Genomic DNA, 61,453 nt, shown 5'->3' on the forward strand with positions numbered 1-61,453 from the left:
GGGGGGGGGTGGGCAGCCATGGGAACGGGCTGCCCAGGGTGGTGGTTGAGTCACTGTCACTGGACGTGTTTAAGACATGGGTGGATGTTGCATTGGGGGGAATTGTTTAGTAGGTTGATAGGGCTGGGACAAAGGCTGGAGTTGATGATCTTTGAGATCTCTTCCAGCTGATACGATTGCTGGCAGTCACAGAACTGGGAAGAAGTATGTGCCAGGCTCCTGCTCTGCCTCCCTCATTTGGATATAAATGATCTGGGAGCTGGCAGGGTGCAGGGAGGGGGGGGCGAGAGGGGAGAATGCTACAGCTGTGGCACCCTGACCCTTGCAAACTCTCTTTCTGATAAGAATATTCCTCAGTACTAAAAATGCATTTGTTTTTTGTCCTCAAAGCCTGAGATTAGTCTGACTGGGTAATACCCTCCGTCGGCAGGCTTCCGAAGTGAGTTGCGAAGAATGAAGAGGGGAAAGTATGTTAATTTGCATCCTCTGTATTCCCCACCGTAGGCACATCACAATAGGGCTCCTGTTCCCTCTCGTTGCCTTCCCTTCCCCGAGCAAAGCGAGGTTCCTCCCACCTGCCCACAGCCCTTCAGCAAGCGCGAGCACGACTCCCACACGAGTCTCTTTGCCAGAGTTTCAGCTCCTGGTGCTGTTTCCATGTGCAGGTTGCTCTGGTTGCTGGGCTTGAAGAGTTGATTTTTAAGCCGTCAGTTGAGATTTTCCCCTCCTCCCCTTTTGCTTAGCTGCATTTGACTATTGATTTGTTCTCCCTCCTCGGCACTCAGGTCCTGGTTTGGATGCCAAAACACAGAGGGAGTCTGAAAGCAGAAGGAGCTTCTTGATGGGGCGAGAAGTTTGTATGATCAGTGGCTTCTGTCCTCTGTTCCAGGAGCCACGTCCACTTTAGTGCCGGATTGCCCCCGTCCCGTAGTCATCTCATCTGAACAGACACCTGAGTGCTCCCTACTCCTACAGTCTTCTGGGAGCTGAGGGCATTTTAACTTACGGATTTGTATATCACGGATATGTTTGGTGGGTCTCACCCACCACTCTGGAGACATTTCTGACCCTAGGAAGTCTCTTATCCATACGCAGCTTTTTCTGCTCTGTTTCACTTCTTTTCACTACTTGCTGTAATTAATCATAAATAGGATATGCATGAAAGTATCGTCATTTGCAGCTGTCTGATGACTGGTGTATAAAACCCATTAGAAACTGATTATTTGGGTTATTAATTTATGTCCAGGCCATCCTATATCTGATTCTATTCTATTGCTAATTTATTACTGATTCTCTAAGTAGCTTGTTTTCAAATGAGGAAATATTCATGATATCTTCTTTTGGTGATGATTTCTTGTTTGTGGCTTCCTTGATTTTAAGAAGTGGATCTGGAGGCACAAGCAGGAGAAGAAGAAGGATTAAAATGACAACTTGACCAAAAAGATTAAAATGACAAATAAGATGTGGGCTGCAGTCTTCCAAAAATCCAAGAATAAATAAGTTTTCTTTTAAAGTGCTTTGAGGAGGAGATTGCTGATAATTTTTATCTGTTTTTTCTCAGTGAGATATCCAACTTCTTTATCTAAAGTGCCCTAAAAACTAGCCCATGATAACAAAATCACCTCAAAATAGTTTTTACTGGACTATGTTTGTGAATGAGTGTTTAAGATAATGAAAAAGGTCATCCAAATGAATTACAGTAATTATTGATGCCTCTTGTGTGCTAGACCTATACATATATGTAGAAAGATTTATATGCAGTAGCTCCTGGTGGATGATGTTTTTTCAGCCACTGCCTGCTAGGAATTTATTCTATTTTGAACAGAGCAGTTACTGGGTTCTTAAGTAGAATCTGGTGTTCAGTGGAGCTTCTAAAGTGTTTTTTTTCTAGACCTAAATACTTCTTCTCAGTCCTTTAATCAGGTTCTCTCTCCTCAAGTTTTATATTACTTGCAGAAGGACTGGAGAAGCTTAAATTTTGTGGAACCTGTAGTGATTCCCAGGCTCACAGCCTCATGACAGTAAGAGGAGGGCTCAGCTTTGCCCCCTGTCTTCTCTTGTTGTTACCTTGTTTTAACAGGCACCTTAAGGTAGTGGAAAGCCGTCTGGAAAATGGATGTAAAGCTGGGAAGGACCTTGGCATTGGACACAGCAGCTGAAGGATCCCCCACTAGTGGTCCTTGTGGCAGTGCAGGCCTGAATCTATAGTGAGAGCTATGTTTGCTGTGAACACTCAGTAAGAAAACTAGAACTTTGTTTTCATTAGGAAATATTTACCTGTCTTTGGGTTCTGTCCTGCTAATTGTGACGGTGTCTGTGTCAAATAGCAGTTCTGAGAACTTGCATTTTACATAGATGGCAACAAAGAATTTGCTGTTTTAAAGACCTTTCTACTACCACCACTAATTTCTTTTAGAAACAGGATCCTGCTTAGCCCATATTTCTATTGGAATTTTTTCCTGCTTTCCTAAGGAGGTCTAATAGGTAGCATTTTTTTCCCCTATTTCCTTCTGACAGCTTTAAAAAATAGGAAGGAACAAAGCTAATAATAGTGCTTTGCACCTACCTAAGTCCTTTTATCTGATGAACTCAGATGTGCATTATAAATGTTGGAAGAGTCTTGTAGACTTACCATGAGCTAAATACAACAAATACTTTTCTATCTACTCTACAGCAGAGACTGACATGAGACAAGTACACTGCTGTTCTAAGAGAAAAGCGGTGCAGGGGGGCCTTGTGGGCTGTCAGAATTAATTTCTCTTTAATTCAGTAAAATTCAAGTGTGTAGCAGATATGTGCCCCACTTCCAGCAAGGCTTGGATACAGTGATGTTGATCAGCACTGAATCAAGATAGCAGTTTCTTATTTTGACCTGAACAAAAAATTATGGTAATTGGCCAAACCCTGCTCTCTGCAAGGTGTCTCTCCAGCATCCATCACTTTTATGTGGTTGCAACGCCAACCCTGCTAAGGTTATGCTTAGTTTGGCACAAAGATGAAAGATGGGCAAAAGAAGTTTGCAGGGCCTTCATATGGAGCTGTGGGTACCAAAAGCCACAGGTCAATCAGCATTTGCTGGACTTTTCATTTATATATTTCAAGCTCCACCCTAGCACTTTGTGTTCCTGTAATTCACTGAAACCCACCAAACAAGGCCCAGCAAGATGTCTTCTGAGTCACGAGCCTCCTCCAGAGGAGACAGGACCGAGGAAGCAGAAGCTAGAAGCGAATTTGAACCCCCTGAAGACTGGTGCTGATGGTAGGTGAAGTGCCAGGAGGGATTTTTCCTCCTCGTGCCGGTGTCCAGCAGTGGTGCCTCCCGTGAGCCATTCCTCCTGCATCTCTGGCTCACTCCTCCATGGAAACCAGCTGCTCGCTGCCCCTTGCCACTGGGCCCCTGGGCACTTTGCCCGGTTCACAGCTGCCGTGGGGAGCTGCTATTTTCTCTCTTTTCTACTATAATGGCATCCTTATGAGGCTTCCCCCAGCCTGCCTTTCCTCTGCAATAGTAAGTTACATGTTTCCCTGCGTGGCTTGCGCTGTGATGTTTGTGGTCATTTAATATGCTCCTGGGGGAGCATCTTAACTCTAGAAAGAAGGGGAGGGAAAAAAAGAAAAAGAAAAAAAAAAAAAGGAAGATCAGTGGAAATTCTAGTCTGTAGCAGAAGTTAGACAGAAGAAGATAAAAACAAAAAGTGTTTTGGTGAGGGAAAATTGTTCTCACTGAACTGGCTGTGCAGCAATGTGGGGCCATGATAGCGCAGGCATCTGCCATCTGCTGCACAGAGTCAGGAAGGCTTAGAAAATACTAGGAAAACTCAGTTTTTCAGTGGAAAGACAGTGATAAGGGTAGTCTGTTTAGAGAAAATGACAGAGATGGCTGACTGTTTTCAACAGTCATAGAATGCATTGGATTGGAAGGGACCTTTAAAGTCTTTGGACTTGATGTGGTCATGATGAAAGAAAGGATATTGGGATGTCCAAAATAATCTGGTGTTTAAATATTCTGTGTGCCTCTGGACCATGTTTACTCTGGCATGGCATCTCCCATTTGGCTTCTTTCTGGACCTGAGCAAATTTACTGAAGCAAATCTTTTGTGTAATCATGTAAGAGGGAGTAGGGGAATTTCAGAATGAGCAGAATGAGTCTGGTACTTTATTTTTTATTGTTGACTGCTGCAATCTGGAGTGCACAGAATTTGACTCTAACCTTTAAGAGGAACAAAAATAGCTTGCAATTAACTCCAAATATATCTTCTGCCCCAAAACACAAAGTAAGTAGTCACGGAGTTGTAGGAAAGGAGGAGTCTGCTGACTGATTAGAAATGTAGATTAATGACAATATGGAAAGAAGTGCAGTGATTTATGACAGTGTGGAAAGAAGTGCAGCAATAGCATTCAAATTATTAGAGAAAGGGTTTTTCGAAACTGGAAGATTGTAAGACTTCATCCATCCATAACTCGCCAGTTGGTTACTGGCAATAACACTATTTTAAGACATTATTTACCCTCCTAGGCAGGATCAATATGTTTCTGGAGATGCATGTTTTTCTGTGTATGTCATTGGTGGTTTCAAATCAATAGTGGGAAGCAAACTTGAAGCAAAACACTGCAATCTTATCTTGGTCCTTCTGTGAGAAAATTTCCTTTAGTTCTGATTCAACATGAGTAAAAGGAACAGAATAAAAAATGAAACTGAGAATGTGGTATTGGCGTAACATTCAATGGAGGGAAAAAGTGTGATTTTTCAGGTGTTTTCTATATATGTAGTGGAGGGGGTGGAGCAATAGAACCAGTCTACACAGGCCTGATGGTCACTGATATTTCTTTAGTTAAGATTTCCAACAGCGGTAGATGACTCACTGTGTTCCTGAAGCAAAGGATGGAATAACCTAATTGCTTTTGTCCATTCCTAATTTCCACTGCAGTTTTTAGAACAAGATATGGCAAAATATGTCATCTGTGCTTTTTCTTCTTCTAAAAATAGTCTGACTGGGTTCCTTATATGCTTGGTTGCAAGCTAGAACTCAAGAATATTTGTAGTTCCTGTTTACACGACCAGCACAGTAATGATATAACTACCTGAGGCAAACATCTCATTGGACTAGACAGCATGAATTCAGAATTCTCCAAACATATTCTTCAGTAATTGCAGAGCATTATAAAATGGCAATGAAAACATTTTTCCCTTTTTCTTGGACATAGAGATTTTGTGTATGTTTGCCAGTTCCAAGGAGATTTTGGTTTGTGATAGTCCTGACCACTTATTATTATCTGTCAAGTCAGTAATTTGTGAGCTCCAGTTTTACAGAGCAATTTTTAAAGCTAGCATCTAACAAGTTACGATGAATTTAATCTTTTCGTGGCTTCGTGTATTTTTGTGAATCATTCAGTTAATTTATGCAACTATTTTTGTTCTTGCGGCACTGGCTGGACTCTCTGCTATCAGTACAACTATCACTTGAAATGGTTATTAATATGAGATGTGTTAAAAAAAAATCGATGTGCTGTAGACATGTTTTTCAGCTCCCTGCTTTCTTCAGTGACATGAATATGAAAACAAGAGTTTGCCTAAAAACCATTACAGTTTATTTTTTACAATTTTGATGCATAATAACATGTAGGTTCATTCAGAGGCGTAGCATATATGCACAGCTGCCTTTTTGCATGGTTCCTAAATGTTCAGCCCGATCATTTACCTTAACTGGAAAGACGTGAAAATAATGAGATGAAATACCCATGTATTGAACATTTATTTTATGCATTCATCAGGAAAGTCTAAGTGCATAACCTAGTTCTCTTAATCTGGAGAACTGAATCTGAAACCACATTTTTAGTCTTTCTGGTCATTTTGATTAGGTAGAAACTTTGAAAGTTTTGCTTTTTTTTCTAAAATGGCAGCATCAAAGTGACGAATGCCGTTTAAATAAAGTCCAGAAAAACAAAAGCTGAAGCTTCCAACTTAGTCTTACCATTTTGTATTCATACAAGTAACAAAAAAAAAAATGAGGTAGTACTTTGAGCAACTAAGTAAGGAACTTCACTGTTTGAGTGGTGGGCCAACTTTTGGACCTGCTGGAGAAACAGCAGTATTAGCAAAGCTGGGCAAAGTCACAGAGCTTTTGCATACACAATCAAGATGAACATTTTTTGTAGGCAAATCTCCTTCTCTGTGAAAAATACACATGGGAAAAGTGGAAAGATTTCATTTCTCAGATTCTTAAGCAGAGACATTGTTTTAGGGTGCTGTAAGAATGTTTAAGTCGGCTAATTTTTAATTCCATAGAAGCTTTCAGGATTTCAACTTCTTTTCCATATCAGGGAAGAAGTAAATATGAAAACAATTATTCGGGATGAAAGTCTGCTTCATCAGGTGAAGTTCTTTCTTTTCCCAATTAAAACCTGCTGTCATTGAGAATCCCGTGTGGTTCTGAAATTTTCTGAACCCACTTTAGCTGCCCATTTTTGCCTACAAACCTCTGTCGTGTCAACCAGAGCAAGACCTTACTGCAGCCCACAGTCCTGGGAAGGGCATTCCCTCCATCTACTCTCAGCAGTCATACATCTCTTTCATTAACATGCCTATTGGAAATTAGGTGATAGAGCTGCAGAATTTGCTTCTCAAAACAAGTGGAGCTGGTTACAGATACAGCAGGTCTCTGTGGTTTGAGAGTAGAAAGTTAGCAAAGAGGACAGCCATGAAGGGAAGAGGTAGAGAAGCTGTCCCTGGATTGCCTGGGGCTGTGTGCTCACTGGTGTGCTTGTGGTTCACCGGCGTGATTAAGAATCTCTCCTGGTTTTACAAATACATAAACCTAGTGCGCTGTCTCCCATTCCAGAGGTGGAGCTGGAGAGACCCTGGGGTTGGCTGGAGACAAGGGAAGGGACAGCGGCAGGCTTGGACCACATGCAGTTCCACGTTGCCTGTTCATACCTCAGGCAGGACAGACCTCAGCACTGGTGAAAGAGCCTGGAGATCTTTTCAGAAATGCAGCTAATCACACCTTTATTTTCATTTTATCTCAGCTAAAGGAGATAGGGGGATATGAAACTGTAGTGCAAAATGTTGTTCTTGCATTTTTTTCCATTTATCAGATGTACTGAGCAATATTTCAGCCCCTTCTGTTCCCCTTTTTCTTTAAAAAAAACCAAAACGCTCCCCCACTTTTCCTGATTTTCTGCCTATTCAGAGTCTTGATTATTCATTGTTAGTACACAGAACTTGAGTTCTTTGATTTTTACACCTTTCTATGCAAAAAGCTACCAATTAGAATCTTGTCCTTGTCTTCCCTCTGTAGAACCAGCTGTTTGCCAATATATTACAGTTAATTTTCACTTGGTGTATGCCATTTATGTAATTGTATATTTTAAAGGAAGCAGCATGCAAATGTATGTTCCTGATCATAGATAAATTACGTTATTTTCCTTTAGAATTCACAAGCATCTTATCTGACACGTTAATTATTACATTGGTATATGACTAAGGATTCAAATATCTCCTCGTTTTTCCCCCTCCCCTCACTTAACATTTTGTTTCAGAAGATCAGTACATTTTGTCTGTGAAAAGCCCTGGATTAAATGCCACCCACAAATGATTTTCTGCATGTTTTATTTTGCCAAAGGAGGTTGTCAGACTTTGGGGGAAATAATGTAATATTGGCTGACCTAAGTCTTCAATTAACTAACAAGGAAGTTTACAAAAACTGTCATATTAACTTTGCACATCATTTTACTGGGGCAGAAATGCTTTATCGCACAGCGCTTTTTTCTTGCTTTGGTTACCTCAAGGCACAAAGCGTAAACAGGAAAGAAATTTATTCTTTATTTCTGAGACTAATAGTGTTCTGCAAATACTAAATGTGGGGAAGAGGTTTCCTGTCCATCACTCATTCCTGTTTCAGCCCAGTAAAACCCAAGTAAGTGCTTTTTGACTTGGGTGTTTAGACAAGTGTTGTTCTTGACGGAATCTTTGGGTTTGAGGGTAGCATCTGATTTTAGCCCCACAAGAAGCCAGTGGACTGCTCTCACGTTGTCCTTTACCAGAAGGATTGAAGACATTATGGACAGCATTTACATGTATTTTGACAATGATTTTAAAACTATGTGCCTTTCAAGTTCGTAAAGAACTGCTGTTCACTTCTCTTAGCATTGCTTTTAATTTTACCCTCAACTTCCTCAGGCCAGTCCTTGAGGAAGGCTTCCCTTCAGTCAGCTGCTTCCCGAGCCATAAATTTATAAACAGATTATTTCTCCATATTTTACCTCTTCTTTTCCTGTTTCCTTTTAATTCTTCTAACAAAATCTCATTTCTTCCTTTCCTTCAGCCTTCATTTTCTATTGAAATATATCTACCAAAGCCTCTTTTTTTTTTCTTCACACTTTTTCACCCCTTCATTTATTTTGTTGCAAGCCATCAACCAGATGCCTTCCTCCACATGCCAATACCCCTCACTGGAACCTCTGCTCCTGTTCTGGTCACCTTTACGTATTTATAACATCCTTCCTACTACCTGCCTGCCTTTTTCCCATGTCTGCTCCGGTCTCTGGGGGCTGGTTAGCTCAGTGGGTTGAGCACAGTGATGCCAACAGTGACAACACTGGGGTTGCGGGTTCAGTTCCCACTCAGTCCCCATGTGTTGCCTGGTCTAGTCGAGATGTGGTGTTCCTGCCCATGACAGGGAGGTTGGATTAAATGATCTCTAAGGACCCTTCCAATCTAGGCCATTCTATGATTCTGTGATTCATGGTTGAAATCATCTTGCCCATCCCTTTAGCCATATCACCCTTCAGTGGAATGTTTCAGTAGCCATTTGTCCTTTTCTCAATCAAGTTCAAGTTGGTTTTTGCTTCCAGCCAAAGCCTCTGCCACTGTTCCTGGTTTTATTTGAGCAAATAGATTGTAGTGTTAAAAGAAGAACTGGAGGCCTCCTCAATATCCAGTGGTTCTCCATCAGGATCTGTGTATCCAAGGGAAAAACATTCAGTGCAGTGAACAGAATTCTGGGAGCTTCTTTGGAAAATACCAAGTCAAGCTGTGACCACAAGCTCTTCCTGCAGAGGTGGAGTAGCCCAGGGTAGTTTTAGATTAGCTCTTAGGAAGAAATTCTTTACTGTGAACGTGGTGAGACACTGGCACAGGTTGCTCAGAGAAGCTTGTGGATGCTTCATCCCTGGAAGTGTTCCAGGTAAGGTTGGATGGGGCTTTGAGCAACCTGGTCTGGTGGGAGGTGTCCCTGCTCAAGGCAGGGGAGGTTGGAATGAGATGATCTTTAAGGTCCCTCCCAACCCAAACCATTCTATGATTCTGTGCTAACAGAGTGCAGCAATTAATGGTCCATTTTCACTGTACTTTTTTTACTTCAGCTCCTTCAGATGCCATCATTCCTGAGGCCCCGTGCTTGCTTTCTCCCAGCCTCCATTTCACACCTTGTTTCATGGTGCTCACCAGTCTTGTGCTCATTGCCCTAGGAATGTTATTCCTCCTTTCTTACGAGAATGTAATGAATCCTCTCTCATAGTCACAATAGTGTCAGCCCATCAGTTCCTAGGAATGGTGTTATTTCAGTCTGGTTTTCCATACCTGTGATTCATTAGTCAAGGGAACATAAAAAAATGAAAAAAAAAAATCAAGAACTTCTCTGAAATTAAACTTTTTTTCTTTCTTCACCACAGAAGACCAAACTTTTTTTCACCAGGGATTTTCAATTCTGCAGAAAATGAAGAGATAAAATATTGCAGAGCTTATACCTGCTAAATCCTCTGACAGCTGCTTTCTCATCCTGCTGCCTGAAAATGAATCAACTTAATTATTCCTGTGGCTGTGTACATCCAGCCTGCTTAGAGTTGCCTCTTTATCACTGGCTACAGTAACTGTCCTTGTATTCTGGAATAGTTAAGAAGATTGAAAACTGGTTTTGTGGTTTGGTTGGTGTTGGTTGTTTTTTTTTTGTAATTCCAGAGCACACAGACTCTAATAGAAGAAAGAGTCTAGAATTTTGGAGTCTCTTGTCAATGGTTAGATTGTGCCAGCATTGAGTTTAAATTTGCTTGTGTCAGCTGGTGTGTTTGGATTAATGTTCTAAAGTAACATGGAATGGAAGTTTGGTCCAGGCTGTGACCGAGAGACTGGTGTAGTGAATTCACAGGCTGCAGTATGTGGAGATAGTGTTGGGGGTAAAAACAGCAGTAAATTATCTTCCGAGGACCTTGAAGTCCCTCAAGATGACTCTTCTGAGTACTCTGAAAATGGAACCATTGATCTAGTTAAGACAATTTATCCTTTGGAACAGTCTAAAAAATTGCCTTGAATTACCTGGTGCACACATTACGCATGTAAAGTTTTCATTAAAGGAGTTGTCAGGTTGCTTATAAACTTAAGTCATTTCCCCTCCCTTCAGAATTAGATTTTCTTTATGACCTCCTTTGTCAGTAAGTGCTGCTCATTAAGAATGATTTGGCCATTTCATTCTACAACCTTATTTTTGCCTGCTCTGTGGATTTAACTGAAGGAAATCCCTTTGTGACTGAAATGATCAAGCTGGATCTCAATCATCAAATTATGTTTTCTCCTTCATTTTTTACCATGTATAAACCAAGTTGCTTCTTTCTGGCCACATTTAGGTAGGAACAAAACTAGGTATGAGTTCTTGACAACCAATTTGCAAAGAGATGTCTTTCCTCCAGCTTTTTGTTTGTTGCCTTGTTGATTTTTGAAAGGTCATGTGGAAAAGCTAGTGCAAGAAGCCTTAAAACTTCTCACATCCCAGAGGCTTCAAGTCTGGTTGTAGAGGGGAGAGTATCTGGATATAGCACAAGTCCAGTGGCTGAACATTGACAGCTTTTTATTTTGTCTCCTTGTTGCAGAGGCCAAGCGTTCAGACCTCTGCTCCGTCCTTAAAGGAGGAGACTTTATGTGTATAGGTAAAAATTGTGATGACAGGAGAGAGAAGGCAGAATAAAAGAGGAGGTAAATGTTGGAAAGGCAAAGTAGCCAGAATGCGATACGGCAGAGATGAGGTCAGATAAGCTAAACACAAAGCTAGGCTAAAACAGCTTAATGAAAAATACATAATTTATTGTTATTTATATATAATATATAAATGCATAATTTAATGTTACGGTGATACTGACTGTAGAAATGCAAGACATATTAGCTAGATCTAAAATACGGAGAATAAGGTCCTATTTAATTAATTTTTTTAAAAAATAATTTTTTTCCAACTGTCTTTCCCTTCATGTCTTCAGGGAATTTACCTGAAGAAGTTGTAATGCAGAACTCAGGATTCTCTTACTGTACAAGAGGTCACCAGATAAAAAGGACATGATTTAAAGCAAATGTGCCCTCTGAAACACTTGTTGCTCAGTCAGAATAGCAAAGCATAATGTAATTAAAACAACCGTCTGCAGCATTTATGTACAATCACATTGAGTAGCAAATACCTTTAATTTCATTGGAAGGTCAGGCACATGGGGAGGAAGGGTTGATGCTATCTCTGAGACAGCAGTAATCAAGGGCTGGCAGCTCAGCTTTGGAAGTGGAGCAGATTAGAAGTTCTTGGCAGTGATTTCCAAATGCTCAGGAGACTCAATGCAATCAGCAGCTTTGATGCTTTGGCCGGCTAGTTAAACAGTGACAAGCTGTAAACGTGACAAGGCAAGTGATCACCCCGTTACATGGTGGGCCTGGGGCACACGCTGCCTGCCTTCTGTCTCAGGAGCAAGGGGAGCCTCTACACTGATGAGCTCTTTGATGACACCTCGTGAATAACTTCCTAAATTGTGACAGAGCAGAGGAATTTATGTTGTTTGCACATTAACCACAACAGTGAGTACCAGAGAATGGAGATGAGGGCTTATACAGGGTTTTGCAACTAAGTGTAAATGACAGCACTCTAAGTCTACTCAACTTGAACCTCCTTTGCATTGTTTGTCCAAGAATGAGCACTGCCTCGTATGAGTGGTTCAGAGATCAGATTGAAAAGTGGATCTGCAGACATGCAACTCCCTAAAATTCAGTATTTAGTTATTCGTTTGTCCATTTATTTTCTGGGAAAAACTACTCATAGAGGCAGTTTCCTCAGCCGATCCCATAAGCGGCGATGGGACTTACATGTTTGAATGAAGCTACCTGGTTTGGCATCCTTTTGCGTGACACTACAGAAGTGATCGCTGCAGGCTGGCTGTAAAACCACATGTAACAAAGTTAGTCTAGAACAACCTCTCAGTGAGCCTCAGAAAGCAGAAGTGATGCCAGCAGCTGACTGTCACATTCTCCCTCAGGGTGAAAAGTTCAGCCCAGCTCAGTGAGAGCCTGGACAGAAGTTTTAGGAGGTACCAACAGCTTAATATGATTTCAGTGGGCAAGGTGGTTTCCAGTCTCTTCCTTCTTCTCCATTCCTTGTAGTTAATAATAATTAGTCCTAATTAATAATATATAAATGTATAAAATATAAGTTGAAATTAATCAGCAGCAATAAGGAATCATTGTCAAGAAGGCAGAAAGAAGACAGAAGATATTTTTAAACATCCAACTTGCCGCTGGGATTGTCTGCTTCATTTTATCTCACTATGAGTTTGAAAACATTCCCTTCATTAGATTTCCTAAGACCTTTTAGATATTAAAGCAAGACCCAGTGAAGTCAGGAGGAGTACTGGTATCAGTAGGATCACTACTGATCAGAGGAGAATTAGTATCGCCTTGATGGGCATGATCTGTTAACATTTGGGTGTTACGGCCGTTTGGTTTGTTGTTTCCAAGGTGTGATAATACCTTTGTTACTCGGGCTGGCGTGAGCACTCTCTGATGCAGTCAAGAATGTGTTAATCCCTCCAAGCAGTCAGATGCTGGTCAGGAGTTTGTCTTTCAGATGGAGAAGTAGCTGATTCCCACTGGCAGGCCAAATCACAGAATCACAGAATGTCAGGGGGTGGAAGGGACCTCAAAAGATCATCTTGTCCAGCCCCCCCACCAGAGCAGGATCACCTACAGGAGGTCACACAGGAACCCGTCCAGGCAGGATTTGAACGTCTCCAGAGAAGGAGACTCCACAACCTCCCTGGGCAGCCTGTTCCAGTGCTCTGTCACCCTCACAGTGAAAAAGTTTTTCCTTATGTTTACGTGGAACCTCCTGTGTTTCAGCTTGTATCCATTGCCCCTTGTCCTGTCACTGGACATCACTGAAAAGAGCCTGGCTCCGTCCTCCTGACACTCCCCCTTGACATATTTATAAACATTAATGAGGTCACCCCTCAGCCTCCTCTTCTCCAGGCTCAAGAGACCCAGCTCCTTCAGCCTTTCCTCATAAGGGAGATGTTCTACTCCTTTCATCATCTTTGTGGCTCTGCACTGAACTCTCTCAAGCAGTTCCCTGTCTCTCTTGAGCTGAGGGGCCCAGAACTGGACACAATATTCCAGATGTGGCCTCACCAGGGCAGAGTAGAGGGGCAGGAGGACCTCTCTCGACCTACTAGCTACTCCCCTTCTAATACACCCCAGGATGCCATTGGCCTTCATGGCCACCATCTAAAAGCAAATACTTCTGTATGTGAAATGAAGAGTTGCAGGTGTCAAGTACAGAAATCTGCTTTTTGCTGTCAAAGTAGGTTTTAGAAGACTTCCTCAAATACACAGCACTGTACCTCTTAGATTTGTAGGGGTGGCTGGAGCAAGAGCTCGGCTTTGCTTGGCCAGATTTGTAAGATTTGCTAAGGGTAGGATCTTAACTGGAGGGATGCATTCAAAGCAAAGTCCAAGCCGAGTGAATGTAGGTAGGATGCCTTGTCCAAGGTGTGGAAATATGTGGCAAAGGCGTTTGCCACCCACCTGAGCCAACACCTGTGGGAGAAGCATCTTGCTCCTCTTGAAGGAGATCTCCTGAATGGATGTAGTCCCTGTAATAAAGACAGAGGTTACCTTCAGTTCTTTGTTTCACCTGCTGGACACAGCTAAATTGAGTGCTTCGGTCACATGTAAGAAAGTTACATCTCAGGGGGCAAAAATAGGAAACAGTGCCAGCAAGGAGGTAGAAAGGTAGAAGACTGAGGCAACGCTTTTGAAGCACTGAAATATTAATGTAAAAAGCGAAATTTCAAGAAAGATTAGAGAACTTCTGAGGGGCTGAGCTTCTGTTTTAAGATACATGATGCAGATGAAAGAATAAAGGCAAATTAACTCAGAAAAAGTATTTGCCCTCTGTGTAGCTGTTAATTTCTGTCACACCCACTTTGATAGCAGGGGGCTGTTACTGTTTCATAATGGTTTTTAGCAGTTGGATTTGGGTAGGATGGGCCTTTATAAGTCTGATAAATAGTTTATTCAGCCAGCTTAAGCACAGCAGCAGATAAATATATTTCAAAGTGTGTGATTTGCACCAGCACCAAGGAAATGAGTCTAGGATTGCGGAGAGACAGACAGTAATCTGTGATATGTATTTATTTGAACTAGAGCCAAGCAATTCCCCTTAGTTAACTGTGTCTCAGCAGTTTTCTCCTGATAAAATAATTAATATGCAGATAGATGGCTGTTGCCCAGCCATCCTTCATTCTCTTTTTTTTTTTTTTTTTTGCATTGTTTATGGAGTTACTTCAAAAGCGATCCTGTCATATCCTTGGCAAATTGCTCACTCACTGTCTCCCTAATGGGCTCTTTTAGCAAGTTCTCTTTCCTTCACTGTGTATGGCCATAGTGTGCCTGCAGCGTAAAACTCTCACAGGATCACAGAATAGCTGAGGTTGGAAGGAACCTCTGAAGGTCACCTGGTCTGGTCCCCCCTGCTCAAGCAGGGCCAGCCAGAGCCAGTTATCCAGGACCACGTCCAGATGACTTGAATTATCTCCAAGGATGGAGACTCCACAGCCTCCTGGGGCAACCTGTGCTTGGTCACCCTCATGGTGGAAAAGTGTTTCTTGGTGTTCAGACGGAACCTCCTGTGTTTCAGTGGTTTGCCTCTGGTCATAAAGAATAAGGGAAGCAATGGACCACAGTTAACAGCTTTGTGCTACTGCCTTCTAGTCAGGAGAGCTTCTCGAAAACCCATAAGGAGAACTGTAAGACCTGAAGAACTCTTTACAGTCTCTCTAGTGGGCAGTTAGACCAATCCCTGCAGCTTCTGCCCTTTGCCTGGGTTGAGGTGGCAGAAGTTACAGAGAAGATGAGCTTTTGCTGTAAGCTGTGGTGCCTATTGGAAATTGGCTTATTTTCTGGTTATGCTATTGAAAAACGGTCTTGGGACCATATAGTACTAATCATCTTCTGTACCTAGAAACCTTACTGTGACCCAGAATAAGATTTGAAATAAAAATGCAGAAAGTGTTCACACAGGTTTTCTTTTCCTTTCCTTGTCAACCACAGGTAACGCAGGTAGTGAAAGAACAGATAATGAGAGCGCTCACGACCAAGCCTAGCTCCCTGGATCAGTTCAAGAGCAAACTTCAGAATCTCAGTTACACGGAAATACTGAAAATACGCCAGTCTGAAAGAATGAACCAGGAAGATTTCCAGTCTCGTCCGATTCTGTAAGTACTACCTAATCTCCCCACATGTTTTTTGTATGGAAGGATTATCAAATGTGAATGGCATTTGTGAGCTCTTCTGGGGAACCCCAAGGAGAAAAGCTGTCCAGGGAGCTGTGCTCAGAAGCAGTAGTGCAGCAGCTCATTGAAGTGCATTGTTTTCTTCTGCTGAGAATCATAACTTTTTCTTTGAGTTCAGTTAAACCAGATTTAACAAGTCCCTACAGGGTCTCACTTGGCTTATTCGTATCAAACAATGCTTTTATATTTCCTAGCTTTGTGTGATTGTGAACCTGGTTTTGGTGCTTGTAGTGACTTAAAAAAAAAAAAAGAAAACCACAGAAGAACAAACAGACAAAAAAACCCCACCACAACTTTGTCTTCTGTCCAAGGGCCTTTAAAAATTCTAGATGTCTCTTCTCTAAGCCAGATAGGGTGGAGCCCAGGAGAAGAAGAGGCAATACACACCGGCTCCACAACAGAGTGGTGTTGTGTAGACTGTCTTTGTTCATGGCATTATCTTTGGTGTTAGTGGCAGGCAGTTACTTACTTGTAAATGATAACATGCTGGCAGCTCGCCGATGGGATTCTCACTTCCTTGTTGCTTACTGCAAAGTATCAAATCCTAATATTGCTACCATAGCTCCTTCCTATTTCTCAGAATACCCTTTTTTCTGTTATGTGAAAATTGCAGGCTGTACTTGGCTCTGGACCAAGTCTGGGCTTGTGGCTGAGCTGATGGCAGAGGACAGACGCAGGCTCCACGGTGCACAAATGATGTGCTGAGAATAGCAGGAACTTTTTAATATCAGCAGACAAATGGTGAGGACACATCAGCTGAAATGTCATGAAGTCCCGACCTTGCTTCAAGTGGGACGGCTCATGTTTTTCTAAGTTTCCTTTTCAAAGCAAAGGTATAGAGAAGGGTTTGGACCAGAGCATTTGAGGATTCAGAAGCAGAACGTTCATTCTGATTTCTTTCAAAAGGATACAGATACTGAAGTACAAGCTCTGGGGGCACATTCCTCCAGGGGCAGCAGGGCAGCAGCGGAAGCATCAGCTAAATAGAATTACACACTTAAATTTTAATCGCACCAATGTGGATCAAAGAGGGAATGCTTCTTTTATGTTTTCACTGTATTAGAAGATTGGACCTAATGCCCAATTAGAACTGATGTCACTCATAGTAATACATCAATTAAAAAACTGCAAATGGTTCCAGTCAGTTTTGCATCATTATACTGCTCAGAAATCCCCTGCCAATCCCTTGCAACGTTTAGTGGTTCAAAGCCACCCAGTACTGCTAAGCTTCTCACCAAAGCTGCTCGTTTTCCCTGCTTTCCCTATGAGTCAACTGTTTAAGTATGATAGAGGTCAGCTATCTAAATTCTTTTGCACCATCGCCTGGCCTCGGGAAACTTGCCAGTGCCCTCTGCAAGCTCTTTATTTCCAATATTATCACTCCAGCTAGTGCTGCCACAGTGTGGAGTCTCCTTCCCCATTATGGAATGAGTAAAACAGCCAACACTGAGAGTTAAAAGCCACTGAAGTGTTGCCAGAGACTCATTTCAGATTCAGGACAAAGGCTAAGCCTAAAGGCTATAAAAGGCTAAGGAAATCGATAAGGTGTTTAAGCAATCACAACTGCATTTGCAGAGATTTAACTCTATGCATTTGCATTTTGATTGCATCCGTGATCACTTATTCTTGGCTGTGAAAAGAAATGGTTCTTTCATTTTACCCTTTGATTTGATTCCTTGTACTAAACTCTCTCAAATTGCATAGATGGCACAATTGATAGAAGTACAGAATCATGGCTTCATTGTACGAAGAGACTGTGAGTGAAGGGTGCAATCGTGGCTGTGCTGTATGTGTTAAAGCCTTGCAGATATACTAAAAAGGATTGTGCACAATGGTGAATGTAAAGTCTGGTTTAATTCTGCATGAGAATATGGCAATCAGGTGATAGGTTTTCCTGCCTTGAACACGATAGAGGTCTTTCTTTTGCTGTTCATTGTGTGAAACTGAGGTTGTAAGTTTTCAAGCTGCTGAGTGAGAGAAGCCTCAGATAAGTTGGATTTGAACGTTAGCTGCAAAGTGTTGCCTTAGATCCTCATGACTACAACAACCTTGATTTGCAAGGATTAAATGTTTCCTTTATATGAGCGTTGTGGTGTCACGTGAGGTGACTTTTTTTTCAATTTCTGCTTTTGATTAGGGAAAACAAAAAGTCCTTCAGAACAGAATCGATTCAAGATTCTGGGATCATTATTGGTCATTCAGACTGCCATTCCGCAGCGAAATGATGAAAGCATCACATTTTGACTGGCTGTGGAAGAAGGTGTCTAGGAATCCTTGACATGTTAAATGGCAACAGAGATGGGTTAATACTGGGTAAGGACCTAACATCCAAGTGGAGTTTTGCTGGTTAAAGATGAGTTAATGTCAGCTGGGAAGCCATCGCTAAGTCACATCTGTGTGAAAATCAGCAACATACTGGGAAATAGAGGGAGGGATGTGGATACCTCTCGGCTTTCTATCTTACAGGTTTCTCTGCAATGTTAGAAAGAGTCACTTATGCCTGCTCTGTGTGCCTGAGGTAATTAGGAGAGGGCATAGCTATAAGGCAAAAAGATAAAAGGGCAAAACACGTGAAAGCAGTTCTGGGATTACTCTTCAGTTGTGTTGTGATGATTTAAATGTCTGTAATATGCCCCATTGTGGAAGGAAAAGGGCTAAAAAGAGTCTTAACTATAAACTGAAAGGCAAAAGCTGAGGACAGATATAACTAGTGCTGAAGAACTGTATCATCTGAATAATTTAAAAATAATTTCTAGTGATTTTCAGTTTTGCCAGCAATTCAGGTCTGTTATTTTAAAAGCAAGTAACTGATGTCAGTATTGCCTGTAGTGTCGAGATCAGTGAGATCAGAAAATTAGCAATCATATATATTACTGTGTGGTTCCCTTAACTCTTTGTCTTACCAGCCCACTAACTTTTGCCATTCTTTATGTGACAGGAACACTGTAGGAAACTAATAGCAAATTTTAAAGCTACTGTCTCCTTAGACTTTCTGAGTTTGTTCTCTGTCTCTCTTTGCAAGGCATAAACTGTTAAGCTGATGTCATTTGAAGGACCATAAATAAAATTTTCACAGAATGGATTTACATTTTTGCTCTTCCTTTAGCTCATTGTTCCTGTCTGATTTTAAAATTAGGCAGAAGGACCTCTTTCTTGTACAGGGAATTATTTATTTTTTTAGACACTCCTGTCTTTAGACATTGACCCAGAGTAACTGAATTCACTTGCCTTCAGATGGCTTTCTGAAGGAAATACAAACATTCAAAGAAGCACATCTGTGTGCTGTGGTTTCTTCTGCCTCATTTCTGGTGGAATAGAAACTGTGACAGAGAGGAACAGGATCACCTTGCAAAAATGTATCTCGAGTCACCATATCTGAAAAGTAGCTGAAGCCCATACCAGTCAGAATAACCACAGAATCATAGAATTATTAAGGTTGGAAAAGATCTCTAAGATCATACAAGTTGAACCGTCAACCCGACACCACCATGACCACTAAATGTTTCAAAGTGCCATGTCTACACATTTTGTGAACACTTCCAGGGATGGCAACTCCACCGCTTCCCTGGGCAACCTGTTTCAATGTTTCACCATCCTTTCAGTAAATAATTTTTTCCTAATATCCATTCTAAACCTCCCCTGGACTTGTTCTCTAGGCCTTTCACCATGTGTTGACATGAGCTGCTGAGGTCAGTAAGTGCAGGCAGTAAGATGTAAGTGAGCTGGGTGACCCGTTCATTTTTGCTTTTTCAGTAGAGGCTCACAACTATGATGTTATGATACTTCTAACATGTATTTAATGATAATCACCCAATTTCTGAATTAAACTACCTAAATATCCAAACTGTTCGTAGCAGTCTTGAATGTTTTAAATCAGTCCAGCTGGAGATTAGGTCTGCAACCTGGACCACTGAGTAATCCACACTGTTTTACCACTGCTCCTGAGCTTCTGCTCAGGCTTTCACCTGAGAAATGGGGAAAAGCTCATCAGCTCAGTAAAGGCAAAACATTTATTCAAGCACAAGATTCCTTTAACCTCAATATTTAGCCATTCAGCATGTTGGTATCTTTGTTCCCAATGAGAAGACCACTGTGCTTGAAAATTATCCTAAAGGACAAATAATATATTTTATTATTTGTCACATTTTATTAATGGCCCATTTCTGTAGTTACAATGCTTCCTTGATTTTTGACCAGCTGGATTTTTACAGCTTGTAAATATGCAATGGGTTACTCATCAGGAACTCCAACCATTTTGTTAATACCTGGGGGGAAAGATGGCATTTTTGTTTTAAAGGCAGAGGCCTTCCAGTGATTTCAGCTGGGGTCTGGCAGGTATAGGATCCAAGTAAATGTAGAAATAAGCAGAGACTGGGCTCCCTAAGTTTTCAGGAGGAGAAATTTTTGTTGTCTCTACAGGATACCACAACTTTGCTTCCTTTTGATGATGATTTCTGGAACATACTGCCAGACAGAATGATTTTTGGTATTACCTAATTTGCACAGCAAGGCAAAATTATGGTTCTGACACACTTCATATTTTATGAATCCTCTGTGCATACAGTCCTTTTTTAATCTTACTAGGCTTGCTGTCGAGTTGATGTTTAAACCTGTCTTTTATGTATTTCTAATGAATCTAAGTGAGGATATAAATGATGAATTCAGACATCTGTGAATCCCTGTGATGGTGTACAAAATCAAACTTCAAATATTATGTCCATATATTTTCTACCTAGTTCTTGGCATGTTGAACTCTTATCAAAGTAAGATGTAGAAAATGGATTTTCTGAAGTATATGTAATATTATTTCTAAATGCACTGTGGGTTTCTGCTCTCCTGGGTGAGGGTAAAATTTGATCCTTGAGCAATCCCTAGTCATGGATTAGTCTTCCAAAAAATTCTGATAGTAATAAATTAATTGGATAGTGTGGAATTAAGAACAAGCATATAACACTGGTCGTTATTTTAGCTCATTGCTTGCTGGTTTTTATTGTTGTTTCACAATGTGTTTTAACCTTCTTGTGTTGTCCTAAAAAAGCTAGTAAAGCATACCAGGAGAGAATCATGCAACACAAGGTGACAGACCCTCAAATAAGCTTCACGCTTATTTGTGTTTAAGTGTTTCTATGAAGAAGGAACGTTATTTGCCGCAGAAAAACTTGTCGATGCATTATAGCGAGTGTTATTTTTAGATGAGTAAAGTAAGAAGTAAGTGACTTGCCTGAGTCATACACTGGTGTCGTAGCAGAGAGATGTCTGCAATGGAGATATCCTCACTCTCGTTCTTTGTTATAGAGATTTGGTTGTTTTTTTTCTGGAGCAGACTGAATTCTGACCTGGACCTGCCCATGACTGTTGTCCCCTTCAAACTCCTTGCAGTAACATCTGGTGAGAGTCTGTCTCAGAGGAAGGAGGATGCTCTTAGGTTGAATTTGACAAGTGTGTACTTTATGTCTTCCCAAGGGAACTAAAAGAGAAGATTCAGCCTGAGATCTTAGAACTGATCAAGCAGCAACGTCTCAATCGACTTGTGGAGGGCACCTGCTTTAGGAAACTCAACAGTCGGCGTCGGCAAGGTAAAGCTCAAGCTACCTAGTCTGGCCTTTTATTGTCACTTTTGTCTGAAAGCTGAGATGAGGAATACTACTTTTACTGGTGAAATCTTTCATTGTAGTGCTGTCTTGGCTGCTTTTAACAGTGGGCATCTGAATGCATCTGCTAGTTCCAGTTATGGTAGGATTTACTGTGTTTCCCTGGGGCTGGTTTTGGCTTTGTCACGCAGATCATCTGGAGCAAGTCCAGTATTTCACAAAAATCTCAGGCCTGCAGTCTTGCATTCTGAACTGAGTATTTCGATTCCTGCCTGGACGTCCAGGCTTCTCATTCATCTTAAACCAAAACCTCTGGCTCTGCAGGAATGAAACTTTGTGTAACCAGAATTTGAATCTTTGAGATTTGGACCACCTTTATATATGTGATGAGCTCATTCTGCACCCCTCCCTCTAGTACTGCCTGTCTTTGGGTTTTGTCTTATATTACTGTATACATTGAAGTATATTATGGTGTTTAAATATGCTTTTAAGAAGCCCTTGGATCGGTAGTTTGTGTACCTTCAGATGAATACTTGATTGACATGAGGAGATTATTTTCCCAATTTTATACATCATTGCTCAGTGCTAGATTTACAGCTCATTTATACAATCAAACTCTCTATGGTTCTTTTGCCCTCAGAGAGGCACACTTCTTTCTCTGGACAAAATAATGTGGACATAGTGTAAATTCAGCAGATTAATTAGAAGTTGTAACCAAAAATTTCCTTTTAAAGGCCTCATTTTATGAGGATTCAGACTGCCATTTGTTTTCCACTGCAAATACAATACAAAAGCTGAGAAAAAGAACTGAAAGGATCAATATTTGGGACCTTCAGATCAATTGGGGAAATCTGCTTTTTTCACAAAGAAAAGTATCCCTGCAATGCCTCCTTCCTTAGAGACAAGGAGGCAATTTTCCTTAGTGTAGGGAGGTTATTTTGGAAAATGTCAAAGCCTTTATGAAAGGATTGAGTTGCAGAAAAAATGTGATGGCAGCTTCATATCCTCTCTGCCAAGCCTACAAACACCTATGAAGCCCGCTGCACAGGGCTTAGGGAAAGAATATTAATGCTCCACTGTGACAGAATATTAATATTTCACTATGACTTTTCATACAGATATCATAGGGAGGCATGATATATGTGTTCCCTTCAGCAGCGTATTCACAGAGTGAAAGTAGCTGAAGGAATGCATAGTCTGGTTTGCCTATCAGTAGTGAGGGTTGTTTATTTTATTCCTCTCGGAGCCTTAATCCAAATGACTGAAATTCTAGGGAAGGAGCTGGGTTTGTGGCAAATGCTCTTTTGGCAGATTTCCAAGAGGAAGACAGACTGTTTATTTTATCTTAAACTGTTGTTAGTTCATGATTTATAGGATCAAAAGCCTTAGCAGGTATAAAATGACTCAACTTACGTGAGTGGAGTTGAAGTGGAAAATGAAAACTGAAAAGAAAACCCAAACAAAAAATGCAATCTTCTGGTCCACAGTTGAGAAGGCTGTTACGTATCATACCTCAGAGTGAATCATATAGTCCACCAGATTAATTGCTTTGATGTCATGTTTATACAGGGCCAAAAAAAGTTAACGATTCTTTGGAAATAAATAAAGCATGTGACTGTGCCTCAAAGATTATGTCTTCTCTGAAATCTCTTTTTGTCAGATGCAAGCCCATTTAGAGGGGCATGTTTCTGCATACCCTAAAAAGTTGTGTGTAATTTATGTTAGACTCTCTGTATTCCCTGAAGCAGAAGTGTAAATTATCCCCTGGGAGGGAGAAGACACGACCATTACTGAAGGTGGTGCATGAGGCCACAAGGACTAAACACCAGAAGAAGGTCTTTAGAAATCAGCCTTTAACCTACAGAGTCTCCTGTGCCCCAAGCAGAGAAAGCTCTAAGACCAGGGCTGCTGATGTCAAAGAACTAGGAAAGGAAGTAAAGTGAATGGAGGGCCAGGGGTGTAACTTATGATAATAAACATTGGGACAGTCAAGCTTTCAGATAATGCCTCTGAATGTCCTGATAAAAATAGTAAAGTCCCAAATTCCCAAGCATGTCTCCTGTCAGCCTTACCCCACCCTCCCCTCTCCTCTCACCTGCCCACTGCTCCCACTGAACTCACCACAGAGCATTACTGAGGCCCTCAAAGGGCCGTGGCCCATTCAAGTTGATACGGAGCTGAAATGGAGCTGGGGAACTCTGTGAGGCATCACGAGTTGCCTGTTATGGGACAACCTACTTGTAAGAGTAGTAAGATCAGGCAGATATTTTTACTATAGTGTGTACATAGCTTTTTTCCCCTTTCCTTGATTCTCTCTTTTTCCCCTGAGACAAGACTGGAACAAATGTCACAGATCTACGGATTGTACAAGAGCCTGAACATACTCTACACAGGAGAAGCTGAAAGCATTAAATTGCTCATTTAAAATAATTAACAGGCATTATCCCGTGATAAAGACTCCAGAGCAAACTCCTGTTAAGTCTGTTGTTTGAACATGTGGTAGGACACACATGGATAGTCATAGCAAGTTGAAAAAATTGACTTATGAAAAAAATTAACTTACAAAAAAATGAGCAGGGAGTTTACAGCCTCATACGGTCTTTAGAGAAGAGATGAAACACTTTCATATATACTTGGCATTGGAAAGCCTCCAATCCAAGAGGTGATTCTTTGGGGGGATGCTGAAGATTAAGCTGTGAGGTATCTGTAGTCAGATCTCTTCCTTTTGTGTTTCAGCACAGGATTATCATATCAGCAGGATCTCTCTGTAGCAGAAATTCAGAAATATCATTGTTGCTCCAGCAGGATCCTTAACACTTTCAAAGAGTGTATGGCCTTTCCCTTGCAAGGTCTCATAGGAGAACTGCAGCACTAACTCCTGGTTTTATTAAGCATTTTTAGTCAGCTGGAAACGAAAGAGCAAAATCTAACCTGCCCTCCTGGTCATTGTTCAACAGCAGATCATGAAGCTCTACAAATCCTCTCTTTGTTCCTTGACCATGGACATCAGCTGAAAGGAAGATCTATTCATCTCTCTTCTTCCTTAATTCCTAAAAGAAAGGGAGAGAAGACTAAAATGAGAGCCTGCAAAGCACTTTACATCCCCTAAAGTTATTATTTCCTGTAGGGCTAAGTAGTAGATAAAGGCATTTTATTGAGGATTATAGATACCTCTGATGCTGTCATCCAGGACATTTGTAGTTTATGTTGCTGGGTGCACTCTTGGAAGTAAATTCCCCTTTTAGCTATATAAAGATTATAGAGAAATTGCTTGTTACTGATGTGGTTTTGCAGTTAAGGATGAGGTTTCTTGAGCAGTAATTTTTTGGAAGGGAGGGAAAGCCTGGTGATACACACCATTAAATTAAAAAGACAAGGCACCATGGAAGTAAGCTGGAAAGAGAAATCAAGTGAAGACAGGTTTTCTGTCTCTTGCTAGGATAAGTACCTGATGCTTCTGAACAAGAATACACGCTTTGCTTTTTTTCTACCAAGCCTCTTTGCTACTGCTACTCCATCCCACCCTCCATAGCCCCATAAACAATAATATTCTGTGAGTGTGTGACTTGCTGAGAGGAACTGGATAACCAAATATGCTTCCAGCATTGCCACAGGTCAATTATTTGCCAGTCATTTGCAGGGCTTCCTGGCTTTCACTTGAGCAGTTAAAGCCAGGAACAGTGAAAATGTGTCACTGCAGTAGTGTTGGAGAAAGACAACACAGTGAAAGGGCAAGTCTGCCTACATAAATCTAAATTCTATGCAGATACATATGTTTTTACTGATATATTTAAAGGTGTGTTCCTGTTGCTAAATCCACGAGGAAGATTTTCTGTGAACAAAAAACTTCTTTAGTCATATGGGATATACCTTGGGATAAAATGTCTACTCTTGGACTTCTGTCCATGCATATCTGAGTTATTTTTTCCCCAGATTCTAACTATAGAGCACTTCTGTACTAAGGACAGCTCTTCTTTACCGGGGACAGCGTTGCTGAGGGCAATATGAGTCATTGGCCATTAATGCACTTGGAAACACGCTATTTGAATGGCCAAGCACTTTGTAGCCCACTAGCAAAATGTTCTGAGTCCTCCTATTTGGTCACAGTTTGAAATAATACTTTTCTAGCCAAATTGTAGCTGATTTTGATGTTTGGGATTTTTTTATTATTTTTTTTAACCTCATCTCTAACCTTTAACAATGTACTGAACAGACAGTTGCTCGGCTCCAGCTCTGCACGTACACACAGACGTGCGAGCTGTGGGCCATGACGTCTATTGAGAAATGCCTGTCCCATCTTTACAGCCTCTTCTGCTCTGTGGACTTGGGTTGAAGAGCTCTGGAGTGTTTGGACAGTAGTTTTTCTTTGGTTTATAAATACTGCATTATAATCGTGGTAGAAAAGAGCTTTTTCTTCTGCTTATTTTTTTGCCTCTTGTTTTGCTCTGTAATTAAGATTTCTTCACCCTTTTTGTCAGTGGAAGCAATTTAATAAAATTTTTACTTTGACTGCAGCATTATTTTACACACTGCTTCCCCGATAAAATTGTGTTCAGCGCCTGCATGACAGTAAAATAAAATGCATTTTATTCAAAACTCTTCCCCTTCAAGGCACTTAAGTGAGATATTGTCTGATAAACTGTTTGTAACATCATGTACCACTGAAAAAAACCACCTCAGCTGGTGAGGCTGAGGTGGTTATAGAAGCAAGGGTTACTTCCCATCACTAACGTGCTGATCACTGTCCCCGGCCTGGCTGGTGCAGTCATTTAGTGGCTGCAGCTGACGGAACCTCATTAGTTATATTTGTAGGTTTCATTTAAGGTTTCCCCTTTGCCAGGGTGGCTGTGGCACGGTGGCAGTTATTAGTGAGCCCACAGGAGAATAGAGATGGATGTGCTTCAAGCTACAGTCTCACTGTTAGTTCTTTAATTAACCTTGGATTATGGGGAGTTGCTATAAAAGGCTCCACAAGCCTTGAGAGCCATAAAGCCACCCCTTCCTAAAAACAAAGTAAGATGTTTTCACTGAGGGGGGTTTCCCACTTCTGTTGTCAGAGCAGGGTGTTGAAACAGAACCAAGGTTACCAAAACAGAGGCTAAAGAGCCAAACTATTCACACTCTTGCCAACGCCACCAGCCTCATTTGTGCTAAACTGGAAGTAATTCATTATTTGTTATGGGGGTTTTTTGAGTTGCATTGTCTTCATGTCATTGAGAAGGTAACAAGACCATGTTGGCTTTTATTAGGAAAAAATTACTGGTTTAATCTTGCAGTTGGAAAGGCATTTTCCTCTGTGCAGCCTAATAATCAATGAGGTTGCCGTTAAAGCCAGACGTGAAAGCCTCCTGCTAGTTACTGGAGGCTTTCCTTTAGGTGGGCAAGGGACATGATGGTCTACTGGCAGATTCAGTATAAATCTTTAGTTGCTGTGCATGCCCATGAGATAGATAACCAGAATCTCTCTCATTGCCACTTTGAGCCTTCGGCAGCAGTTTATGAGGTCTTCTGAAACCTTTCTATAGAAGGGGCTGCACAATCAGAAAGTTGTTTGAAGTCTGTGGGGCTTTTTGCCCCAGATATTTTTAGTGACTATGACAAAGCAGTTTAAAAAGGCACACTGAATACCACTTTTGCCATTCAAAGCCAAATTGCCTTTCTTTGTGTTTCATTGCATTTTAAAAGGCTGGCCAAGGAACTGGAGAGTGTCCTTTAGGAAGACGTTGGGTCCATGAAGCTAATATTTTACTAACAGAGCAAGAAGTCCTTCCTTTGCTCACATCCCAAAAGAACTCATATGGTGGTTCTGTAGCTTCTCCGGTGCTTCATCAAACTGTGGCTTCATTCGCTCCTGGTCATCACAGCACCATGGGGCTGTGTCAGTGCTGACATTTCCCCTAAATTGTCCCTTGAGTACTGCTTGGTTCAGCATCAGCGCTGCCAACAACAAGGGAAGGACAGAACCGGGGAAACCCTCTGGCCCTCTATGCAAACTTTTTAACAGCTCGCCTGGCTCTGAGCTTTTGGAGATTTATAGCTTGGTTGCAACAACGTTATGTGATCTATTTATTAAATAGAAAGTGGTCTGACAAAGAAGAGTCACCTCATTCTTGCCGTTTCAGGAAGTGAATTAGGAAGCACTGCCCTAGCATGGTGGCCAGGCTCTGCAAAGGTGATGTTCTTCCCAGGAGCTGGTTTAAACAAATATTCTTAAGGGGAATTATATCCTCTGAAGCAGGAGATGGCAGGAGATCTCCTAGGAAAGGGCAAAACACAAACTGGAGTGTGATGGCATGATCACACCTCTGTTTGTGATCATGCAAAGCACTGAATTGTCTGCAGGACAAGGGAGTTAATGTCTGCTTTTTAAATCTTTGCATGTTTATTATGTCCAGTCCCTCCACGAATATGGGGGTGTTCTCCCATGTCTATAAAAAGACCTGAGTCATAATTTTCGTTAAGTATGGGATATTTCAAATGTATCAGTTTTTGGGTGTCCCACACAAGACAGCTGGCAGGGCTTAGTTTTCACATAGTGAGTGCTAAAAATGAGGCTTTTATGGGTATATTAAAAGTTATCCACTCAAGGCAATGGTTACTTTGCCAGTCTTCGGTCCCTAATAATAGTATCATGTAAAGCTAAGTCGATTGTTTCTTGCTAGTATTTATTTTGGAGCCATTCAATTTAAAAAATGGTAGATTAATACCAGCTTCATTTAATCAAGTAAAATTACTGAGCAGAGCCTCTGCTCTGCTTTCTATATACCACACCCATTCCTCCTTCTGAAAGAAAAAAGACAGTCTTTCCCTGTATGCCTCATTTCAGTAAGCTTTCTCCTGTGCAGTTGATAATGCTGATGAAGACATGTTAGTGATCTTGTTTAATGCATTTATTTTAACAGACAAATTTTGGTACTGTCGACTTTCACCCAATCACAAGGTCTTGCACTACGGAGACTTGGAAGAAAGTCCACAGGGAGAAGTCCCACATGATTCCTTGCAAGATAAATGTAAGTCATGCGCAAAGATTGCATTAGTTTTGCTTCTTCTTGCTAGTTCCTCTTTATAACTTGTAGTAGGTTTCTTTTAACACAGATGATTATCAGCAGATACCGAGCAGAGGACATTTCCTGAAGCATTCAAATGGTGCTCTTTGGTTTTGGCAACTGCGTGTGAGGACTGAGCTCAGCTTTCCAATAAGTTTGTAATTTCTTTCAGCTTGGAAATGTCATGCATTTCATGGCAAGGAACGCAGTTTTTCATTGCTCATCTGACAGCAGATATCAAATGAAAATATGTGGGCATGTTCAGAATCACTTCTTGTCCACAGAGACAGATGTTTCTTCTGTGGTAAACAGTTATTGGAGGAGAAATCCATGACAGGCAGAGGTCTTTCTCTTATGAGAAGCAGACTTAAAGATGACACATTGCTGTGAACAGTGTTGAGAGGACCTCACCATTACTGTGTGCCCAACTGGGAGGGAAATGCCTCTGTGACAACTCTTACTAGGGAGTTTGTTGGGATGGTTTTATGGATAAAAGTAATTTTGGAGCCTGTCAAAAAAATTATACTCTCATGATAATTTCTCGTTTGTCCTTAAACATGAGTTGTAGAAGTTTAACCTGCAGTCCTGGTAAAGTTTTCTATGATAACAGGAATAATGACCACTGTATTTCTGTCACCAGAAAGTTATTTCAAGAAATCAAGCACTAAATAAGGAATCATTTCTTTTTGTTCTTCTCTGAACCTCCATTAGTAATAAATGACATTCTTGACATTATCGGATTAGACGTTCTTGTACAAGTATTTTAGTTGTTAGCTCCACTTCTTTCATGGCATAGCAGAAGGACTAATTTGGCAGAAGTTGGACATCTTTCTAGCCTGAAAATAGAGAAAGGAGAAAAGCTGGTGATTTGAACTTTCCTGTATATTAGTAAAACAATGAATTGTTTCTCTTTGCTGTTCCCCCAACATGTCTCCAGGCAGCACTTTTTTGAAAATTTCTACGTGGTCCCAGCCTCAGCCTTTCTGCTGCTGGAGCCCTGGCAGCTCACAGTCACGTTCCCTTGTTTTTCATTGTCTTACAGATTGCCTCAAGGATGTTTGACACTCTTGCTGCAGTCTTGGCAGAATGTAGGACAGGGGCTCACGTTGCTGTGTTGGTACTTGGAAGGGGCTGCTTTTTTGCATGAGACTTAGATAAACAGCCCTTGAATGTTACAGCAGTGTCAGAATGATGGAAGAATGAAGGTCGCCCTTGAGCTGCAGGCATAGTTATGAGACCAGCAGTTCCCAGATTTGTTTGCTTTGGGCACGCTTCCACTCAAAGCCCTGACCCTGTCTGTGAGCTTCATCTGCATTTTCATTTTCCATAGGCTCTTGTGCCTACTTGGGAATGTCAGGATCCCACAGGGACAGAGGGCTCTGACTTTAGAAATCACTGGGACGGATCCACGTGTTCCCCATGCATACCTGCTGGCAGAGCAGACACTGATGCAGTTTGGGAGAGATACGGTTATTTCATCAATATCTTAGTTTTTCAGCATAAGAAGGGTGCAGGTTTTACCACCCACATTAGAGTTTAATTAAACAAACTTGAGAATATCACAAGACTCTAGGTTATGAAGTGGCACTGTTGTTGGAAGCATGTCAGGCCAAACTGTCTTGGGAGTCTTACAGAATATTTTTCAGAAATATTCTGATGTTCTTTGTATAGAATCATATTGAATTTTGAACTATTAAGGTCTGAATACAATGACCAGATTGCCAACATTTGAGAGCAGGTCAAGAGATAAAAGAGAGTAGGTGGGTAAGAAAATCAAGGACCAAGAGAGGTGACGTAGGGCATTTTGCATACTCTGTCAATTTGAATAACTCATGTCTATCTCTGAAAATAAATGGCGGAGGTTTAACCTTTTTGCTTCTGTGAATGTCACCTCTCTTCAGGCTGACAGAGTTAACAAACTGTGCAGGCTCCAGCTGGGACAGAGAACAGCTTTCTCAGTGCTTTGTCTGTTGTGAGCACATCACATCTGTGCTCACACCCTCCAGCATCTTGTAGTCAGCTTCTGATACCCTCTGAAGTCTTTTGATTTTATTTTTTCGAAGCGTTCCAGATAAATAAAGATCAGGATGTCGCATCAATCTGTGATCTCTCATAGTAACTGCATTCCAGATCACAGAGATCAAGCATATGAAACCTGGAGAAAAGCCTAACCTGAAAAAAAACAACCTTATGCAAGCAGAGAAACTGTTTTTCTGGGCATCTTTAGCAAATCGCAGGAACTCTGTCTTCTTAAGAAGATGTTTCTGCCGTGCTTGCAGTCAATTTTATTTACTTCCCGGTTTGTTCCAGTTCACTCTCTTCTCTCAGTATCTTTACTTGACCAAAAAGTAGGGTTGTGCCAGAGACATAAAAAGCCAGCAACGCCACAGCACGGAATGCTGAGACTAAAGGCAGGAGTGGTTGAATAGTGAAGGGCCAAATAACTTCCATTTCTTTTCATTTTCCATGCAAAGAAAGACCTTTTAAAGTGTTTATTATAGCCCATGTTATCCATTTGACCATAGTGCAGAGGTAATCTATAATAAAATACATAGTGCTCCTGGAAGAGAAAATGCATTTCTCCCCTTCAGTGTTTCCATTAAGAGTTTGTAAAGAACAGGACAGTAACAGATTTTCGTACTATTATGCTGTTCTATATATGTGATGCTTTTCTGCAGCCAAAAGGATAATGAATTATTTACAGATTGTAGAAACTGTCACTCTCTGACTGTATTGTATTATGGAATGTATAGATTCTCCATAATGCAATTACTGTTGAAAAATTGACTTGCACTTGAAACTCAGAGAAATTTATGTTTTAGTGAGCTCACTCTATCAGTGGCCTGAGTGGCAGCAGCTTCGAGGTTTTTTTTCTTACTTTTTTTTTTTCCCCAGTGATTTCTGATCCTTTCACATTTTAAAGCACTTGGAATGGGTCATTATAAGCCTTAGTAGTCCTTATTCCTGTTAGTACCAGAAAGCAAAAAAATTGCTGACGGGAGTGACATAAAAAATGTTTGAAAAATTCATGCAGGTGTTAACAGGAGGACAACAGCATCGAGGTACGGTTCAACTTACTCAGCAGCCTCTCTCCAGCAGAGACGTTACCTGAATGCCTAGGAAAGAGCAGCAACAGGGCAGGCATAGTACATTAATAAGGCAGAAAACAGTATATATTTTCTAGATACAGAAGGACACAAAAACTGTCCAGACATGGGTACATATCTATATGAAACACTCTTACCCAAAGTAGTCTCCAGAGGTTTTTATGCAGATGACTGAAATTTTGTCAAGACTCACCAGTTTCTGTTTTGGTTGTTTTCTTCCAGTTTTCTTTCTTACAGCAGCCTGGAAACGGCAAGAGGTGGCAATTTTAATGCATTAGTCTTGCCTCTTTTTTAGACTGTCGCTTTTGCACACCTTAGTTAAAATTAATTTTCTGGTTTGTGCTTTTGTTTCTTTTTAATACAGTGCCAGTGGCAGATATAAAAGCTGTTGTGACTGGCAAAGACTGCCCTCACATGAAGGAGAAAGGAGCTCTTAAACAAAACAAGGTATGGTTCTCAAATTGTTACGAACAAACACCCTGTGGAACACAAAGCTTGTCAACTCGACCTTCCCCGAGCTAATACCAGCATTTTTCATTCGAGCCTGCCACCTTTCTGTGTGTGCACACATGCTCTGTTTTCACCTCAGACTATTTGAGTTGAATTATTGGGACAACCTACTATCCTGTACTCAGATTTCAGTATTTAGTAGTGAAGTCTTCTGCCTCTAAAGCAAAGCAGTTTTGACTGCTGCCACGGAGCAGACCAGCAACGACTGTTGGTACCTGCTCCGATGAATAACTACTTTGTTCCAGCTGTATGCTCTGATGAGTTCACATTTGGTGAACACTGGCACATGCCAGAATTGCAATTAATATCCAGCTGATGACACTTTCAGGTCCAGTCAGGTAGAAAAATAACTGCCAGCAAAAGGATGTCAGGGGTAAATACTGGGCAATTAAGGAGGTATAAAGGGTGTGTGCAGCAGGGCATTTGGGAAAAAATATGTAGGAGACAGTAGTCAGCTTAAATTTGATTTATGCTATCTGTCAGAGTTTCAGCTCAAGAACTGTAAACTGACAGTAGGACTCAAACTGTATAGTGCCAGAACCTTGTAGAGCTTTCATTAGAAAGAATTGCCACCGCAGCAAGATGAAATTGAGCTGCTAGCAAAGTCTGACATCTTTAGTGGTGAAGGTGTTCATACCATATTGTATGAGGCATGTTCGTAAGTTTTTTGTCAGATCATACTGTCTGAACTTATGAGAAAGAGCAAAGCTCTAACGATGTTCAGGCTGACCTAGAACCACGCCTGGAGGTCTGCGAACCAGACCAGAAGATTTGAATCAGAATTTCTAGTTACCTGAAACTGAGCAATTTGGGAACTGACAAGAAAGATATTTTGGTGGACAAAATAGTGAAGTTAAGAGTTCCTGCTTCAATGCTTTAAAAATAAAATGCCTGCATTTAGTGTTGTCGCGGGTTAGGGCTGGCTGGCCACTAAATGCAGACAGATGCTCTCTAACCCCCTCTTCCCCCCCAAAACGAGAAGGAAAAGGGAATGAGGCAGAGAGACTTATGGGTTAGAAAATAAAAAGTAAAACAGCTTTAATGAAACAATAATGGAAATAATAGTGAAATGATAAAAATAAACTATATACAACTAAAGATAGTATCTCAATATCAAACCTGACTCCCTCCCCCGATATCAATCCCCACTGATGCTGCAGAGCAGGAGGCACTGGGGCAGCCCCAGGCTCAGCAGCGGCAGGAGCTGGATACAGGGAGCTGGATTCGAGTCCTCAGGATCCGGATCAAAAGCAGGAGATCGGAAAGAGTCCTCTGTGGACACCGGCCATTGCAGGAAAAGAAAGGACAGAAACTCTCATGATCACTTAATTTATACTAAATATGATGTAGATAGAATGGAATACTCTTGTTGGTCACCTGTCCTGTTTGCTACCCCCCCGGCCTTTCTGCATCCCAGTCCTAGGCAGTAACTGCAAACATGAGGTGTTATCACTGCCAGTAGCACACACTGTCTGCAAAAACATGCTGCTAACTTCAGAAAGTGCAGCCTTTTAGAAGAGACTAAACTGGAAAGTAAAAATCACTAAACAGAAAACCAGGACAAGTGTTCAAATAAATGCTGGAAAAAACGGGTCTGATGGAAACCATAGAATATGAAAAGGCACTGTTAAAACTACATCTTCATAGCTGCAACTTTAATTTCCTTAACTATACACAGATACACAGAGCATCTCGAGTGTTCTTTGCACTTTTTTCTCATACACAGGAGTTGCTCTAAGTCTATCAGGATGCCATCATCTCCTTGCAGTGTTAACTTAACATGGTTGGAAACGAAGCAGTCAAGCCAAGCGAGTTAAAAAAGAATCCCGGCAGTATTTTTGCCTGTCGATTTTCTGAATCGGAGGCTAAGACAGACATGCACACAATAGATTGCGTACAACTCCTACCTTATCTTACAGCTGAACCAGCCACAGCATTTGGCTGGGGCATTTATATGTTGCATATAAAGTATTTTTAGTCCTTCCTTGTCTTAGCACTCATATGTCCGCACAAAAAGGAGAGATAAGAAGACGGAAAGTGGTGGGTGTCAGTGATGGAAATGTGTCATCTTTATGGAGCAGTGATGTATTTAATGCTAAATAGCAAAGCTGCAGATCGGTTTGTCCTCAGTTGTCAGCCTTGCCCCATTTCCTCACTTAAAATTGCTTTGGACTGGCATAAAACTTCTGACTGGGGATGTGAAGAACAGGAGTTGATAGGTAGCATGGCTGCATGCCCGGCTGGGGCATTCCATTCGTGAGCCAGGCAATAATAATTTTGATGCATTTACAGTTTCTGGTGTGATGTTTTTGATGGTGTGGCCTTTTTTTTTTTTTGTTTCCTCAGTTCCTTGTTTTTCTTCCCCTGAGAATTACAGAATTTGTGAAATTAGTTGTCATCCCAATCAAAATGTCATGTACAGTATTGCAGCTTCTTAAACAACATCATAGGAATAACATGTTGTTTGCAGAGTACCAGGTTAATGTGGACAATGGAATGAAAATTAAAAAAAATATATAAAAAAAAAAGCCAGACACAGCTGACTTTGGTGTATGAAACCTTTCGCTTCCTGAAATCTCATGATTGGTGATGTGGTTTTTTAAGAGGCCTTTTCCTCCTGTGCTTTCTTTCCACATATATAATGACCACATTGATGTTTATTCATTGTCAGAAAAGAAAATTGGGTGGCAGAATGCCACTGTTATGAATGTAGCTGGAATTGGCAGAATGTCCGTAACAAAGGCTTCAGCACATGGCCGTTATTCTTCCAGTGGGACCATTTAGAAATAAATAAGAGTTAAAGTGAATTGGCTTTTGCATGCATATGAAGCTGGAATGACTTGATAGGACCAGACCTGAATTCATTGTTGTTCACCTTGCTTGTGATTTTAAATTAAGTTTCATTTCAAAGTCTTATTTCTGACTCTAGAGTAATATTAATGAATTTAAAGGAAATTATTTTTGCAACCTTCAGAAGAAATCATGAAAGAAGAACTTGGAAGAAACATTGCCATGTATTTCTTAGTGTTCCTCTATCACTCTTTATTTGCTGATGTGTCAGGCTTCAGGCTTGATACCTCTTTAGTCAGCAGAAGTGGTTCTTCTCACTCCCCTCTTCTCCTGCAACTTTTCTTTTATTTCACACTGGTTGAACAAGTTCCCTGCTGCTGCATGTACAGATAGTTCTGTGTGAGGAAATCTTCTGGCTCTGGCAAGCAAATTTAACATGGCTGTGGTCTTAATCTTCAGCAACAAACGGGAATGACCAAACCCATGGCCTCCTGGGATATTCCTCTTTCAGGCAGGGATTTTTCTCTCCTTTTCCTTTCTTTGAGATGAACAAAATCTTCAATCCCTCAGGATTTCCCAAAGGACAAATATTCAGGGGCCAGGCCTGTGGGATTTTTTTTGACCTTCATGAATCTCAGGAACATTGCAGTACAACAGTACGAGCCCTTTTTGCAATGATAGGTTTTATTTCACAACCTCGGTTGCATGCCTTGACGCGTTCCGTCAGTCATTTCTAACGCTCCATGAGGAGATAATGCCAGGTTTGTGTGGGCAGAGGTAAATTTGTTTCTGTAATGAAGGGCATCACTCTTAATAGGGTGTGGTTGAGAGACATGCCTAAAACATAGAGAGGCTCACTGAGCCGTTTGTATGCGGAGTGTACCAGCATTATTGGTATCTGCAGCTTCCATGGGGATTTAGCATAGTCTTGTCTCCTGTGCCCTGGCAATACAGCAAGTTGGACCTTATAATTAGATTTGAGGACATAAAGAGCATTTCCCATGAGAAGCCTGATCTCTGATCATCCAAGGCGATTCTGTGATTGCGACTCGCCAATTAATTCCTTGTCCAGCCAACAGTCTACCCATCAAATCCATATCTCTCAAACTTAAAGAGAAGGATGTTGTGGGGCAAGAGGAAATGGCCTTGAGTTGTGCCAGGGGAGGTTTAGATTGGATATTAGGAAAAGAGTTTTACTGAACAGATTGATAAGTACTGTAACAGGCTGCCCAGGGAAGTGGAGTCACCATCCCTGGAGGTATTTAAAAGATATGTAGATGTGATGCTCAGGGAAATGGTTTAGTGGTGAGCCTGGCATCACTAGGTTAACAGTTGGACTCTGATCTTAAAGGTCTTTCCCAACCAAAACAATTCTAAGGTTATCCCGAAGGATTGCAAATTTTATGATTCTGCTCTTAGCCACGTAAGTTGAAAAGTGAAATAACCCTTACTGAAACCCAAAGGCCTATGTCTGTGTCAGACCACAGTAGGGGTAGAAATCTAGAGAATCCATTCAATTCTTCCATTTTAAACCAAAGTGTAGCAAATTTAAGAAGCAGAGCTTTTGTCACTCCTGGCAGCTGTAAGTCAGCAAAGGCGGTCGGTATTAAGGGGCTCAGGAAGCCAAGAGGCAAAAAGAACAGGACATAGGATATAGATCATAGTTACAAGTCAGCACTCTCCTCTGTAACCGAGTCTTTTTTTCCACAGAATTATTATATCCGTATCAGCTAATTTACAAGTTGTGAAATCCTTGTAAGAGCACTTGTAGTGATGTGTGCAGTAACCGTGATAACATCTTCACGTGTTCACTGCTGGCCACTGGAAGTTCATTATTTATTCCAGTTGGTTGAGTTTCCCCATAGGAACCCAGCTCCACATGACTTTTAGGGAAGGTCAGTGCGGGGTGAATTCACTTTGACACCTTGGATATTCCAGCTTCACTGCTGAGGGGGAAAAAAGATGATCGGTGTTTTCCTTTCACAAGATTCGTTTGGGTCTTTAAGCTACCCGGATATTTCCATTTGACTGAGGCTGCTGATTCTGGCTCAGGTAGAGACAAAGTGACAGAAATCTCTCGAGAATGAATAATTTAAGAGATTTCCAGCAGTGAAAAGAGCATAAGTATATAGCAGGAGATTAACCATCCTGGCAAGATTTTTGACACGTGGAATCAAACTCTACAGAACTTCGCGAGTTTAATCTATACAAGCCGAAAAAAATGTGAGTCTTCCTGAAGAGTTTGTTGCAAGTGTCCTGTTATGCATTATATTGATTTTAGTCCTCACCATTGCCTAGCTCAAATTTAAACTCAAACGCTGAAATAATCTGTGACTGAGTGATGTACAGTCAGCACTGAGGAGGGTAAGTTTGTTCTGACTGTACATCCCTGGTGGGGTTCCTGCAGTGCCAGTCTGTTGCAGTGGTCTGCTACTGCTGCAGCTTTGACCAGGCAGGAGAGTGCCATAACCTATTTTTTTGCCACTTGTTTTGGGGAATAAGTGGTAGGAAAGACAGACAGACATAAATGTATGAATGCCTTTCCCATGCAGCACTAATATGTGTTTCTCTGTATTGTTCCAGGAGGTGCTAGAGCTTGCTTTCTCTATATTATATGACTCAAGTGGCCAGTTGAATTTCATCGCTCCAGACAAGCACGAGGTAAGTCAAGTTCAGAGTACAGAAACTTCTTTGGTGCCCTCTTAGTTGCTTAATGGCAGCAGCTGGCTTTATAAGAACATGAGTATGGTCATCTTGGCACAGAGTGCAGGTCCAGTAAACCTCTGTCGTGTCTCACAATAAACTGAAAGCAGAGGGGTTAGTGTGGAAGCAATACCTTCTGCAATTTCTATACATACCCAGAGCCATGGAAGGAACACATTTTGTATCTGTATGTCATAGAGCACATGGGAGTCCAAGTTCAAGATCAGTATTTCTAAGCCCTAGCGAAATACGAAGCGTAAGTTGTGCGCTTAGTGGTATCACATTTTCTCTCAGTTCAGGGCACTGTGTTAAGATGATGAAACACAGAAGATTCCATTAAGCTGCATTATGCTGTAGTATTATGAAAGTGCATGAAATTGCATTACAAGTGAAGTGTATTCAGTTACTCAGCATCAACATTTGCAATTCTGGATTAAAACCTTCAAATAAATGTTAATTTTAGGAGAGGAAGATAAGTTATGCTTATTTGGGTTTTCTTGGGGATTAAGTGTCATTTTCATGTACGTTCATTCCAGAGAAATATTTTCTGGTCAGTTTTGATCTAAGAGAAAGTAGCAGTAGAATCCCAGGTATAATGTAGGTGATCATCTTCATCCTCTGAACTGACATATGTTAGATATTTTCTGATATAAACTCTCCAGAAACTGAATTCTAGTTTTTTCAGCTCGTAAGAGCAAATGGTCATGAAAATTGACATTTTCTATATCTCAAATATGGCCCATGGCTACAAGTGTATTTTAATGGTCTGAAATGTCAAAAACTGCTGCTGTACCCAACTAGCAGACAGTAGCGTTGTGAGGCACACCGACCCAATGGCTCATTATTGTGTTAACACACCTATTAACCTTATTTTTCTTTTTGATCTTACGCAGCTTCTTTGAAACAAATTAATAAGTTCAAAAAAACAGCTGGAGGCAGCAGTCTCTGCTGCTATTTGACAGTTCCCAAGTGAATGTTTCAAAAGGGCATCTCACTTCTGTACTTTTCCATGGCCTAGAGAAGAGTGAGTTCTAATTAAAACAAAAAGCACAAGTGTTTGCAAGGAAAGGCAAGGAACATGTTATGAAGCCCATGACTTTTTATCCAAGTAACTGGAGCGCTTGTCAACAGAAGCACCAGCTTGGCAGCGTTGTCAGCTTGGGAGATTTGGTGGGTGACATCTCAAGGTTTGGAAAGCTTTGTGGGAAGCACCAGAAACGATGTTAGTACATGACAATTTCAGGTCAGATTTACAGGTGATTTTTTTCAAGTACTTCAACAGTCCGCGTGAGCATAGAGCGAGGTTTGAATGTGGGAACTGAGTGTGTCCTAAAACCAAAAATTGAATTAGTGTTACCGGGTGATTCAGGTTGTAAAGGACCTTGGGCGTCTCCCCAGTTGGATCTGCTCAAAGCAGTGAGGAGCTCAGACCGGGTTGCTTGGGGCTGCATCCAGATGGATGGACCCTGAACAGCCTTCCTGCTTGTCTGGTTCAGCTGACGACTCCCAAGGTATTTCTTTAATAAAATCTTGTTACTGAATCAATATCATTGAGATTTGAACCTCATTCTTGCACACCAAAGTCTGGCAATACGCTGAGCCATCTATTGGAGCTGACTGCTAGCCAGAGGATTCAGCACTGTGAGATCAGCCCATTCTATTTGTTTTTCATTTGAATACTAATAGCTGGTTTCACCTACATAGCAAAAAGGTGGATTAATCTTATCCTTGATTTTTGACAGAGGAACTGATGAGGGAGGCTATAATTAGGTTTCATTGGAGTTTTATGAAAATGAATCTGTAGTAAATTAATTTTTCAGTAGCTCTTAGTCTGTTTCGCATATTAAAAAGGAAAAAAAGCTTCTGAATGAAGGCCTTTGTTTTTCTGCTGTCTCCTTAGGATTTCTCTCTGCTCAAGATGCACAGGGCTTTAATTAGATGCACTTGCCAATGCAGAGATTAGAGAGGAAGCCCCTTTTCCAGGCCACTGCACTCATCTGAATTGTGGCCAGTGTTTGGTTTCTGTGAGCCCTGAATGAGTTATATCTGGAAGAGAACTGCAGTTCTGCTTTCTGGTGCACTGGGATCCCTCCCCAGATAAAGCTCTGGCCATACTCTCTGAGAAGGTGATGGACGATTTACATCTGGGGCTGCATCTGCTGAATGGATCCTCTGCACTTCTGTAACCTGAGCAGAGTCTTTTGCCTTCCTGTTCCTTTCCTCACAGCGAATTCTGGGAGCACTTTCCCCAAGAAATATTTCAACTCGCTCGTAAAAAAAATCAGAGTCTGTCCAAAAATAATTCAATTTCTAGTATGAATTCTTCCTGATGCTCTGCGTAAATTCACAAGAACTGCATGCTTTAAAAGTCTTCAGTGACACAGTTTGACAGTCTGGAATAGGCAGGCTAAGTTGCTTATTTAGTACTTATTAGCAGGACAGCCTGAACCCTAAATTCTCTTCTATACAGCTAATCTCATATTAAAGCTGCATCTTGGCTTACTGACACCCTGGGTGAAATCCCAGCTCAGCCACTGTTTTTTTACTGACTTAAATGGGTCAGATTTCACTTTGGATGTTGAAATGTGCTAACCATCCGGGTTTAAAAATATTCCTTTTTTTTCTGGATGAAGATATACCCCAAGAGGGGTTTTGCTCTCTCTTCCTTAAAAATAATCCTCATTTCTGCTGTGGGATGAAGCCAACCATGGCTATCTTTAAACTTGGTGGTATCATGTGGCAAATGGTCAGCTAAATTTAAAATCCATCTTTTGGCATGAAATCCAGCAGAAGTATTTTTAAGATAAAAATGCAGTTATGGTTGATTTAATTTTCTTCTGCAAGCTAGGACACAAGTTCATGATTGAAATCTTTACTTTTAGATGTTAGCATTTGAATACTTCTGGTCGTAGTTGAATAAACAGCTTGTAGTTACAAATTGGAAGTGACATATTTTATAGAAGTAGACTCTAGACCACCAATCTCCCTTCCTTGTGCTTGTTGCTTATTTAAAATGGTTATTCAGCCCATGTTTATCACAAGCTGTCAGCTGTTGGGAAGGATGGCATCTCCTGTTCGGGAAAAAGCTAACAGTAAGGAAGAGGTTTTAGAGGTCAGCTCAGCATTTGCAGCATGTAGCATTACACCAAGTAGCTTGGCATTTAATTTTTGTGAAGGACACAGCATTGACTGACTCCATAGTTTTCACAATATGCTATTTTATGCAAAACGGATAAAGTAGGCATAGATACGTGAGACCCAGTCTTTGGGTGGGTCAACTGATACCACTGGAAAGCAAACCGTAATAAACGTAGATAGACAGTACAGGATTTCTTACGCGAGGGGTTGAGAAGGATTTTTTGGGGGCAATTCAGGGAAGGATTCTGGGTGGGATTCCGTTCCCTTCACATAGTTGTCTTGGAATTAAAAGTTTGGTGTAAGATAATCAGGCTTTTTCTGTAAGTACTGAGGAAAGAGAAAGAGAGGGAGAGAAGGAGGTATCTCCAGAGACTAGTTGTCCCAGGCTAGGCATTGTTCTTTCTCCTGTAACTACTTCAGAATATTCAAGAAGAAGTCTGGAGGAAGTAGCAAATTGACATAAAACTAAATACTGTAATTTTTTTCCCATTTTGGGGGAATTGGTTTTCCATTTTCTGAGCAGCTTGGAACATACCTTCTTCATGATAAGAGCTAATAAAATCAATCAACCTTGTATTAGGTCTCTTTTTAAGTCCCTGTGGGAGCAATAACTGTAGAGGACCAGACCAGACAAGCGGTTTTTGTACAGAAAGTCAGTTAATGATAGTTTTTATTTTATTTCTGTGCAGTACTGTGTATGGACCGATGGGCTGAACGCCCTCCTCGGGAAGGATATGTTGAGTGATCTAACGCGGAATGACTTAGACACGCTGCTCAGCATGGAGATAAAGCTGCGCCTCCTCGACTTGGAAAACATACAGATCCCAGATGCTCCCCCGCCTATCCCAAAGGAACCCAGCAACTACGACTTTGTTTATGACTGTAACTGAGGCCGCCACTGAAACTCGCTTTGAAACTGGAAATAATAAAACTGGAGAGATATTATAGAAAAAAAAAAAAGAGAGAGAAGAGTGTGAGGAAAAAAACAAACCCACTTGTGCACCTTGGATTTCGGCTTTGGAGAGGGGTGTAGAAACACTTGCATTCCTCCCTGGTCCCTGCATCCCTCCCTTCCCCATTCTCATCTTCCCCATCGCTCATCCAAATCCACATTGATTTAATTAATTTGTCATTGCAGGCCCTTGGCCTTGCTTAAGGCAAAGACTGCCACTAAGAAGCACCCTCTCAAGGACTTTTTTTACATTTTTAATACTGGAATAGACATTCTTAACTAAAAGACGTTGTGATCAAACTGCATGCCTGTGAAACCCACTTGGCAGGGCAGAGGCTTTAACTGGAAGGAGGAGGGAGGTGGGGGAACTGGAGCAGCTACTGTAAGCAAGACGACTTCCCCGGTAACGACTTCCCCCAGTACTCCCAAGAGTCTGCTCACAACTGAACCCAACACGATGACGAAAATCATTCACTGCTTCCCAGTGCTTGCACCATTCACCACCGTCATTATTCTTCCCACTGCCATCTCGACTCTTGCCACCAGCATTCACCCAGCTGATCGCCTCCCAGAATGGAAAAGTCTGCAGGTTTTTGCTGTACCATAACGCTGTGACAGCTTGTAACTTCTTTTCCTTCCACCTCTTAAATAGCCCCACACTAGCAGATCACTGGCACAAACTGTGTATGAAGCCACAAGTATGTCCTGTCCCTGTAGAGTTCCCTGAGCCTCAGTTCCCTATAAAATTGGCTTGTTGCTATTCAAAGTGATTTTGATTTAACTCGTCCAAAGCTCAACAGCAATTTCCACAAATTAATTACAACTGCCAAACATCCAGGTTTACATCGTTGTCATTGCTACAGTGTTAGAGATTTGCAAGGGATTTTTTTTTGTACGGGTTCTAATTTTTTTATTTTATTTTGCCAAACAGATATATTTAATGAAAACTAATTTCATTGTGAGTACTTTTGGGGGAGAATATTTTTACTTAATTTCCATTCAGAACATTTGCCCTGAAAGGGAAAAAATAATATTTCCCTTCAACTTCACTGTTGAATAAAACCCTGAGTTGTGATGATTGTTGGAATTGTGTTTTTCTTCTGAAGTTACTTTTTATTCTCTATGCTTCCTAGCAATTCTGAGGTGTTTGGTACAAAGAGGAGAGGGAAAGGTGGAACCTTGTTTTTTCTGCATCTGATTTGACTTTCTTGTTTGTGGTGACAAGGATGAGATGCATCCAGAGGTATCCATTGCCATGGGTACGTGAGCCTTCCTGTGAGATGGACCTTTGTGAAATCTGAAATCACAGCCTACTGATGGGCTTGTGGTCACTTCAAGGCTGCTGCCTTTGCTGGAGTAACTGTTCTCCTGTATTTCCATTCCCTCCATTGAGAGTGTTTCTGGCTGCAGCAGGTTGGTACTGGGGAAGTTTGCAGGGTGGATTCCCTCCTTCCACAGGTTCTTCTAGGTATTTCGCTTATCTCTTTTTCCGAAAATGCTGAGTCTAGATCTAAGGAACCCACCAGCCCTTTCCCTCCACCACAGAGGCTGAAGACAGATGTTTATTTGTGTGAGTTCCTCTCCTACTCAGCCCCAGCTGAAAAAGACTGTGACAGGGTTTTATCGAAGAGATAGGGAGAAACCTAGAGGGTGGTTCCACATTAGACAGACACAGAAGACCTCAGCTGAGGTGACCTTTGCTCCATCCAGCCCGCTCTGGGGTAAATATCCTGACTGAGCCCCCCATGCCAGGTGAGGAGAGAAATGACATCCTGAAGGTACAGTGAAAAGGAGGATGAGGAGAACATTGCATGAATTCGAGCATGAGGTTCCTAAGGAATGTGCCTTCCTGAAGCTGTGTTTGCAGTATTTCATGAATGCCTTGACCTAATAAGCTGGTTTAGTTGACCTAATAAGTTAGTTTAGATGGTAATGGATGGTAAATTAAGGAAAAAAGACACTTTTGAGTTAAACGCTCGAGTAGGAAGTTACAGTGAGCTGTGGCCTGAGACAAGATGCAGTCTGAATGAGAACAGGGATGTGCAACGAGATGTGAGAGTTTGAGGTGTTTTACTCTCTCCAGACCCTTGTCAGACTATAGGTGGTAAGGGTCAAGAACGAGTGGAAGCAAAAGCACTGCCTGCCACAGGGAATTTTGGAGGATTCTGTGGTTGGGGGATGGAGGTAGAAACACATTTCTTTACGAGACACTGATGCTGTCTCTCGGCTGCATGAAGACAAAACTCAAGAACTGGAGAAGAGAATCAAAGTTGTATTAATCTCCCTGACCCAACTGGATGGCTCAGCTGTGCATAACCTTTGCTTTTTTATTTACAGACAGATGCTTCAGGTGAGTTTTGCTCATTGAAAGAAACACCTTTCACTCCTAAGCAATAAGAGCCAAACACTGCCGGATCAGTGTCAATCCGACACCAGCGCCTTGGCAGGTTGGCACCAGTGTGACAATCAGAAAAAGGAGCAAATGAAATCCCTCCTCTGGGAGACAGCTCCAGCAGGAGGGAAAGCTTGGGCTTGCCTCCCCTGCTAAGGTGAGAGCCCCAAAACTGCACACCGAGAGCCCTGGGGAGGTGGTGGGAGAAGAGCTGGCAACTTCATCTCTTTGTGTGGCCCAAGAATCCATACAAATCCAGCATGCAGTTCCTAGAGCTGTCATACAGGCTCACTTCACCATCATGGAATTAAAAAAAAAAAAAAAAGTTTAGCAATGAACAAGTATCCTTCTGCTTCCCATTCATTTAAAAAAAAATAATGAAAATGAAAATGGCAAATTCATTTGTTCATGCTGTTGTGTATTCTGGAAAAGCTTTTAAGGCTTCACATTCAAGGAGCTGCAGCAGGGAAAAAAAAAGCTATTGAAGTTTCTTGTATAATTTCAAAACATTAAGTGGGTAATTGCTTGTAAAAGCCATAAAGAGGAGAGAGAACAACAAAAAAAAATCAGTCTAATTTTAGCTCCTGCTTTTGAAATGACTTTGCTTTTGAAAGGGAATATATTCTTTTACCAGAAGACTTGAATCAAGAAAAATATGTCTCTTCTTAAGTCAACTGCCTGCCCTGCTTGTAAGGACAAGAAGAGGAGCAATGTTAGGTAATCCTGCACAGAAGCAAACTACATGTCAGAAGAAGAGCTTGCACTCTCTGGGCTCTCATTACCATTTTTCGGAAACAATTCCTTTTTTTCATTATGCAGAACTCTCTTATCAAACCTTACAACTTGCAGGGAAAAAATAATGTGCTCTTGCAAAAAGGCAAGTAGGTGATGACTCTCTTTTGGGTTGCAAAATGACTACCCAAGATCCTGATTGCTTGCAAAATCCTCTCCTGTCTTCATGTCCCACCAAAGATTACATTTTGCTCCCTCAGGGTGCTTGTCACTGACGTTTCTCTCCCATCAGTTGTCCACAGTGATGCAGGGATGTATGGGAATCACAGAATCATAGATTGCATTGAGTTGGAAGGGACCTTTAAAGGTCATCTAGTCCAACCCCCAAGGATGGACTGGGGGTCGAAGGCTTTTGAGTAAATCTGGTGGTATCCACTGCCCAGAACATATGACCCTGTAGCCCCCCAGCTGCCATCACACAGGCACTGGCCCCTAAACAGGTCCTAAAAGAGGCGTGAATGAAAAGGAGGAGGACAAAAATCCCCTCCTGGCAGGGGAGGATGGAGAGGCTGCAATGATCAGAGGTGGCTCTGGTGCGTCCAGTGCCACAGTGGTGCAAGCTGTTACTTCAGAACAATAACCAGCAACAGGAGATGTAAGGAGTGGGAGCACACTCTTGTTAACTGCCGTTATCTCCTCCTTTCTCTCTTCTGCTGCTGCTGCACTGACAAGTAAATGCCATTAGCTTCATGGTTGTGTGAAAGTCATTCATCTACAGTGTAATAAGATGAATGTGAGGTTTTACCCCCTTCTTGTATCATTCTTCCTGAGAATTTAAAAAAAAAAAAAAAAAGAAAAGTAAATCTAGTTCTTAAATCTAGACCTTACTGATCTCAGGATATATTAGCTGTCAGAAGCAAGCCTGGAATACTAAGCACCTGACATAAGAGCCCTTCTCCTCACAGCAGCAGCAAGGAGCTGGAAATGAAAAGAATTTCCCTTCATTCCCTTGATTTAAGTTTGATAAACAGGCACGTAAACTTAGGTGGGTGCTTGTGGACCTACCTGGATCAGGGCCTGGTTGAGCAGAAAGGTAATTTTACCTTTTACTGAATTTTCACTACGTCTCTGGAGGCGACGCAAATACTGACTTTTCTGTCTGATGTGTAATTGGGTTGGGCACCACGGACTACTTCAGGAGACCAAACAAGATGCCACCTGATCATTCAGCGTCACTCCAGCTGCTTCACAGATCATTGGGGCACACACAGAGGTAAACGGATCAAAATGGGAATCCTTTCTGTATGAAATGAGGCTGGAACTTGAGAGGAGAGTTGTGTCAAAAGCACAAGTTTGTTAGGGCAGGACCAGGTGAGAAATGGATGTTGGAAGAGTCAGGAATTTTTATAGCGAGGTGATTTCGAAGCGCTGATTCAGGGAGCACATCCTGCAGCAGCCTCGTGAGGGCAAGGTTAAAAAGAACTGGAGACAGTCGCAAACTCATTTAGCAATGTATTTTTACATTTTATTTTCACTTCTAGCTGGGAGGCCTTGAAGGTCTCTGAAGAGCAGAGCTGGTCTGGTGATGTGCGTGGACACATGTAAGGCAAAGCAATTGTTTCAGTAGCCATCCTTCTCCAAGGGGAGAGGTTGCTGTTGGGAAGTAGAAGAGTTTTCTGAACTGATGTGTTTTTTTCAATTTCTTAGCTTTGCCATAGCTGCATCGCTGGAGGTGCTATGTAGAAAAAGTAGCTGTTGTGGTCTTAGACTCTCTTGGAAAAGCCAAACAAGCCTCCTCATGTCAGGAGGCTCACCCAAACCCTCTCTCTCACCCTGTTTGCCTCTTGTTTGTAGACCATTTCCAGTAAGACGTGACCTATGGGACAGTCACAAAGCTGGAGGACTCAGCACTGCCTTCTCCAAGCAGGATGTTGGCCTTGAGTTTCAGCCCAGGGTAGGTATGGCCACGAGAAATCAATGCAGGCAGAGAAGAGAGACACCTAATATAATTTTTCCAAGGGATGCGGCCAAGGACAGGCTTTCTTTTCCATGATGCTTAAGGATGTGTCTTGAATGACTTTATTTCAGTTGTCATTAGAGGATTTTGCAGCCTGATTGAACACCGCATTTTAAACTCTCCCTTGATGACACCTCGTGAGTCTAATTTTAATCTTGTAGGCAACGTGGCGTTCAGCTTAAATCGATTATATTTTGGAACTCCTCTGGGTTGTTGTGAGGGGGAAGGAAGCTTGGCTGGCTTTTGTTTAATAAAAGGCAGCATTTTTTATGAGGTGTGTCTGTCCTCTCAGTTTCTCCTGAAATGCCTGTGATTTAACATCCCCATGCCACCCACCTCCCCCGAGGGGCAAAGGCACCCCGGAGATCTTTGCCATCCCACCAGTGCAGGTGGGAGGCTAAGCCTGCAGGGCTTCATTCCCTGCCAATTAGGAGGGAGTTTGTTGTGTCGGGGTATTTTTTTGGAGAAGTCAGGAAAAGTACTGTAGGAATCTGCCAGGCTTCAAAACAGACAAGTTTTCCATAAATGCTTAAAATGAGGACACCAGGGATGTGGGCACAGTGCATTGTGTGAGCCATTTCCCAGAGGAAAGTGGCTCATCTGCGGGGTTTTCCCAGGGCACAGCTGCCCCCTCCTTATCCCCAAGCAGCAGAAGCCTGGTACATTCGAAAAGCTTGGAGATGCGAGCAGGGAAACATGTGAAAGGTTCCTCTGCCAGGAGTATGACATTTAAAGAGCGCCAGTAAGATTATTTTGGCTGGTTTTCACCCGCACTGGTCCTTGTGCACATATTGCTTGACTCACGAATATCCTCTGTCAGTCCCTGACCTTTCTCAAAGTCCTGGTTTCCCTTTTCTGTCCCCAGCCCAGGGTGGGTGCAGTGATACCTCACACTGATCCACCATTAATTTCATCGATCCCCCAAAAAAATGCAACCCAGCCAAGCTGGCATTCACATAAGCACCTGTCTCACCCGCTTGGTTCTCTCATTACCAGTACGGTTTGAGGTCCATTGAAAACCCAAGCTGAGGCATTAAAATGGGGAGGGGAGTTCGGGGCAATATGATCCTCACCATCAAAAATACCTTAGACCTGCAGTGAGGATAACACCTAAGAGCAGGAGACAGCACTGACTTGTTGAGCTCTGTGTGTGGGGCACGCAAAGCAACCTTTTAAAGGTCTTCTTTTAGATTTTTTTGTTGTTATTATTATTTTTAATGACAGGTTTATGGAAGTGCCTCATTGGCATGGGCGTGTGCCATCACCTTGAATCTGCTGGAAGAAGCGACACAGGGAGGGGAAAGCAGACTTTCCATTAGAAATTGTGTGGTGCCTTTTTCTTTGCTCTCCCCCCCACCCCCTACAAAAAGAAGCCAAATTGCAGCACTCTGGGTACCCTCACCACCATGAGAAATTCTGGCCCAGGACTTCCATCACCAAAACCTCCATCACCCGAGGAAAACCATCCTGCCTGCCTGCAGAGCTGACTGGCAGTAAAAAGGTACATGTAACAAGTCCATCCAGAGCAGCTCATGCAGAATGAATTGCAGTCACCCAAGTATATTTCTCACAAGCCAATCTGATGAAAAAAAGCATTCCAAGCCCTCAACTTTTGCTGCATATAGAGGACAGGCTGCAGCCATGAATCGAAATTGTGCTCACGGGGAAAAGGAAAAGGGAAAACAAGCAGCAATTGCCTTCATCGGTCTGATTTGTTTTTAATCAAACCTGAGTCACTTTTAAATTCCCCAATCTCAGGAGGCTTCTCAGCAATGGGCTTCTGAAGACAGGTTCCTGAATTAAGCTCATTAGTCAAGCGACTGGTAAGTATTTCTTTAGATCGCCCTGGCTGGGGGAAAAAAACCAAAACAAAACAAAAAAGCACAAGTGTTGTGGATTTAATAAGCTTGTTCATGCAGAGCAAAGAAATCAAACACAGCTGGCAGAGGTGCTGTGGTCATCCTGGACCTGAGCACCTTCTATGGCCCTACAAAATGTCTCATCTACCCCAGGACGGGCATCAGGCACCTGCTGTGCCAGGAGAGCCCTTGCCAGCAGGGAATTGCTGCCTGCAACTTTCTAGTGCTTTCCACAGGGGTTTAATACGATGAAGAGTGAGCCCCTCAAGCCGGCAGGAGGCATAGGGGAGGAGGGAATTGCATCCTTTTTGTGTTTTGATGAGGCTTGATAGACCCTCGATGCCAAATTTTTCAGGTACAGCAGCACTTTTTAAACTGGTCCCCCTGAGGAGAGGCAGTGATGGATGGTTTAGCATGGTGCCTTGCTGGAGGGATGCTCTGGAAGAGGCAGTCTGAGTGGCTTTGTCCCATCTGCCCGGTGCATTAATTCCTCCACGAGAGCCCAAAAAGTGGATTTACCTTGTGAGAGCCATCCCCAAGCACCCGCTAGCTCATGCTGCTGAAGGGGGGCTGCTATCTAGAAAAGTTATCTTGGGGAGGTTCCTGCTGCTGTCAGCATCCCCGTGGTGTGCGAGCCCCACACACCGTGTGCCAAGTCCAGGAGCCCAAAGGTGGCTCCTTCGGGCCCCTTCGCATGCTGCAAAGGGAGGGAAGGCATGTCTATAGCTGCCTGGTTGGCCAAGTTCCTGACGGAGATTAGTACCTTAGTGCTGCCGAGACCATGTTGTTTTACTAATGGCGTGTCAGGGCACCCAGGGTGCCGTAGGAGCATGATTTTATACCGTGTATTGGAAAAGAAAAAAAAATTACGGACCAGTGAGATGAGAACTCGTAGGTGCTCCCCATTTGTTAATGGACTCAAAATTCTCTTGCTGACGCATTAGCACATTAAAAAGGCATTTTCCAGGCTCTTGAACATGTTAGTGAAGGCCCATTTCCATCTTTACACTTTCCCAGCTTCTGAAGCCTGCATCAAGTATCCTGTGGGCAGCCATCCCTGTCTCCTGGGCATTTCGGTAATGCACTGTGTCTTCTTCCAGCACACCTCGAGCAGTAAATGCAAAGGTAAAGCCCCCCAATTTTTCTGTGGGACGAAGCCTTAGCCCTGTGGCAGCGTTGTCTAATGTGCAACATCAGGTGTTGTTTGGTCTAGAATGTATTCGGATGCCTCCACACCAGCTGAAGACATTAAATGCTGTTGCCCTTCCTGATGTGGTGACGATTTGAGCCAGGCTGTAATTTACATTACATCCTAGAATGAAAAAACAAGAGTTAATCTTTTCAGGAGGTGGGTGTGCTAACCTTCAAGAAAGGAACTGCATTAGTAAAGTAACAGAGGACTTGATTCTGCTCTTGCAATGAAAATAATAAATATTCATCTCTGAAAGACAGAGGTGAATGTGAGGATGATAAAACAGGTGTGCAAGACTGGAGTGACAGGTGCTAAATAAGTTGTGAGGAGGATCTTGGGATTTAGTGATGGCATTGGGGAATTTAACATCTTGCATGAGCCATTCCCTGCAAACAGAGAATAACGTCTGTTCTTTCCCTGCAATTCCCCCAGTATGAGCACAAAGAATAGCTCCCAGCAGCGTGTCACACTTGGGACAAATGCAGGATTAATAGTGTTTCATGTTGGCATGTACCCTACCTGCCTCATTGTGGTCTGAATCTCCAGGGGATGGGAAGGTCCTATTAATTAATTCTCTTAATTCAAGCATATGTAACTGATTTATAGGCAGCCTAGGGCCTGATTCTGCAGGGCGTGAGCTGAGTTTGGCAAGGCACGCAGCTTTCCAAATCCCCAGCAGAGAGGAGTTACTGGATCTTGTGCTGCAAAATAAGCAGCAGGGACATTTGGAAAACCTATGTTACACCAAAAAAAACCCAGAACAACAAACCCAAAGAAAAAAAAGGGCTTTTTCCCCAGTACAGCTAATACATGGCATTTGTGGCTCATCAGTGCTGCAGATTCAGCTCAGCCAAAATTCACCTTCCAGGATCAGCTGCATGTTTGGTTTTGTCCTTGGGCAACAGCACATTTTAGGGCTGGAAGAAGATGGGAGAAAAACAGTGGTGGAAGGAGCAGGAGATTTTGCTCCTTGAGGATGTAAAGGATGAATCATTCTTCCCACCGGGGGAGGCAGAGATGTGCCCTTTAGGCAAGGATTTGAGCTGGTCCCCGCCACCTCCTCTTTCAGCCCAGCGTGCCCTGTCCCCAGAGCTTTGAACTTGGGAAGGAACTCATCCTGGGGCATGGATAGAAGATGATGCCATGGTCTCGTTCCTCTCTCGCAGGCAGCACCCCTGTGCTGAGTTATCCCTGGGAAACCGAGGGGCAGTGGAAATGTGAGTGGAGCCAGTAGCTGAGGTTTGGCAGTCCCTGCCCTCCCTGGACAGCAAGACCGGTCGGCGTGATGGATAGAGCATTCAGTGGGACACTGCCCCTTTTGCCACTCGTGGCTGAATCACCAAAGACACAGAGTTCCTAAACAATCGGGCAATATTTTAAAGTGAAAGTTAACAATAAGCTCTTGTCCTGCTGAGATTGCAGCTCCTGGGGTTGTTCTGCTGATTAACCTCTGTGCCGCTGGCAGGGATGAGAACAGCTTCCCTGTAGGAATGCTGGCATCGCACCTTTTCCATCCTGGGGCACGATCCCATCCAGGCAGCTCATGAGTAACCCCAGAAAACCTTGGCAAAGACATTTGCTGGAGGAGCTCATCCCATGCCGCCCTAACTCAGAGACACACACCTCTCTCACAACCACTGTGCTCTGGGATGGATGGCAAAATGCCCCGTGCATCCCTCAGGGATAAATAACCGTATTTATTTTTATTTGTCTAGCTAGTGGGTGAAACAGATAGAAGTACAAACAGCCATAAAAATGACACTCGATTATTAGCACTAGAATGACTTTTAAAATTAAGACCAATGCTGACAACCTCCTCAAATGGACAGCTGGCTCCTTGAAATGCACAATAAGGCATCTCAAGATTAACTGTCCTTTTGAATACATCCTGACCCCTTCCTTCCCCTTGTACTGCAAAGATGCAAAAAACCACCCCATCCACCATGAAAGCCCTTGATTTAACTATTGCAGAGAGATAAACTAGCAGATAACATCTACTTCTTTAGTCAAGAAGAAAAAGAACTTGTTTCCATTTCTTTCCCTGTAACTGTGACAGAAGAAACATATTTCCAGACAGGGGTCCTTTCTCCCAGGAGGCAAAACCAGGAGGTAATTCTGCCTGGCTCACTGCCCTTCTCTAAAAATGCTGAAAACACATCTTTCTGTTGCTCTGCGATGTGTCCCAAATAGAAGTGAGAAGCTTTAAGGAATGGTGAAAGCCTCAGCTACATCAGGGAAAATGAAATTTTAGTGGACCAAAATCCAATGTAAAGGTGAGAAGGGAGAAAAATCCATTATGTATTTACTTTATGAGCAGGGGCAATTAGCAGGTCAAATCTTAGCAACTAAGGTCTTGGGTCAGGGTATCCCAGCAAATGAGTATTTTAAAATTTGCCAGATTTTTTTTTGAGAAGGTACAGCTGGAAACCTTGCCAGCTGTCGAAAATCCACACCAGCACTTCAGACAGCCCGTATCCACAGTGCATTCTGATTTATCTTGCTGAGAGGACAGGAATAATTCATTTCCACCTGGGAGCCATAACCTGGCTCCATCAGGAAAGCTTTCCTGGAGTATCAGCGCGCTTTCCTATCACTTGCTCACCAGCTTCTCTGGGGGTGAGGGGGTGAAAACCACATTCAGAGAGTTTAAATGGTGGCTCAACAATATGGTGTGGGAGACACGTCAAACAGCCCACACCTCTAGGACGAGAAATGCACCTCTAGCTTTGTCTCCTGATGCTACAGCTGAATGTGGTCCAGAGCATCTTCCCTCCTGCATCTCAGGGAGAAATGTTTAGCATCCTCTGTGGATACAAGCCCACGCTGCTGAGGCAGCCCTCCAGCGAGGTGAATTCTCCTCAGGAATACAGGCATGCACCAAGGATGCTCTCCCAGATGCTGTGTTCAGGCAAAGGAGGGGTTTGGGAGCCCACGGAGCAGCTTCTTGGCAGGAGCAGGACTCGGTCACCTCTCTGAAAACACAAGCAATTACCTGATAAATATAGGCAGAGGGTTTTAGATGAAAGTTACAGCTTACCTTCATCTGCAGCGACTGTAGTTATTTTTGCTAGTCATCAAAAGAAACTGCTGGATATAGGATTAAAGCAAAGGAATGATGGAGACACATGAATTATGAATTTTGCATCACGAACTATTCCCTAAAATAGCACAATGCACCAAATTCATCTAGGGCAAGTGTTCTCTAGTTTTGAAGGTCTGGAAATGACACCAGCTTCAGGGAAAAGAAATAGCTTCTTTGCATGTCCTAAAAAAAATCGTGCAACTTTCCTGTACCTGTTTGGCATCCAGCGGTTCCCAATCTCTCTGTACAATTTCTGCAACGATGATGCTTCTGGGTTTTGGCTGCTCATCCTGAAAAGCTTCACTGAGAGTTGATTTTCAGAATGTGAGTGCTAAGCATTTGTCAAAACTCAGCTGCCACGAAGGGATCGGAGAACCAGATACCCAAACCCAGATGGTCACTTCTGGGCAGGAACATGACTCTGTATTTTTCCTTCTTCTTCTCACTTCCTCATCACTAAGTGATGACTTGCAACATGAGATCATTAAAATTTCTTAACCAACTTTCATGGTTTCTTCACCAGAGCTTTTGGGCAGGAAGACTCTCAAGGCAGGAATTTGTCTACAGAGGGTGAAAAGGGGAAAAGCTTGGGTAGAAGAAAAACATCGGTGAGACCTGGATACCCAGCTCCCTGGATAGCTAAATAACTTTGCATAAATATCTTTGTGTATTGTGGCTAGGGCTCCCAGTGTTGCCCCCTCAGTGTTAACCCTCTCAGTGCTACCCACAGCCACACCTGCCTATACTCTGTGCTACGCTTCTGCCCGATCCCAAAACTTAACACTGAACAAGCTCCTAATACAAGATGAAATTCCCTATCTGAAATGAAATTTCCTATCTGGACTTTTAGCAACATCGCTGTCACTGGGAGGCAAGATTACCCAGGCTCCTTGCTGGGAATCTGCAGCATCCCTGCCATGCAGGAGGGAGCGCACCCATGGACCACAAACAGAGATGTTTCCTATATGCATGGAATAGATTTGGGCATACCAAGCTAGATAATTATTAACATTTTTGCTTCCTGGGAAACATTTCTCGGCATCTGATTGATACTAGAAGCGGCTGCCAGTTTGCATTTGATTCAGGGTCTGGAGATCTCCATAACTTGTTCAGGTATTTTCATTTTGAGAAATGACTCCAGTGAAGGGAAGGAGTTTTACTGGAGGTTATTTAATACACTCAAGCTTTGTTGTTAATTCACGCTGCTTGCTTTAAATATACATAAGCGCTGAGTCTAAGTGATGAATGGTAGTGAACAAGTAGCTGGGAGAAAAAATTCACAAATACTCCAGTGTTAATTTGTTTTCTAAACCAAGAAGACAGGGGAGATGCTACTTTGGTGTCACGCTCCAGTAAAACCCTGAGTAGCATTCCTGAGTCCTCCTCTCTCTACTCACCACCCGGTTGTATGGCATTGACCCTACATTATTTAGGCAAAGAAAAGAGAATCCCTGCTGTAGTGTCCAGCAGCTTTATTTTTTTTGTTAAAAAAGGCTCAGAAAAGCCTGAACCATACTTTTTTTGGTGGCGCTGAACATATCTTTGCAGAAAAATGCAGAGAGTCCAACATCATCAGGCTTGATGATGTTGATCATCAGGCAGAAGATTGCCTGCTGGTTTCAGCTGAACAATTTTTGTTGGCTAAACTTTGGTAATGCATATGCCTGTACCCCTTTTATTTCATAAACCTTGTACCGAGCATGTATCAGGGTTCAAAAAGAATTCAGCAACTCAGCGGAAGATATCGCAGCTCTTTTATGCATCCAGAGCAAGAGCAGAAAGATGCTGAAAAGGTCCCACAAGAGAGTGAAGGTTTATTTGAAATGCTGTTTGTATTTCATCGAATTGGCTGACAAGGACCACAGCAGGCCAATAATGAGCAAGGAATCCCGGCAGGCACCCATCCTGCCTCGCACAAAAGATGTGCTCTTGATGGATGATTTAACAGCTCCAACATGTGTGGAAGAGCAAGAGACCAGGTGGAAATATTCTGGGCATATCTTGAGTAGGAAAACAAAAAAACCCAACATGATGTAGTGCCTGGTGCCTGTTTCCTCCCTCACTTACAGTCTGATGGTCCTTGTGCCACTGGTTTTGATTGTCTCGGGGCGAAGGAGTTTGATTCTCTTGGGGAAGGCAGGAGTCACACCTGCCTTCTCCAGGTTCAAATCTTTTCTGGGATGAATTAACCTGCCAGATTTGCATTGAGCCCCAGCTGCTCACCTTACCACATCCCTCAGAGAGAGCCTGAACAAACATTGTTGTATTTAACCAAGTATTATTTCCTAATACCCTAATTTACGGAATGGGCCAGAAAACAAAAAAAAAAATAAGAAAAGAAAATACAGCTCTGAGCCTGAAGCTGGGAGGAAATAAATCTGGGGGATACTCATCTAGGGTAAGGAAGCAGAAAGAAGGAAGAAAGGTTTTCTGACTTCAGAGCTGTTTTGGAGAGGCACGTTTCTGCTTTATGGTGAGGTGACTATGAATGGTGTAATTAAAACCATCTGCCCGTGTCATCTTCTCATATATATGCAAGGCTAAACCATCAATGTCAGACATCAGCATAAAATCTGCTGCAAGTGAAAAGGCAGACAAGTGCAAATAAGCCTGCCATGAATTTTCAGTGACAGACCTGTCACTGGATCAAGTGTTAAAGGGCTGACCTCATGCCTGAGCTTGGCTTGTCTGTGTAAAACCAGATTATCAGTGAGGTCAGCGAAATATTTCCTGGCAGTAACCTCGACCTCAGCTCATTTGAGTTAATGGATTTATAGCTCTCCAAGTGCTTTGGGTACTTTCATGCAGCCTGACTTCCCCATAGAGCATGACAACTCCCTACATGGCTGGCTGACCAGTGACTTGCTTAATTAATATTTGAAAAATCAGCTTGCGCTACCTTTGCATATTCATCAATGGATGACGGATGCTATCCCTACAGAGCCATTTTGCTGATGGAAAATGTCCAGCTCACCTGCAGATCTTTTATTATCAAAGCAAATCAGTGAAACGTCTCTTTGAAAAAAGGGGGAAAAAATAATAAATCTCCTGCTCTATTATGGAACTGTGAAGTGCCACCAACAGTGCATATGTTGTACAGGTCCCATTTCTGAGCACGGAAGTCCTGGTACGAGCCTCAAACAACACGATTAAATAATCTTGTGCACTTTGGTATGTCCTAAAAATGCCTTCGATGACTTTTACCCTAACCCAGACATTGGGAATAATTATCTTTTATTGGCGCTTGTCCTGAGTTGAGATCAAGAGGCTGTCAAGCTGCACGTCTTTTATTTGCGTTACTGGAGGAAAGATCAGATGGAACAAATGTAACCAAACATTTATTCTTCTTCTCTTTTGATGTCATGGCACTCCCTTTGTAAACACTTAGAACCTGAGCAGCATCTGGGACAAATTTTTCCCTCTCCACTGTAGCTTCAATCAGCACTAAACCAGGAGCCTAATGGGGGCTACATTACATTTCTGTTTAAAAAATGACGCAATAGCAAAAGCTCTGCAGGGATTGATACAGTACCTCGGATTTTGGGTTGCCTAGAAGGCTAATGCCTATTTATGGCAAGGCAATAATATCAGAAAAAAATGTTGGTAACACTTGGCTCTTACTTCTATCATGATTTAAACAAGTACCCAGACCACAGGGGAGCAACGAGTCCATCCAGGGCTTCCTGACTTGTATTTACAGCTGCCTCTAAGTGACCCGGTTATCTAAGGGCTCTAACTAAGCCTTTCTAATTAGTCCATCCTATGTGATATTGCCACACCCTCTTGCTCTTTTAATTGCCAGGGTTGTTTCTTTTGTTTAGGATGATAGCAAGAATTAGGCCTTCTTCAGACCTGAAAAGGCCCACAGGTGTGCCCAGACAACTCAAACTGCAAAATCAGGGTTGGTAACGTTACTTCTGAATTTATTGTGCTACCTGCACCTGGTAACTCAACAACAGCCTGGCGTGTTTTACTGCACTAAAACCCAACAGCTAAGGAAATGTATGGTGTCACCAATAATGCAACGGTATATGTCACCCATCCCTTACCTGAAAGCCCTAAGAATTGTGTTCCCACATTTTGTTATGCCCCAAACTGAAGTCGTGTCAGTGATTTATGTTTCCAAGAGTGCAGGTATCAACAGCTCATGCAAGCTGGGATGGTTAATCTCATTAAAGGTTGCAGAATAAAGGATAATCATCTCAGCTACCACTTGGCAATAGCTTGGAACGAGTTTTCAGATGTGAGTGTAGGAAAATATTGGTTTAAATGATTTCCCTGCAGCTTTGAATGACAATGAGATGGGAGAGAGTCTGAAATAGATGCATAACTTGAACAGAAAACAGAGACTGATAAGGAAACTGGGGCAGAGGGAATGACTCAGTTGGCTGTGGTAGCAAATCCGCATGGGGCTTTGGAAATGTTCCTCCATGCCAGTGATAATGCACCAACCACGGAGATGATTATGGCAGTCAGAGAAATTCAGAGAGCCGTGATGAAAAATAGCCAACGCAGTGAACCAGTGGGAAATTCAGAGTCAAAGGGCACAAAGGACGACGGCTTGAAAATAAAAGGAAGAAAAGGGACTGAGAGGATCTTTGATCTAAAAGCTTCTTCCTGCAGGTTTTATCCCTCCAGACAGAAAAACATGAGGCTTATGTCTATTCCCTTAAGAACTGAACAACGTGTCAAAGAGGAGAGAGGGGGAGAGACGGCCTTCCAAGATAATATTTAATCATCATAAAAATGCATGCGTGAATGTGACGAAGAGAAAAAAAAATGCATCTATCTTAAAAATAAATATGTAACAGAAAGTAAAGTGCAGCAATTTGTGCAGTGACTTGGACAGAAAACACTGGATTAATATACACTGCCAGCTGATCTCCTTTCATAAGGTGACTATTACAGATTTCAACAACAGATTTTCAACCAAGTGGTCCCTAATCCTAACAGGTGACATACCAATGCTTGAATGTCCTGTTCTGGGGTTCATGCAAGTGTTTTCCATTCTCTTCTCAAGGGCTTTTTTTCAATGTATTTGCTATACACATAAACAGGTCTTTAGAGACCCATCACAGAAAGCAGTGTTGAGAATAATTCCATCCTTGCATCTCATTTCACTCTTCTAGTGGCAACCACATGGAATTGTCCCCTTCAGGGAAAGGGTGGCTCTTAAATTGTGTTTAAGCCCTTATTCAGAAAATTCGAAGCCATAACTCAGTTCCATTGCATCACTATCAGGGGCAGCAAAGGTGGAAGCTGAAATCTTAGCTGTCCACTAGCTTATTTGTCACCACTGCCCCAGCCAGCGCACATCAGGCTGTCAGGAACTTGTGTGGAAGCACGAGAAATGGAGGAGCTGAGTTGTTCTCAGCTCTAAGTTGAGAGAGGCTTGAGACTGCAGCTGGAGAGCTTGAGCTGGGAGTTACTCGAGTGGGGCCCCTGCAGCCCCCTCTGGTGCTCCCCAGCCGAAGCCCTCTCTTAGGTAGTGTCCCCCCCCACACTTGCTGCTGACTTGCATGCGGAAATACGGTAACTTGCGTTTCACTCTGTGGCCCCTGGCATGGGATAAAACTCCCCAAGAAGCATAAATTGAAAGGATGTAATGATCTCTTGCAACAAGCAGGGTGAAATGAGCAACATCTTGTGTGTGTCCTGGCATCCTGAGGGAAAGCTGCAGAGAGCTGCAGGACTTCTCTGCAGAGAAGTTTGGATGTTTTACCAAAACCTGAAGGAGAATGCAATATACCATCCTGTATGCTATATGAGAGAGCTGCAGGCTCCTCGGTTTGTGTGTGGAGGTTGCATATGATGTATATGTGCACAATTGTTTATTTATATATCTATTATCACTAGTCCAAATTCGACCTTGAAAAAATTCCCTTGGCCCTACATCTTCCACCTGGCAATGTGAGAACAACTTGTGTGTCTGCAGCAGAGCTTGGTCACTGCCCTGAGGGTTTCCCATCTGCAAGAGCCAATGTCCTCACCTCACCTCTGACTCCTCACAGCCCCTCTTCAGAAGAGCCAGAAAGGGACAAAAATGTAGATTGCATTCTCAACTCTACATAGGTGCAGGATGCTCCAGGCAGGTACTTCATGGTGTTTCCAGGAGCATCTCTGCAGAGATCATTCCTGCAGCCCACCTAGCTCTCATGGTCCTCCAAGGCAAGTATCAAGGCCCTGGGGCACCTGTGGGCTTTAAGAGCCCTGACCAGCCCCACCTGGGACCCACACCCAGGCACCCTGCCCAAGGGCCTTGTTGCAGCTCAGCCCTGACCACCTGAGCTACCTGGCTGGATCCAGGTTGCAAACACATTGCAAAACCAAGAGAGCTAGGGAGGCAGAGATGCTCGCAAGCTATAAGGTGATCCTGCCAGACCTTTTTGGGGGGGCTGGGGGCAGTCCATCATCACCCTTGTGCTTTGCAGAGGGCAGAGCTCTAGTCTCCCATCTCTCTTGCTGCCTCATTTTATTTCTAGGTGGGCAGCACCTCCTGAGTCACCCTTGTGTCAGATTTTTCTTCCCTGGCTCCAGCATCGTATGCAAGCTAATGGAAGCATTTATGACCACATCTCTTCCTTTGGGGCAGATCTAACGTGCTTTTTTACCTCCCATGAACACCATTCACGCGCACTTACTAAGATGAAGAGATGACGCCACATGCTCCTTCACTGTTGCACCAAGACGGCTTTAGGTCTTACTGTCTCAGGGAATTGGAAGTAATATAAAATCTCATTTCCAAAAGGCAGGGCTTGCCAGCTGATTTGAGTGGAAAGGAGAAAGATTCAACAGCAAGGGGGAGGGTCACCTTCCCGGCTGTCCTCTATAAATTTATGCATACAAATCCCTTGTTTTTTTCTGACCAGACTGCATATTTGAAAAGCTTTGGGTTTTTTCTTTAATTGGTTTAAGAGCTTGGCTAATGCACAAGGTATAGCGAAAACTAGCTCTGTGTTATGCACAATTCTGGGTTATCTCACCAGTTCTTTCCACAAGCAGAAATGGAAGAAAACACGGCCGATTACAGGCTCGAGCTGTATGCTTTGCAGGTTTACACGCCTGGGAGCAGCTTGGGAATCTATCTATGTACTTTACAAGCGCCGTTGTTTAGATTTGTATTTTGCTATAGATACAAAGCGGAAACCATTCCCAAGACCTCTGCTAGGAAGATTTTTTTCTTGCCTATTATTAGCAGCCTGCTTTTGCAGCAAGAGCTCATGAGCCAATATGCTCATGAGTTTTAAGGACTTCAAAGTGTCATTGGGAACCAAGTGATATGTGTGTTAAAAAGGGTTTAATGGAGCTGCAGTCACTGTAGCACAGTGTCTTTTTATAGCGAGCTTTCACAGTTAAGAAAAACATCCTGCAGATTTCAGTAGGATTGGCATATGGATAAGGTACTTTTCACTATGATTTTTGTTTATCTGCTATTGAAAAAAAGGAAACCAGCATTGCTAGCTATAGGGAGAATGATAACCAGGAACAAGTCCACAAAATTCAGGCAACAGCTATTACCTCTATTTTATGTATTTTCTCTTTCTTTTTTAAAGAAGAGCATACATTTGGAAGCTTGGTTTAGGGAATGAAGATACAGAGTGACTTATATTCATATTGAAGGTTTCAACAGTCTTTTTTTCAGAGGCACTGGATTATATTATCCCAAGGCAACTCCAGCTTATCAAAGCTGAGGCGAACTATCCAGGGCTGTATTTAAAAATGTCATAGGTCAGGCTCCCACAGAATAGAGGTGGTTTGTAAAAACTGCATTAAATAGTAAAGCCAGCCTGATCCCTACATGGCCATTTTGATATGGAGGGATGTCTGAAGATTTGGCAGGAAATCGCTAATTTTAATATATTATCTGGTTTTTTCCTTTTACAACACCATTTATGAGCCTCCTTTAATTATGCCTGTGAAGCATGTAGGGATGCCAAAGGCTCCTCCTTGCAACCCACGCCAACAGCCTGCCCACTCCTGCAAGAGCCAGGCAAGGAGCAGAAAGAAAATAACGAGTTCCCACAGCTCGATGGGATGTTAAGAAACATGCTGGGATGTTAAGAAACATGCACGGGGTTATACAAAAAAAGGCAGAGATGGGCATGGCTTTGGCCCTCCAGTGCCTCAATCCTCCATTGTATCCTCCAAGTCATCCTCGCACCCGTGGTGTCTGGGATTTAGCTGTTTGGATCTGTTCCACCTCCAAAGCAACATCATTTAAACATGTTTTACTCTCTGCTTTCCCTTTGGGCTGGGGGGCATGACTGTTTTTTTGCTTTATCTGAGAGAATAAACCAAACCAAACAAACAAAAACACAGGGAAAGCTTTAGTTGTGACCATTAAAGCAGGAAAATCTCAGGATTTTCTGAGCCTTGCAGGCAGCTTGCAGAGAGCTGCAAGCGCTCCGAGCTGCGGAGCGCAGCGTTTCGGAGCTAAAGCCGCGGTGGGACCCTGCCTCTCACCTCCCCCGAGCAGTCTCTTTTCTTTTTCCCACCCGGTCCTCCCGAAACGGAAACCCAGGCCGAAAAATAAAAAAATACAGAAGCAGCCGAAGATATATTTTTTTTCTTGCTTGCTTTTTATTTTTTTCTCTTGCCTGCGGAGGAGGGCGATGGAGGAGGGGATTGTGCAGCGTGGGGTATTTTTTGTTTAGGTTGATTTTTTCTTCTTCTTTCTTTCTTTTTGCAACTCAGTCGTTCAGGGGAGTGTCTTGAGTTAATTAACGCTGAGTGGCTCCGGCAGCTCCTGCG

At 42.4% G+C, this 61,453-nt stretch overlaps 2 protein-coding genes across 2 annotated transcripts in view; both read left to right on the forward strand.

Moving 5' to 3' along the window:
• Positions 1 to 15,354: 15,354 nt before the first annotated feature.
• Positions 15,355 to 42,508, forward strand: LOC104272247 (engulfment and cell motility protein 1-like). The gene is made up of 6 exons (XM_009867188.1): positions 15,355 to 15,513; positions 21,055 to 21,167; positions 28,085 to 28,192; positions 31,700 to 31,782; positions 37,219 to 37,296; positions 41,166 to 42,508. Exons 1-6 carry the CDS (start codon positions 15,377 to 15,379, stop codon positions 41,364 to 41,366), a joined length of 720 nt encoding a protein of 239 aa, XP_009865490.1. The 5' UTR covers positions 15,355 to 15,376; the 3' UTR covers positions 41,367 to 42,508.
• Positions 42,509 to 57,077: 14,569 nt separating this feature from the next.
• Positions 57,078 to 61,453, forward strand: part of LOC104272248 (acyloxyacyl hydrolase-like) — a gene marked incomplete at its 3' end in the record, with an annotated part of 38,283 nt that continues 33,907 nt past the window's right edge. The window contains exons 1-2 of the mRNA XM_009867189.1: positions 57,078 to 57,224; positions 58,853 to 58,875. Coding sequence (XP_009865491.1) covers positions 57,078 to 57,224; positions 58,853 to 58,875 — 170 coding nt within the window. The remainder of the gene's footprint in view (positions 57,225 to 58,852; positions 58,876 to 61,453) is intronic.

This window comes from Apaloderma vittatum, unplaced genomic scaffold (genome assembly GCF_000703405.1).
Source record: "Apaloderma vittatum isolate BGI_N311 unplaced genomic scaffold, ASM70340v1 scaffold20033, whole genome shotgun sequence".
Lineage (NCBI taxonomy): Eukaryota > Metazoa > Chordata > Aves > Trogoniformes > Trogonidae > Apaloderma > Apaloderma vittatum.

Bases quoted from the DNA above. Each gene is read 5' to 3' on its own strand.
- LOC104272247 (XM_009867188.1), top strand. From the start codon at position 15,377: ATGAGAGCGCTCACGACCAAGCCTAGCTCCCTGGATCAGTTCAAGAGC. The intron at 31,783-37,218 runs GTATGGTTCTCA...GTATTGTTCCAG, and splicing joins GAGCTCTTAAACAAAACAAG to GAGGTGCTAGAGCTTGCTTT. The intron at 37,297-41,165 runs GTAAGTCAAGTT...ATTTCTGTGCAG, and splicing joins TCGCTCCAGACAAGCACGAG to TACTGTGTATGGACCGATGG.